Consider the following 70409-nt stretch of genomic DNA (forward strand, 5'->3'; position numbering starts at 1 on the left):
TTTTTTGAATTTTCTCTCCATTTAGAAAACAGTCAACCCTTTCATTTCACCTACCAAAGTGCATGACTGTACAGTTCCCGACTCTGTATTCCATCTGCCACTCTGCCCATTCTCCTAATCTGTCTAAGTCCTTCTGTACTCTTTACATCCTCAAAACTACCTGGCCCTCCACCTATTTTAAAAACTTTACAACTCATCCTGTTGAGTACAATTTTGCTCTATCAACAGCCGCTCCTCACCACACATTACCACTGTTTGTAAACCATCCACCTCACCTTCAGCACTACTATCAGCCTTTCCTACAACACTTCTTGCATTGAAATATAGGCAGCTTATGACCATGCTCAACCTTTTGATTCCTGACTTTGTCTGTGGTCTTACCAACATCTGCCTCCACAACCTCTCCGTGAGCTGTTCTGACGCTCTGGTTCCCATCTCCTTACAACTCTAGTTTAAACCTCATCGCACAGCATTAACAAACCTTCCCGCTAGGATATTAGTCTCCCTACAGTTCAGTGCAAACTGTCCCTTCTGTATAGGTCCCACCTTCTCTGGAAGAGAGCCCACTGATCCAAAAATCTTATGCCCTCCATCCTGCACCAACTCCTTAGTCACATATTAAACTGTAGTTTTTCTAGAACTTCCACACTAGCACAGGGCACTTGTAGCAGTCCTGAGATCACAGCCCTGCAGATTCTGCTCTTTAACTCCTTCAACTCCCAATGCTCCCTCATTACTCATCCTACCCATGTCATTGGTACCTACATGGACCATTACTTCTGGCTGTCTACCCTCCCATTTAAGAATGCTGAGGGCTCGATCTAAGATATCCCAGACCCTGCCACCTAGGAGGCAATATACCATCCGGGAATGTTGTTCTTGCCCACGGAACCTGTTCGCTCCTCTAACAAATCCCTTATCACCACAGCGTGCCTCTTCCCTCCTGAGTAACAGAGCACTGTGGCTTTCCTCCATCAGTATGCAAAGTGAGATACCTGTTGTTGAGAGGGATAGCCACAGGGGTACTCTGCACTGGCTCCTTAACCCCCTTCTATCTCATCGAAATCACTAATATAGATGACAAACAGCAGTGCACACAGTACTAATCCCTGCAGTAGACCATAGTCAGAGGCCTCCAGTCTGAAAAACAATCCTCCATTATCCCCTCTGACTCCTTTAACGAAGCTATTTTTGTTTCCCATTAGCCAGCTCACCCTGGATCCCATGTGATCTCACCTTCTAAAGGATTGCCCAAGTCCAAGTGTAGAATGTCCACCACCCTTGTCTTTACCAATCCTGTGTTTCATTTGCTTCCATTCTCCAACCTGACCTTTCTCCACAAGCCAAGCCACAGAAGTAAATGGTGGCACAACTACAGTCACCCAATTATTACCTCAGAACAAACCTTTTGATTCCTGACTTTGTCAATGGACTCATCACTGTCTGCTTATAGAGAATATTTGAAAAGTAAAGACTATAGAAAATACCCGAATACCACAAAGGCTATTGAATGCAAAAACAAATTTATTTTGCAGGGCAACTGGGTACCCTTTGAAGGGTCTATGTGCTATAGAACACATTAATCAATCATCAATTCCATAGGAATTTCAGCAACTCGTCATCTGGTTAATCATGGAAACTGTATGCTGCGTAGCATCCTCTGGAGAGCCTCATTTCTCTGTAGGGCGTAAAGTGCATCTTCATACAAATGATTAACTGTAGTGCACAGCTGTTTGTGTGGCAGCCCTGTTCTCCTGCACATTACCACCGTGGCAACTGTGCAGAGCAGAAGGAAGAGCAGAATCTTCAAAAGCACCTGGCAGAACGAGTGCCTCTTCTGAGTTGTTGAGAGATTTCTGGATGAAACTGGTTCTAAAAGAAAAAGCAACATCTTTTTAAAAAAGCAACGTAATGAAGATGTAAACATCTAAAATAAAAGCAGAAAATGCTGGAGTTACTTAGGTCAGTCAGCATCTGTGAAGGGAGAATTGTAACTCCTCAATCAAGGTGATAAACATTTCAACAGATGACGTGTAACCGACATGAAACTATTTCTCTCTTTCTTCATAGATGCTGCTTAACCTGCTAATTACTCTAAACATTTTAACGTGTATGCCTGAATATAGCTTGCACATTCATTTATTGAGATAGTAGAGCTTTTCCTCTAAGCGACTCACTAGGGATGTTTTGGGGCCAACCCAAAGTATTGGCACACACTCCAGCATAAACACAGCATGCCCAAAATGCTCAGAACACAACAGAATAGAACAAGCCACATTCCTTCCTCCTTACACACATACACAGTCCTTTAAAGCCAAGAGTCAGTCTGTCTTCAGCTCCCAGCCGTTTCAGATGTGGACTCAGTTTGTACCTGGACATGCAGACACTATCCCAGTGGACACACAGAGGGGGTAGTATGTGTAAAGAATAGTGCTCCAATAGGCTGTGTTCACTGTTGTTCTGTGGGATGTGGTGGGGCTGTGATTAATCATTGCACAAAAGACACACAATCAAGACTGCCAATGACAGAAAGTGGAACCATTAGGGGACAAGTACTGGTAGTTTTAGCAAAGCAATTATAATGTCAATAAACATATTGACAATTATCTGGCGGGGGTGTTCAAAGACATTTTCAATCTCTCATTGCTAGTCGGTAGATTCCACCTGCTTCAAAAGGACAACAATTATACCCAAGAAGAACGGGGTTAGCTGCCTTAACAACTGTCAACCCAGTAGTTCTCACACCTCCGGTGATGAAGTGCTTTGAGAGGTTGGTTTGACTAGAATTAACTTGTCTCAGCAAGGACCAGGACTCACTGCAATTTGCCTATTGCCACAGCCACAATTGGCAGATGTGATCTCATTGGCTCTTCACGTGGCCTTGGATCACCTGGACAAAACAAATACCCATGTCAGGGCGCTGTTTATTAACTATAACTCAGTGTTTAACACCATCATTCCTACAGTCCTAATCGAGAAGCTCCAGTACATGGGCCTCTGTACCTCCCTTTGCAACTGGATCCTTGACTTCCTAACCAGAAAACCACAATCTGTGCACATTGGAAACAGCATCTCCACCTTGCTGATGACAGGCACTGGTGCACCTCAGGGATGTGTGTTCAGCCCACTGCTCTACTCTCTCTACACCCATGACTGTGCGGCTAGGCATAGCTCAAATGTCAACTATATGTTTGCTGATGATACAACTATTGTTGGGAGAATTTCAGATGGTGCAAGGACGTACAGGAGCAAGATATACCAGTTAGTTGAGTGGTATGCAGCAACAACCTTGCACTCAACATCATTAAGACCAAAGATTGTGGATTTCATAAAGGGTAAGATGAGGGAGCACACACCAATCCCCTTGGAGGAACCAGAAGTGGAAAGAGTGAGCAATTTCAAGTTCTTGGGTGTCAATATCTCTAAGGATCTATCCTGGGCCCACAATATCGATGTAGCTACAAAGAAATCCCACCAGTGGCTATACTTCATTTGGAGTTTGATACGTCACCAAAGACACTTGCGAAGTTTTACAGCTGTACTGTGGAGAACATTCTTACTGGCTGTATCATTGTCCGGAATGGGGGGGGGGGGGGGGGGGGGGGCTACTGCACAGGACCGAAATAAGCTGCAGAGAATTGTGAACTCAGTCAGCGCCATCATGGATACTAACTTCTTGAAGGAGATCTGAGATCTTCAAGAAGTAATGCCTCAAAAAGGTAGCACCCATCATTAAGGACACCGTCAGCCGGCCGGGTCATGCTTTGTCCTGATTCACAATACATAATTTCTAAGTGCTGAAAAGCTATAAACAATGGTCCAATAGACCCTAGGCTTAACATTTAATAAAACGTCCTGAGCTGATAGAAGAGAATGTAATTGAAATCTGGTGGCAGGATGACATCGAAAATAGGGGGTAGAGTTCAGGCAGAATTTTATACAGAGCACTGTGTACAATGAGTATTTCTAGGGACTAGTCCCTCAGGGGATACAGAGGCAGTGGAGGGAATGTGGCATAGGTTTTGAAAATAACTGTACATTATAAACATACATAAATGTATTCCATGAAACTTAAGTTTCTCTCTACCTGTCAAATCACCCATAACCATCTATGTTTGCTGGTTGGGAAATCCTGGATGAATTTACAAATTTACCCAGACCCTTTCAAGATTGTTTAATGTCATTTCCAATACACAAGTGTAAAGGAGAATGAAATAAATTATTACTCTGCATCCGATGCACCAAAAAAATAAGTTAAAGAACGCAATAATAATTTAAAAACCACAATGAATATAAGTACATAAAATAGCTTATACATATATTGACTGTATGACCAAATGAGTAGGCAGAGTGTCTGTACACAAGGTAGCTGATAGGAAATGATAAGGTAGTGGTGGTGGAGTTGTAGATATGTGGGTTTACGGGTAGAGGTGTTACTGCTTGGGGAAAGTAACTGCTTTTGACACTGTCCTGGTGTGACTTGGGTGCTGGGGTATAGATACTTCTCTACCAAAGGAGGCATATGACACTCCATCTGTCCGCGAGCCTACAGGTCACCCTCGCGCCGTGAGGCACCTGCTTAGCCCCCGATCAGGATTACATGAGGCCATGTGAGCAGATGGAGCAGAACGCAAGTCCTGATTATGCAACCACTGACAACAGGCAGTCAATCTCTGAAGAGTACTGATAATGACTGGGGTCATCTATCTTGTAAAGACACTGCCAGAAGGCAGGGTAAAGGGAAACCACTCCTGTTGAAAAATTTGGCAAGATTGATCATGGTCATGGAACGACCATGATTGCCCACATCATGTGACATGGCACAGAAATGGACAAATGAGTTCTGGCATGATGGCAGATAGGCTGGTGTCAGTGTGGCGGGCTGTTGTACAGCCTTCCTGCCAGTCGTGGTGCAGCATGCTAGGGTGCTCTCTCCTGTGCATCAGCAGAATCGTTTGAGTGTAGATGTACACACTGCAGCTCCTCCTCAGAAAGGAGAGGCTTTGGTGAGCTTTCCTTACCGTGTAGAATGTGTTTTAGGACCATGAGAGAAGTGCACCCCCAGCAGTTTGAAACTGCTGACAGTTTCCATTACTGTGCCATCAATGTAATGAAGGGCGTGAGTTCTCCTGAAGCCGATAACCATTTCTTTAGTCTTGCTGACACTGAGGAAGACAGCAGGCCTCGAGCTCTTCCAGCTCCTCTCTCATTGTTGTTGGTGATGAGCCCCACCATTGTCATGTCATCAGTGTTTGACTGTGCAGTCACGTGTACAGCAATGATCAACATGCAAACAGCACACAGCCCTCGGGGGCAACCGTGTTGCGGATAATAGGGGAGGAGAGCCTGTTGCTTAGGAAGTGTCATTAATACAGTCGATGATGTTTTTCCTTACAATGACCTTGCTGACCAGTCACACACAGTGGGGATCACTCAGACAGGTGTTCCTGAATATTTCTGTGTGTAGGCAGTCTTCGCCATCTTAATGCCCAAGATGCTGACCGCTCTGAGAGCTGTTCTGTTACAAACAGGAGAAAGTCTGCAGATGCTGAAAATCCAAGCAACACAGATAAAATGCTGGAGGAGCTCAGCAGGCCAGGCAGCGTCTAGGGGGGCCGAGACCCCTCAGCAGGCCGGGCAGCGTCTATGGGGGCCGAGACCCCTCAGCAGGCCGGGCAGCGTCTATGGGGGCCGAGACCCCTCAGCAGGCCGGGCAGCGTCTATGGGGGCCGAGACCCCTCAGCAGGCCGGGCAGCGTCTATGGGGGCCGAGACCCCTCAGCAGGACTGGAGAAGAGTAGAGTTAAAAGGTGGGGGGAGGGGAGAGAGAAAAAGGTGAGAGGTGGAGGTGCAATAAAGCGCAGGGATCCTGGGCTTTTAGTAGGGAGAGTATCTCTGCAATCAGCCAGGGCTGTGAATGACCAGTCTAGAGGTACCATCGTCTTCTACACACACCAATGTAGCCATCAACAGATGAGGCATTTCCTCCAAGACTACATCTTCTCAATTTATAGCGGAAATGGAAATTTCTTCCATCTATCACACGCAGTGACAGATGGACAAAATTGTTCCGCATTCAACGACTGATGATAAATTAGTTGTTCATTTTAAAGCCAAGTGTAGGATTTTTTGTTTCTAAAAAAAAAACAAGTTTGGATGCAGTTAACCATTGTCAAAACAAGTGCCTTCTGCTGTTTCTATGCTCATTAACCCTGCTTATTCCCCACCTAATTAAAACTATATTTATACACAGCAGGTGCAATTTGTGACAAATGTCATTTTACAGTTGCACCTGAATTGCAGACTACCTTCCTTCCTTCCATTTTCCACTTACTTTCCAACACACTACGATTGTGCTCCTTTGTCTCATTCAATCGTTGTAGTTTCTGTGCATCGTACTCCTTCCGGCGCCTCTCCTTCTCCTCCATTTTCTCACGTTTACGCAACTCTCGCTCCCTTGCTTCCTTAGCCCGCAACTCCGCTTCTCGTCGTTTCTCCATCTCTGCAACGAGACAGCCGCCTGTGAAATTGGCAGTTAAAGCCTTTGCTTTTGAGCTATTGTTTTTTCCATATCGTTTTCCCATCAATCTCAACCCCCAAAATCAGATTTTGATTCCAGTGTGATACTGGAGAGAGGCAACCCGCTGGAACATGAGATGTTAAACTATGGCCTTGCACATGTTTGGAAAGGACCCACGACCATTAGATAAAAAAAACAAACTTCTCCTTGTACCCTGCGAAAGGGCCACTCACTATAAAAACCAGTGACTTACTTTGTTTGCTGTTGCAGGGAACTTGCTGTTACTGAATTAGCTCCCAGATTGCCTTGCAGGTATTCAGCAAATCAAGGGACACGGAACTAGTGCAGGCAAGTGACACTGGGAAGAAAGATGTCATTAACTGATTGAAGTAGAAAATGGCCAGTCGCAATTTGAACAGTCGCAAGTAAAAGTTTGTGAACCCTTTGCAATTATCTGGTTTTCTGCATTAATTACTCATAAAATGTAGTCTGATCTTCATCTAAGTCACAATAATAGACAATCACAATCTGCCTAAACTAACAGCATTCAAACAATTGTACTTTTCATGTCTTTACTGCACACATTGTTTAATCATTCACAGTCCAAGCTGGAAAAAGTATGTTAACACTTGTATTTAATAACTGGTAGAACCTCCTTCAGCAGCAATAACCTCCACCAAATGTTTCCTGTAGCTGCTGATCAGATTTGCATAATATTGAGGAGGAATTTTAGACCATTCCTCCATACAAAACTGTTTTGGGTCATCAATATTTCTGGGATACCTTGTATGAACTACCCTCTTCAGGTCATGCCAAAACATCTCAATTGGGTTAAGGTCGGGACTCTGACTAGGCCATTCCAAAACATTATTTTTTCTTTTTAAACCATTCTGTTGTTGGTTTACTCTTGTGTTTCAGATCATTATCCTGTTGCATCATCCAACTTCTATTAAACTTCAGGTGATGGATCGCTAACCTGATACTCTCCTGTAAAACAAAGTAAAAAGTAAAATGGAGTACAAAGTAAATGGCAGGATACTTGGTAGTGTGGAGGAGCAGAGGGATCTGGGGGGTACATGTCCACAGATCCCTGAAAATTGCCTCACAGGTAGATAGGGTAGTTAAGAAAGCTTATGGGGTGTTAGCTTTCATAAGTAGAGGGATAGAGTTTAAGAGATGCAATGTAATGATGCAGCTCTATAAAACTCTGGTTAGGCCACACTTGGAGTACTGTGTCCAGTTCTGGTCGCCTCACTATAGGAAGGATGTGGAAGCATTGGAAAGGGTACAGAGGAGATTTACCAGGATGCTGCCTGGTTTAGAGAGTATGGATTATGATCAGAGATTAAGGGAGCTAGGGCTTTACTCTGGAGAGGAGGAGGATGAGAGGAGACATGATAGAGGTGTACAAGATATTAAGAGGAATAGACAGAGTGGACAGCCAGCGCCTCTTCCCCAGGGCACCACTGCTCAGTACAAGAGGACATGGCTTTAAGGTAAGGGGTGGGAAGTTCAAGGGGGATATTAGAGGAAGGTTTTTCACTCAGAGAGTGGTTGGTGCGTGGAATGCACTGCCTGAGTCAGTGGTGGAGGCAGATACACTGGTGAAATTTAAGAGACTACTAGACAGGTATATGGAGGAATGTAAGGTGGGGGGGTTATATGGGAAGCAGGGTTTGAGGGTCGGTACAACATTGTGGGCTGAAGGGCCTGTACAGTGCTGTACTATTCTATGTTTTATGTTCTAAAACGTATTGATACAATTTTGAATTCATTGTTCCCCCAACAATTGCAAGTTGTCCAGGCCCTGAGGCAGCAAAGCAGCCCCAAACCATTGTGCTCCTTCCATCGTACTTCACAGTTGGGATGAGGTTTTGGTGTTGGTGTGTTGTGCCCTTTTTCCTCCAAACACAGCAATGTGCATTTCTGCCAAACAGTTTGATTTTTGTCATTTATCCACAGAACATTGTGAAACATTCAGGTGGTATTTTGAAAACTTGAGGCATGCAGCAATGTTTTTTTTTGGAGAACAGTGGTTTCCTCTGTGATGTCCTTCCATGAACACCATTCTTGTTCAGTGTTTTTCTAATCGAGGACACATGAACAGAGACTTTAGTAAGTTCTAGAGATTTCTGCAGGTCTTTTGCAGAACCATGGGTTCTCTTTCACCTCCTTCAGCATTGCATGTTGTGCTCCTGGTGTGATCTTTGCAGGATGCCCACTCCCAGGGAGAGTAACAACAGTACTGAGTTTCCTCCAGTTTGTAGACAATTTCTCTCACTGTGGACTGATGAGCACTCAGGTCTTTAGAAATGCTTTTGTAGCCTTTTCCAGCTTCACGCATCTCTACAATTCTTCTTGTAACGTCCTCTAAAAGTTGTTTTAATCGAGGCATGGTGCACATAAACAGATCGTTCTTGAAAAGAGCAGGCTCTGTCAATAATCTGACTTAATGTGTCTTTTTTATAGGCAGGGCACCTCTATAGCTGACACCTCCAATCTCATCTCATTCATGAACACCTAACTCCAAATAGCTTTTGTAGGACCCAGAGGTTCACAAACTTTTTTGAGCCTAGACTGTGAATGCTTAAATGGTGTACTCAGTATTGATGCAAAGTACAATTGTTTGTGTATTATTAGTTTAGGCAGATGATGCTTGCCTATTACTGTGAAGATCAGACCACATTTTATGAGTAAATAATGCAGAAAAAGAGGTTCACTAACTTTTTCCTGCAACTGTATGTCTTTATATTGATTATACCCAAAGCAATTGGCAGTATTGTTTGAACCTCAAAATGAGCACTAGAAAGCTTCTCGTTGCCCAGAAATGAATTTCTTAATACACCTGTGCACATGGCACCTTTCAGTCACAACACCCAGGTAACAATGCATTGTTTAGGAACAAGGAGGCCTTAACCCTCACTAAAACATCAGGCAACAGCCTTTATCAACCTAGAAGGAGAGTCAGTAAAAAAATAACTCCCTTAAAAGCTTACATCAAATAACAAAGTAAAATAAATTAGACCAGAAGAATCCAGAAGTGACCCATGCATTATTTGATTATTACTGCAACAACAGGTTCAACGAGGCAATAATCTGTTACAAGAAGGAAGTCTTTATAAAACCAAGATCTTGCAACTGAGAGTGGTATTGATAATCACTGTACCACCCAGATCATACTGGTTTTTTTTAAAATAGGCACCCGTCAGTCTTATGAGACCATGGATTTGCGCTTTGGAAGGTTTTTCCAGGGCGCAGGCCTGGGCAGGGTTGTATGGGAGACTGGCAGTTGCCCAAGCTGCAGGCCTTCCCCTCTCCACGCCACCAATGTTGTCCAAGGGAAGGGCACTAGGACCCAAGCAGCTTGGCACCGGTGACGTCGCAGAGCAATGTGTTGTTAAGTGCCTTGCTCAAGGACACAAACACGCTGCCTCAGCTGAGGCTCGAACCAGTGACCTTCAGGTTACTAGTCCGATGCCTTGTCCACTAGGCCATGCGCCAACACCATACTGTTTATGCAGATCAAATTATTAGACTGCACATTCAGCTAGAATAAGGGAAATAACAATGCAGAATATAATGTATCTGCTACTGAAGGAGCAGTGCAGGGAAATGGTGATATGCACGAGGCAGCTTGCGAGGCCCAGAGTCCAGGTCTGTTCACAATGGCATCAAAGCTGTCCTTCAGCCTGATGAAGCATGCTTTCAGGCTTCTGTGCTCACACAATTGTGAGAGATTCAATATTTCTCTGCCCCCAGATCAAATACATAGCTGAGCAGAATGGTCAATAAGATCCCAAATAAGTCTATTTTTAATTTGACTTGAGAGCACAATAATAGACTTTGTCTTCCTGGTTAAGAAAATGAATAAACAGCTTCTTCAGTTTTATTTCCCTTCTAGTACTGGGTTACCAACAATGAGATTAGGTTTGACTGGAAGCCTCAGATTCAACATTTTAATTAAAATCACAAATGGAGGTAGATACTGTAGGGCTGGATGTGCCACTGATTTATTGACAGGAAACATACGGGCAATACTGGAATTGACTGCCTACCACTTGCACAGAACCTTGCTTTGTAGTCTCTCACCTCTCTCAACCTGCAACTGTCGCTGCTTCTCACGATCTTGTTCGGACTGAATGGTTTTCATGTATCGCAACACCTAAGTACCCAAAGGTAAAAAACAAAGTTTACAAGCTTTCTCTGAACTCAGTAAGGAACACCGTACAATGGTTGTCAAACATAGTTACAGAAAGACATTCTTATACAATGGGATACTGGTGTAACTTTTTCCAAATATTCTGTCCTCTTTCACCAAGATTACTGCAACGCAAGTTTGAGTGGTTAAAGCCGGTTAAATCCCCAGGGGCCAATGAGATGATTCACCCATTGCTATGGGAGACATTAATGGGGCTCTAATAGAAATGATCAAATCTTCTCGAACCTGAGAACAAATGTGTTTTGCTTTGGGATTAGCTTGGTAACATCAGTGGTGGGTAATCTATAGGAAAAAAATGAGCAATACTGCATTTTGTATAGTCTATATGGACTTCAGATAAGTCTTCAGGCTCCACATGGGAGAGTGTTAGAGCCTTGAGCAATTCGGCAAAGTGGATCTGAAGTTGGTTTGACAGTAGTAGTGATAGGATGCTGGTCGAGGGATGAGCTTGTAACTGGACATCAGTCACCAGGATTAGTTCTGGAACCCTGGCAGCCTGTACTGTGCATCTGATGTGAACATAGTTTAGTAAGTTTGCAGGTGATACAATGCAAAAGTTGAGAACCAGGTGAATTATCCTAAGTAGCACTGTAATTGGTGAAATCACCAAAAATTAAGCACCATTTTATTGTGTTCATAGGTTGAGTATAGAATTATCAGGTGGTCACTTCCTTAAGTAGGCAGACGACCCCTGAACTCCGTTCAGTTTTGGAATACCATATCGACAGATGTACTTAAGTTGAAACTAACATTAGCTGCACTTTGTTTGCACTGCTTCTCATCCAGGCAATCCCCTGCCACCTTCTTCAGTGCTGAATCGAGTGGGTTTCCTTTTAAATCCAACCATTTCAAGTTCTGTTTAAAAAAAGAAAATCTATTAACATCACTGTGAGACCTATTTAAACATAAAATAACTTGCTTCTTACAATTTACACTTGTCCTCCTGGGCAAGCAAAAGGTGCCACATTAACTCACCGCCATTTCTTCTTTCTCAGTTTTATTTTACTCCTGTTATGCAGTGACAATTGTTAAATCTGAGTAACATTGTCTTGTTGAATATCCTAACAAGGAGTAACGAAAACTAATCTTAAACTGTATTCATAAACTGAATCAAGGTTACATTACACTGCAGGAGGAAAGGAATTGTACTGTGCATGAATTTAATGCATTTCTAACATGAGCCCCAGGATTCCAATGAGTACTTTCAGCTTAGTTTTATCAATTCTCTAATAAGCCATCATGGCTTGCAGTAGAATCTGGACCAGCTAAAAAAATTAGCTGAAAAATGGCAGATGTAATTTAACGCAAACAAATGTGAGGCGTGGCACTTTGAAGGACAAACCAGGGCATGACTTACACAGTGAACAGCAGGGCACTGAGGAGTAGAGGGATCTGGGAACACACATCCATAATTCCACAAAAGCGGTGTCACAGGTAGACAGGGTCGTAAAGAGAGTTTTGACACATCAGCTTTCAAAAATCAATGTATTGAGTACAGGAGATGGAATGTTATGTTGAAGTTGTACAAGATATTGGTGAGGCCTAATTTGTGGAGTATTATGGTGCAATTTGGTCATCTACCTAAAGGAAAGACATCAATAAGACTGAAAGAGTACAGAGAAAATTTGCAAGCATGGAGCTGGGACTAAGGACCTGAGTTATAGGGAAAGGTTGAATAGGTCAGGACTTTATTTCCTGAAGTGTAGGAGAAATGAAAGAAGATTTGATAGAGGTTTACAAAATTATGAAGAGTAAAGATAGGATTAATACAAGCAGACTTTTTCCACTGATGCTGGGTGAGACTAAAGTTAGAGATCATGGGTTAAGGGTGAAAGATGTAATGTTTAAGGGCAACTTCTTCAGTCAGAGGGTGGTGTGCATGACAGCGTAAGTGTTGGATGCAGGTTCAATTTTAACATTTGACTGTATATCAAATCTCCAGAATTGCAAGTTGAATACCACTTAACAGAATCATCAAATCCAAAAACCTCTGAAATCCAAAATTTGTTTGAGCACTGACATGAGGTTACAAGTAGAAAATTCCACAAGGTACTGGGAAGGTTCCCAGGCAATGCAGACGTCTCTGTGCACCATAGACAGTTCTGAGAAGTGACCTCACATATGTAATAAACAGAAGTTAATGAAAAATAGGAAAAAAATTTGCATAAAATATAAAATGAAAATCTCAATTATGTATTGAAAGAGTGGATTTGTCAGCAGAGTGAATATTTTCCGCCCTAACAGTATGCTAATCACAAAACAAGCAAAGATCTATCACAATGAACTGGAAACTTTTTTGAGGATGTGACCAAACACATCGATGATGGTAGAGCAGTAGATGTATATGGATTTCAGCAAGGCATTTGACAAGATACCCCATGCAAGGCTCATTGAGAAAGTAAGGAGGCATGGGATCCAAGGATAATTTGCTTTGTGGATCAAGAACTGGCTTGCCCACAGAAGGCAAAGAGTGGTTGTAGACGGGTCATATTCTGCATGCAGGTCGGTGACCAGTGCTGTGCCTCAGGGATCTGTTCTGGGACCTCTACTCTTTGTGATTTTTATAAATGACCTGGATGAGGAAGTGGAGGCTTGGGTTAGTAAATTTACTGATGACACAAAGGCTGGGGGTGTTGTGGATAGTGTGGAGGGCTGTCAGAGGTTACAGCAGGACATTGATAGGATGCAAAACTGGGCCGAGAAGTGGCAGATGGAGTTTAACCCAGTGTGAGGTGGTTCATTTTGGTAGGTCAAATATGATGACAGAATATAGTGTAACGTGCTGTAAGGTTTCACTGATAATGTAATGGTTTCTCTGTAGCAGCAATGTTTGGGTTATGACTAGAGATAACAGGGTTTGGAATGCTGTTGTTCTTTCTTATAAGTCTGGAAGAGAGATTTTCGCGGTCTTTGGTCGGTGAGAGGAGAAGGAAGACGCACGTGGAGAGAGCTGGTAGACCATCAGACAGAGTGGACCAGGAACGAGGGCCTGAAGGTTGGTGATACTCGGTTGATGAATGGCCGTATTAATGAGCTCCAATGTGCACTTTTGACTTTTCTCTTAAAATGGGCCCTTTTTCTTTTTCTTTTCTTTACTAACCCTATATTCAAATTAAGATTTATAAAGTTCAATAAGTTAATAGCATATGGTGTACTGTCTGATATTTTACGATGCAGATTTGTAACTGGGCAACAAATCACGCAGCATCCATACAAACGAGATTCCCGAGTTTGGCGGGACCAGAAGTTGTCTTCCCCTAGATGAACACGTGCTGGCCGAGCCTGAGGATTACAATAGTATTAATGGTAAGAGTGTGGAGGATCAGAGGGATCCATAGGACACTCAAGGCTGCTGCGTAGGTTGACTCTGTAGTTAAGAAAGCATACGATACATTGGCCTTCATCGATTGTGGGATTGTGTTTAGGAGCCAAGAGGTAATGTTGCAGCTATTTAGGATCCTGGTCAGACCCCACTTGGAATAATGTGCTCAGTTCTGGTCACCTCACTACAGGAAGGATGTGGAAGCCATAGAAAGGGTGCAGAGGAGATTTACAAGGATGTTGCCTGGATTGGGGAGCATGCCTTATGAGAATAGGTTGAGTGAACTCGGCCTTTTTCTCCTTGGAGTGACAGAGGATGAGAGGTGACCTGATAGTGGTGTATAAGATGATGAGAGGCATTGATTGTGTGGATAGTCGGAGGCTTTTTCCCAGGGCTGAAATGGCTAGCACGAGAGGGCAGGTTTAAGGTGTTTGGAAGTATGTACAGAGGAGAGGTCAGGGGTAAGTTTTTTTACTCAGAGAGAGGTGAGTGCATGGAATGGGCTGTTGGCGACGGTGGTGGAGGCAGATACGATAGGGTCTTTTTAGAGACTCCTGGATAGGTACATGGAGCTCAGAAAAAGAGGGCTATGGGTAAGCCTAGTAATTTTGCAGGTAAGGACCTGTTTGGCACAGCTTTGTGTAGGTTTCTGCTGTAGGTTTTTCTACGTTTCTAAATTGCAGGCAATTGTGAACATTCAAGCAGGCTGGATGCAGAAAATTAAGGCACAGCATTATATTTTTAAAGATTTGAGGTGATAAAATGTCTAATCACCAAACAGCAGAGAAATTCATTGACGAGCTTGCCAAGATCATCGCTGATGAAAATCTAACATGCTGAATGGCTGCAACAGTGCATTAGTGTGATGAACAAGTATAAGACAATGACTACGCACCGCAAAGTCGGAAATGATGGTGATCCCAAGCTAACTTATTATAAGACCATAAGATATAGGAACAGAATTAGGCCATCTGGCCCATCGAGTCTGCTCCGTCATTCAATCATGACTGATCCTTTTTTTTCCCTCCTCCTCAACCCCAGTTCCTAGCTTTCTCCCCATAACCTTTGATGTCATGTTCAATCAAGAACCTATCAATCTCTGCCTTAAATACACCCAATGACCTGACCTCCACAGCTACACCTGGCAACAAATTCCACAAATTCACCACCCTTTGGCTAAAGAAGTTTCTCTGCATCTCTGATTTGAAAGGGTACCCCTCTATCCTGACGCTGTGCCCTCTTCTCCTCCTGGACTCTCCCACCACAGGAAACATCCTTTCCACCTCTACTCTGTCTAGGCCTTTCAACATTCGAAAGGTTTTGGAGAAGGAAGTCGGAGGATCAAAACGGGAGCGCCGCAGGAGCCATTTTGACTTTTCCTTATTCTCATCGGGGTTAAGAGAGGCAGGACTGCGCAGGCGTGTGACATCTGGCAGTGAAGCGGGGAAGATTTAAAAAGGAACACAGCCTTAAACAGCGGGCAGTGGAGTGAGCCGGGAGCAGAGTGTAGGTTTAAGGGCTTTGGCTCAACGGGATTAGGCGGAAGCGGGCAAGGCAAGGTAGGTTTAGGTTTCAGTTTTTCCTGTTATTTGAGGAAAGGGGAAGGCTGAGTGTGAGGGCAGCTTGTTGTTCTCGGTGTTGGATGTGGGAGGTCCTGGAGTCTCCTAGCCTCCCGGACATCCACATCTGCACCAGGTGTGCTCAGCTGCAGCTCCGAAGGGACCGTGTTAGGGAACTGGAGCTGCAGCTTGATGACCTTCGTCTGGTCAAGGAGAGTGAGGAGGGGATCGAGAGGAGTTATAGACAGGTGGTCACTCCGGGTCCACGGGGGACAGAGAAATGGGTCACAGTCAGGAGGGGGAAGGGGAAGAGTCAGGTACTAGAGAGTACCCCAGTGGCTGTACCCCTTGACAACAAGTACTCCTGTTTGAGTACTGTTGGGGGGGTGGGGGACAGCCTATCTGGGGGAAGCAAAAGTGACCGTGCCTTGGAGAGGCACGTGGAGACCGTGGAGAGAGTAAAGGGTTTCTACAGTTATATTAATAGCAAAAGGATAGTGAGAGATAAAATTCGTCCTTTAGAGAATCAGAGTGGACAGCTATGTGTGGAGCCGAAAGAGATGGGGCAGATTTTGAACAATTTCTTTTCTTCGGTATTCACTAAGGAGAAGGATATTGAATTGTGTAATGTAAGGGAAACAAGTAAGGAAGTTATGGAAACTATGACGATTAAAGAGGAGGAAATACTGGCGCTTTTAAGGAATATAAAAGTGGATAAATCTCCGGGTCCTGACAGGATGTTCCCTAGGACCTTGAGGGAGATTAGTGTAGAAATAGCAGAGGCTCTGACAGAAATATTTCAAATGTCATTAGAAACGGGGATGGTGCTGGAGGATTGGCTAATTACTCATGTGGTTCCATTGTTTAAAAAGGGTTCTAAGAGTAAACCTAGCAATTATAGGCCTGTCCATTTGACGTCAGTGGTGGGTAAATTAATGGAAAGTATTCTTAGAGATGGTATATATAATTATCTGGATAGACAGGGTCTGATTAGGAACAGTCAACATGGATTTGTGCGTGGAAGTTCATGTTTGACAAATCTTATTGAATTTTTTGAAGAGGTTACGAGGAAAGTTGACGAGGGTAAAGCAGTGGATGTTGTCTATATGGACTTCAGTAAGGCCTTTGACAAGGTTTCGCATGGAAGGTTAGTTAGGAAGGTTCAGTCGTTAGGTATTAATATTGAAGTAGTAAAATGGATTCAACAGTGGCTGGATGGGAGATGCCAGAGAGTAGTGGTGGATAACTGTTTGTCAGGTTGGAGCCCGGTGACTAGTGGTGTGCCTCAGGGATCTGTACTGGGTCCAATGTTGTTTGTCATTATACATTAATGATCTGAATGATGGGGTGGTAAATTGGATTAGTAAGTATGCAGATGATACTAAGGTAGGTGGCGTTATGGATAATGAAGTAGGTTTTCAAAGCTTGCAGAGAGATTTAGGCCAGATAGAAGAGTGGGCTGAACAATGGCAGATGGAGTTTAATGCTGATAAATGTGCGGTTCTACATTTTGGTAGGAATAATTTAAATAGGACAGCATGGTCCTATTACTGAGTTAAGTATTGTATGTAATTAGTTTTGCTACAACAAGTGTATGGGACATTGGAAAAAAGTTGAATTTCCCCATGGGGATGAATAAAGTATCTATCTATCTATCTATCCGGTAAATGGTAGGGCATTGAAGAATGCAGTAGAACAGAGTGATCTAGGAATAATGGTGCATAGTTCCCTGAAGGTGGAATCTCATGTGGATAGGGTGGTGAAGAAAGCTTTTGGTATGCTGGCCTTTATAAATCAGAGCATTGAGTATAGGAGTTGGGATGTAATGTTAAAATTGTACAAGGTAATTGTAAGGCCGAATTTGGAGTATTGTGTACAGTTCTGGTCACCGAATTATAGGAAAGATATCAACAAAATAGAGTGAGTACAGAGAAGATTTACTAGAATGTTACCTGGGTTTCAGCACCTAAGTTACAGGGAAAGGTTGAACAAGTTAGGTCTTTATTCTCTGGAGCGTAGAAGGTTGAGGGGGGACTTGATAGAGGTACTTGAAATTATGAGGGGGATAGATAGAGTTGACGTGGATAGGTTTTTTCCATTGAGAGTAGGGGAGGTTCAAACAAGAGGACATGAGTTGAGAGTTAGGGGGCAAAAGTTCAAAGGTAACATGAGGGGGAATTTCTTTACTCAGAGAGTGGTAGCTGTGTGGAACAAGCTTCCAGTAGAAGTGGCAGAGGAAGGTTCAGTATTGTCATTTAAAGTAAAATTGGATAAGTATATGCTCAGGAAAGGAATGAAGGGTTATGGGCTGAGTGCAGGCCAGTGGGACTAGGCGAGAGTAAGCGTTCGGCAAAGACTAGAAGGGCTGAGATGGCCTGTTTCTGTGCTGTACTTGTTGTTATATGGTTATCAAAGTTTATGGTGAGAAGGCGGGGGAGTGGGACTTAAAGGGAGATTGGATCAGCTCATGATGAAATGGCGGAGCAGATTCGATGGGCTGAATGGCCGACTTCTGCTCCTTTGTCTTATGGTCTAATGGTTTCAATGGGATTCCTCCCCATCCTTCTGAATTCCAGTGAGTACAGACCCAAAGCCATCAAAGTTCCTCATATGATAACCCTTTCATTCCTGGAATCATCCTTGTGAACCTCCTCTGGACCCTCTTCAATGCCAACACGTTTTATTAGATGAGGAGCCCAAAACTGTTCAAAATTCTCAAGGTGAGGCCTCACCATGCCTTATTAAGCCTCAGCATCACATCCTTTCTCTTGTATTCTAGACCTTTTCAAATAAACGCTAACATGGTATTTGCCTTCCTCACCATCAACTTGACTTGCAAGTTAACCTTCAGGGTGTTCTGCACAAGGACTCCCAAGTCCCTTCACATCTGATTTTTGGATTTTCTCCCCGTTTAGAAAGTAGTCTGTACATTTATTTCTACTATCAAAGTGCATGACCATGCATTTTCCAACACTGTATTTCATTAGCCTCTTTCTTGCCCATTCTCCTAATCTACGTCCTTCTGCATCCTAACTATTTCATCAACACTACCAGCCCCTCCACCAGCCTTCATTTCATCTGCAAACTTGGCAACAAAGTCATCTATTCCGTCATCTAAATAATTTATATACAGCATAAAAAGAAGTGGTCCCAACACCGATCCCTGTGGAACACCACGAGTCACTGGCAGCCAACCAGAAAAGGATCCTTTCATTTCCACTCACTGTCTCCTACCAATCAGCCAATGCTCTAACCATGTTAATAACTTCCCTGTAATACCATGGGTTCTTAAGCATTCTCATGTGTGGCACCTTGTCAAAGGCCTTCTGAAAGTCCAAATATACAACAGCCACTACATCCCCTTTATCTATTCTACTTGTAACTCCTCAGAGAACTCCCACAGGTTCGTCAGGCAGGATTTTCCCTGAAGGAAACCATGTTGACTTTGTACTATCTTGTCCTGTGTCACCAAGTACTCCATCACCTCATCCATAACAATCGACTCCAACATCTTCCCAGCCACTGAGGTCAGGCTAACTGGTCTATAAATTCCTTTCGCTGCCTTCCTCCTTTCTTAAAGAGTGAAGTGACGTTTGCAATTTCCCAGTTCCAGTACAACCATTCCAGAGTCCAATGATTCTTGAAAGATCATTCCTATTGCCTCCACAATCTCTACCACTACCTCATTCAGAACCCCAGGGGGTAGTTCTTCTGGTCCGGGTGACTTATGTACTTCTAGATCTTTTAGCTTTTTGAGCACCTTCTCTCTTGTAACAGTAACTGCACCCACTTCTCTTCCTTCACACACTTTATCAGGTACACTGCTATTGTTTGTGAAGACTGATGCAAAATACTCATTTAGTTCATCAGCCACCTCCTTGTCCCCCACTATTATTTCCCCTGCCTCATTTTCTAGAGGTCCTTTCTCTTTTATTTTTATTATATTTGAAAAAAACTTTTCCTAACCACTTTGATATTATTTGCTAGCTTGCTTTCATATTTCATCTTCTCCCTTCTAATGAATTTTTTTAGTTGCTCTGTAGGTTTTTAAAAACTTCCCAATCCTCTGTCTTCCCACTAATTTTTGCTTTGTTGTATGCCCTTTCTTTTGCTTTTATAATAGCTTTGACTTCCCTTGTCAGCCACGGTTGTACTATTTTATCATTTGAATATTTCTTCATTTTTGGAATACATATACATTCCAAATTTTTTAAAAAAATCCAAAATCTGTAACACCTCATCCAATGCTATCTCCTGCACACCTTTGAAATTGCATTTTGGATAAGGGGGAACTCAACTTGTATTAACTTGCAGGTCCAAGGAATTAATCACCTTCAATCTTAATTCATTCAGCATCAACCTTATCCTTGTTTCAAATTGGAAGCAATCTGTTTGCTTCTTCATATCTACAAAGCTCAAGTCCATAGTCTGCTGAGTGCCTAACAAGATTGTGTTCTATTAATCATTAAGCTGAGCTTTAAACTCCACACAGAGTTTATTGCAGAAATTACCTTCTCACAAAGATCCATTACTGAAACTCCATCAATAAAACCTGTTCAAGATTTTCTTAACAACATTCCAAAACCATCACCTCAAACACTATGGACCAATCAAAGAAAATAATGAAGACCCTTAAGAAAATAAATAAATTGAAGCACAATAAATAAATAACTGTGGTAATGCTCCAAAACTGATGATATGGCCTCAAAGTTAAAAGTTGCACTGAACTCGGAATTACCATTTCAAAAGTGTGCAGGAGACAGCACTGGATGGAGCTGGGAATATAATCCACCAGAAGGGAAATCCGAGGGAAGAGAGCGTGGTCCACATTGAGAACTGTGACTAATGGATATTAATTTCTGGGTAGGAATATATCCAGTTATCATATCCAATTGGAATTTTAAGTAACATTCCAATTGCAGTAGGAAAGGAATATTGTAGTCTCACGTAAGCACGAGTTAGAGCACCAGGTAAGATGACATTTCTTTCCTATGGGCTGTCAGAGCAGGCTCCTTACCTTGAGCTGAGCAAAGCTGACAGGCAAGCTGATCAACTTGTTGTTGTACAGGTCCAGATGCTGCAGGTTCAGGAGTCGCCCAAACTCTGAGGGAAGCTCCCGTAGCTGGTTCTTGCTGAGATCCAGTCTGACGAGATGTGTCAAGCTGCAAAACTCCGGCTGTATTTCATAAAGTAGTAAAACACGAGAGAAAATAAAATCACAAAATACAGACAACCCCCACAATCAACATAAAGATTAAATAACAGCCAACAATCTGAAAATCCTTTCAACAGTGTCATGAGATTATGTTCACCAAAAAGGATAGGCAAGGGAAAGATCACACTATAGACACCTAGCTACTCCCTCACCACACACCTTTTATTCAGCTTTCATTTCGTCTAAGTCTCTGGTGGGGGTTTTAGAGCTTACGACCATTCAAGAACATGACGACAGATGGACGGAACTGAGGAATAAGAAAGATATGACCCAACAGTCTGAAGGAACAACATTGTAAAGAGATCACAGACAATTGCAAGAAACATAAGGTTGTTATAGTAGATTATATTAACTTTCCACATATTGACTGGGGCTCCTATTTTGTAAAAGGACTAGATGGGATAGAGCTTGTCAAATGTATTCTGGAAAGTTTTCTTACATAGAATTCCCAACGAGAGTGTGCAAAACTTGATTAAGGTCGTTAGAGCATGTGACAGAAGTTTGTTCAGGGAAACACTATGTATCTAGTGATCTCAATGCCATTACTTTCAAAGTAAATACTCAAAAAGACAGGTCTGGTCTATGGGTTGAGATTCTAAATTGTAGAAAGGCCAGTTTTCATAAAGAATCTGTCAAGTGTAGACTGGGACGACAGGCGGTTTTTTGGCAAAGGTGTACTTGGTAAGCGGGGGGAAAATTTCAAAAGTGAAATTTTCAGAGTACAAAGGCTATATGTGCCTGTCAGAATAAAAGATAGAGAACCTTGGTTTTCAAGAGCTATTGAGGCGCTAGTTAAGAAAAAAAAATGGTGAATTACAGGAACAGGCAGGTAGGAACAAATGAGGTACTTATGTAGTATTCAAAATGCAAGAGAACACCAGAAAGAAATCAGGAGGGCTTAAAGACATGAGGTTGCATTACCAGACAAGGTGAAGGAGAATCCCAAGGGATTCTACAGATATACTAAGAGCAAAAGGATTACAAGGGACAAAAATGGTCCTCGAGATCAGAATGGTAATCTAGATCAGAGTGCTGTCCCAATTCTGCCCACCAGACCTGGAATATCTAGCAGTAAAGTGCCGTCCTTATACCTACCACGGGAGTTCTCTGGGGTCATTTTGGTTGTAGTTTACATTCTACCTCAGCCAATGTCAAGCAGGCTTTAGATAATCTGAGCAATGGGATCAACATGCACATACAGCGCATCCTAATGCCTTCACCAACGTTTTGGGAGATTTTAACCAGGCCAGTATGAAAAAAAATCACTAAGCAACTACCATCAACAAATCACTTTCAATACCAGCGGAAACAATACACCAGACCATTGCTACACCACCATCAAGAATCCCTACCGTGCTATTCCACGCCCTCACTTCAGGAAGTCTGATCATCTGGCTGTACTTCTACTCCCTGAGTATAGGCAGAGACTGAAGACTGCAGCACCAGTAGTGAGGACCAAGAAGGTATGGACAAGGGAAGCACAGGAGCATCTACAGGACTGCTTTGAATCAGTGGACTGGACTGTATTCAGGGATTCATCTTCAAACCGGATGAGTATGCTGCAGTTGTTATCGACTTCATTAGAACCTGTGTGGATGAGTGTGTGCCCACAAAGACTTACTGTACATTCCCAAACCAAAAGCCGTGGATGAACCAGGAGGTACATCGTCTGAAGGCTAGATCTGTGGCATTCAAGTCTGACAACCCAGGCCTGTACCAGAAAACCAGGTATGATTTGCAGAGAGCTATTTCAAGGGTGAAGAGACAATTTTGAATGAGGTTGGAGGCAACACTGGACGAATGGCAACTCTGACAGGGTCTGCAAGACAGTACTTCCTACAAAGCAAAACCCAATAGCATGAATGGCAGCGATGTTTCACTACCAGATGAACTCAGCACTTTCTATGCCCGCTTTGAAAGGGAGAACACAACTACAGCTGTGAAGATCCTTGATGCACCTGGTGACCCTGTGATCTCTGTCTTAGAGGCCGATGTTAGGCTGTCTTTAAAGAGAGTGAACCCTCACGATGGAGTACCTGGTAAGGTTCTGAAAACCTGTGCCAACCAACTAGTGGAAGTATTCAAGGACAATTTCAATCTCTCACTGCTACTGGTGGAAGTTCCCACCTGCTTCAAAAAGGCAACAATTATACCAGTGCCCAAGAAGAATAATGTGAGCTGCCTTAATGACTATCGCCCAGTAGCACTCACTTCAACAGTGATGAAATGCTTTGAGAGGCTGGTCATGACTAGACTGAACTCCTGCCTCAGCAAGGACCTGGACCCATTGCAATTTGCCTATCGCCACAATAGGTCAATGGCAGATGCAATCTCAATGGCTCTCCACACAGCTTTAGACCACCTGGACAACACAAACACCTACGTCAGGATGCTGTTCATCGACTATAGCTCAGCATTTAATACCATCGTTTCCACAATCCTGATTGAGAAGTTGCAGAACCTGGGCCTGCACCTCCCTCTGCAATTGGATCCTTGACTTCCTAACTGGAAGACCACAATCTGTGCAGATTGGTGATTACATCTCCTCCTCGCTGACAATCAACACTTGCACACCTCAGGGATGTGTGCTTAGCCCACTGCTCTACTCTCTGTATACTATGTGGCTAGGCATAGCTCAAATATCATCTATAAATTTGCTGATGATACAACCATTGTTGGTAGAATCTCAGGTGGTGATGGGAGGATGTACAGGAGTGAGATATGCCAACTAGTGGAATGGTGCCGCAGCAACAACCTGGCACTCAACGTCAGTAAGACGAAAGAGCTGATTGTGGACTTCAGGAAGGGTAAGACGAAGGAACACATACCAATCATCATAGAGGGATCAGAAGTGGAGAGAGTGAGCAGCTTCAAGTTCCTGGGTGTCAAGATCTCTGAGGATATAACCATCCTAACAGATCAATGCAGTTATAAAGAAAGCAAGACAGCGGCTATACTTCATTAGGAGTTTAAGATGGCATGTCAACGAATACACTCAAAAACTTCTATAGTTGTATCATGGAGAGCATTCTGACAGGCTGCATCACTGTCTGGTAAGGAGGGGCTACTGCACAGGACTGAAAGAAGCTGCAGAGGGTTGTAAATCTAGTAAGCTCCATCTTGGGTACTAGCCTACAAAGTACCCCAGACATCTTTAGGGATTGGTGTCTCAGAAAGGCAGCGTCCATTATTAAGGACCTCCAGCACCCAAGGCATGCCTTTTTCTCACTGTTACCATCAGGTAGGAGGTACAGAAGCCTGAAGGCACAAGCTCAGCGATTCAGGAACAGCTTCTTCCCCTCTGCCATCTGATTCCTAAATGGACATTGAAGCTTTGGACACTACCTCACTTTTCAAAAAATATACAGTATTTATGTTTTAGCACGTTTTTTAAATATGTAATTTAATATGATAGTTTTTATATGTAACTGATTTACTTGTTTATTATTACTATTTTTATTTTATTTATTATTATATTTTTTCTCTGCTAGATTATACATTGCATTGAGCTACTGCTGCCGATAATAAACCTGATTCTGATTCGGATTCCATGCGTGGAGCCAAGAGGTCGGGGAGATCGCAATTACATTTTCCATCTGTATTTAAACATAGAAACATAGAGAACCTACAGCACAATACAGGCCCTTCGGCCCACAAAGTTGTGCCGAACATGTCCCTATCTTAGAAATTACTAGGCTTACATATAGCCCTCTATTTTACTAAGCTCCATGTATCTATCCACAAGTCTCTGAAAAGACCCTACTGTATCCGCCTTCACCACCGTTACCAGCAGCCCATTCCATGCATTCATCGCTCTCTCAGCAAAAAAACTTCCTCTGTACCTACTCCCCAGCACCTTAAACCTGTGCCCTCTTGTGGCAACCATTTCAGCCCTGGGAAAAAGGCCTCTGACGATCAATGCCTCTCATCATCTTACACACCTCTATCAGGTCACCTCTCATCCTCTGTCGCTCCAAGGAGAAAAGGCCAAGTTCACTCAACCTGTTTTCATAAGGCATGCTCCCCAATCCAGGCAACATCCTTGTAAATCTCCTCTGCACCCTTTCTATGGCTTCCACATCCTTCCTATAGTGAGGTGACCAGAACTGAGCACTGAGCACAGTACTCCAAGTGGGGTCTGACCAGGGTCCTATAAAGCTGCAATATTACCTCTCGGCTCCTAAATTCAATTACACAATTGATGAAAGCCAATACATCGTATGCCTTCTTAACCATAGAGTCAACCTGCGCAGCTGCTTTGAGTGTCCTACTGACTTGGACCTCAAGATCCCTCTGATCCTCCACACTGCCAAGAGTCTTATCATTAATACTATATTCTGCCATCATATTTGACCTACCAAAATGAACCACTTCACACTTATCTGGGTTGAACTCCATCTGCCACTTCTCAGCCCAGTTTTGCATCCTATCAATGTCCCGCTGTAACCTCTGACAGCCCTCCACAACACCTCCAACCTTTGTGTCATCACTTACTAACCCATTCCTCCACTTCCTCATCCAGGTCAGTTATAAAAATCACAAAGAGAAGGGGTCCCAGAACAGATCCCTGAAGCACACCACTGGTGACCAACCTCCATGCAGAATATGACCCATCTACAACCACTCTTTGCCTTCTGTGGGCAAGCCAGTTCTGGATCTACAAAGCAATGTCCCCTTGGATCCCATGCCTCCTTACTTTCTCAATCGTGAGTAATCCAAACCCATTCCGCTAAAAAACTTCAAGTCCTGTGGCGATGGGCGAGTGGCGAAGCAGCAGGTGTGGATACACTGGAAGCTGTAGTCACAAACCTGTACACAGGCGGCCCAGGGCATTGGGTCGTTCTCCGCTGGAATGAAGCAGCAGTGGAGTTCGGCAGCCCCCTGGGTGTCTGAGCAGTCCTCTTTAGGAATCGCTCTGCTCACCTCCATGGAGGAAGGGGCTAGAAAAGGTGCCTCAAACATAGCCTGCTTCATCTTACCCTGGCCAGCACACCACGGTTGGCGGGGATCCCACTCAGCGGTCGAACTACAAAGACGATGAAAGTGAAGGTGCTCAACCTTAGCACGTGGAACTTGCGAACTCTGCTTGACATCACCAAGGCTGTCAGACCAGAAAGAAGAACAGCACTGGTCGCCAAAGAACTAGCCTGCTATAACGTAGACGTTGCAGCACTCAGCGAAACACACCTAGCAGACAAGGGCCAGCTTACAGAACGTGGTGGTGGGTACACCTTCTTCTGGAGCGGTCACAGCAGCACTGAACGACGAGAGGCTGGCGTTGGATTTGCCATCTGATCCCACCTCGCTCGTAAACTTGCCAAGCTTCCAGAGGGCATCAACGATCGCCTGATGACGCTTTGGCTCCCACTTGGCAATAAGAGGAGTGCAACACTGATCAGCACATATGCCCCAATGATGACCAACCCAGGTGACATCAAAGATAAGTTCTGTGAAGAACTTGACGCCCTCATAGCAGCAGTCCCACAGTCAGAGAAGCTTATTGTCCTCGGGGACTTTAACGCCAGAGTGGGGACAGATTACCAGACCTGGGAAGGGATTCTTGGAAGACATGGTATTGGCAAGTGTAACAGCAATGGCCTGCTGCTCCTCAAGACATGCGCTACGCATGACCTTGTCATCACCAACACCCTATTCCGCCTCCCTACCTGTAACAAGACATCTTGGATGCATCCACGCTCTAGGCACTGGCATCTGATCGACTATGTCATCACCAGAAAGAGGGACTGGCAAGACGTGAGAGTGACAAAGGCCATGTGTGGTGCCAACTGTTAGACGGATCATCGACTCATAGTGTCCAAGTTTAAACTTCGCATCCTGCCTGTGAGAAGACCCCAAGGTCAGAAGACTGCAAAGAAGCTCAATGTCTCCAAGCTGAAGAGCAGCGTAGTTGCAAAAGAATTTCGTGAAGACCTAAATAGCAGGCTGCTTGACACACCCCAGGATGACCACACCAGTATTGAAGAGCAGTGGACGGCTTTCAGAGATGCAGTTTACTCTACTGCTCTCAAACACCTCAGACCAGCAATCCGTAGATATCAAGACTGGTTTGATGAGAACAACGAGGAGATACAGGCACTGTTGTCAGAGAAACACCAACTGTTCAGAGCGCACCAAGACGATCCCGCATCACAAGCAAAGATAGATGCCTTCGCCAGTGCAAGACGGAAAGTGCAGAAGAAACTCCGTGAGATGCAGGATGTCTGGTTCAGCAATAAAGGCGATTAGATCCAGGGCTACGCAGACTGTCACGACACCAAGCGTTTCTACGATGCTTTGAAGGCTATGTATGGACCTCAGTCCTCTAGCTCCTCTCCCCTCCTCAGTCCAGATGGGACTCGGCTGATGACAGAGAAAAAGCAGATTTTGGAGAGATGGCTGAACACTTCAACCAGGTCCTCAACCGCCCTGCTGAAATCAATGATGAGGTCATTGCTCGCCTACCTCAGGTGGAGATCAACCTGGACCTTGACAACCTCCCCACAGAAGTCAGAAAAGCCATCGGGCAACTTTCTTGTAGCAAAGCACCAGGATCAGATGCAAACCCTGCTGAAGTCTACAAAGCAGGAGGCCCATTCATGATGCAGAAGCTGACTGAGCTTTTCCGGTCTATGTGGAATGAAGGAAAGGTCCCGCAGCAGTTGAAAGATGCCAGCATAGTCCACATCTACAAGAGGAAAGGCAACCGCCAGTCTTGTGACAATCACCGAGGCATCTCCCTCCTGTCCATAGCTGGGAAGATCTTGGCTCGCGTCCTGCTTAATCGCCTTCTCCAACACCTTGAGCAAGGTCTCCTCCCAGAAAGCCAGTGTGGTTTCCGTGCAGAGCGTGGAACTGTCGACATGATATTTGCTGCACGCCAACTCCAGGAAAAATGTCAAGAGCAGCACAGCGACCTCTTTATGACCTTCGTCGATCTGACCAAGGCATTTGATACGGTCAGCAGAGATGGCTTTTGGAAGATAATGGAGAAGTTTGCTGCCCTAGCAGGTTCATCACGATTGTTCGGCAGTTCCACGATGGCATGATGGTGAAAGTTTTGGATGATGGTGACGAGTCAGTGACGAATGGTGTGAAGCAAGGATGCGTTCTTGCCCCTACACTCTTTAGCATGGTCTTCTCTGCTATGCTGACTGATGCCTTCCGCGATTGTCAGGATGGTATACACGTCAGATACAGGACTGGCAGTGGGCTATTCAACCTCCGGCATCCACAGGCTGTTACAAAGGTAAAGGAGACCGTCATCAGAGACCTCTTATTCGCTGATGATCGCGCCCTCTACACCAGCACAGAGCAGAAGATGCAGCGAGAAATGGACTGCTTCTCACGAGCCTGTGACAACTTCGGACTTACAATCAGCACCAAAAAGACCGAAGTTATGTACCAGCCTGCACCCGGAAAGCCCTACCAGGAACCACACATCACAGTAAAGGGGCAGAAGCTACTGGCAGTCGACAGCTTTACTTATCTGGGCAGTACTCTATCACGAGCGGTGAACATAGATGCAGAGATCAGCAACAGAATTGCCAAAGCCAGTGCCGCCTTTGGGAGACTCTGTGAGAATGTATGGGAGCGGAGAGGACTCAACCTTACCACCAAGCTGAAGGTCTACCGAGCAGTGGTTCTCACCACCCTCCTCTATGCCAGCGAGACCTGGACTGTCTACAGCAGACACGCTAAACAGCTCAACCACTTCCACTTGAGCTGCCTCCGCAGACTTCTCCATGTACGATGGCAGGACAAAGTCCCAGACACGGAGGTCCTGGAGTGGGCTAGCACTCACAGTGTCTACACCCTCCTACAGAAAGCCCAAGCCAGATGGGCTGGCCACGTCGTCAGGATGTCTGACAGTCGACTACCAAAACAGCTGCTGTATGGAGAGCTGAGCCAGGGCAAGCGCTCAGTTGGAGGGCAGAAGAAACGTTTCAAAGACTGCCTCAAAGTGTCCCTCAAAGACCTCAACATCAATCCCAGTAGCTGGGAATCGCTTGCTCTGGACTGCCCAACCTGGTGGAGCAGGACCACTAAAGGAGCATATGCAGCAGAAATCAGACGCACCGCAGAGGCTCAGAGGAAACGCGCCACGCTCGAGCTACCTCCACTTCCACTGCAGCACCTACCCTCATGTGTCCCACATGTGGGCAAACTTTCAGGGCCCGGATTGGCCTCACCAGTCACCTCCGGACCCACAGTCACAAACCCTCCACCTGACAGAAGTTGTGGTCGTCTTCGACTCCGAAGGACGAACAACAACAACAACTTTCTCAATAAGCCTTGCATGGGGTACCTTATCAAATGCCTTGCTGAAATCCATATACACTACATCTACTGCTCTTCCTTCATCAATGTGTTTAGTCACATCCTCAAAAAATTCAATCAGGCTCTTCAGGCATGACCTGCCTTTGACAAAGCCATGTTGACTATTCCTAATCATATTATGCCTCTCCAAATGTTCATAAATCCTGTCTCTCAGGATCTTCTCCATCAACTTACCAACCACTGAGGTAAGACTCACTGGTCTATAGTTTCCTGGGCTATCTCTACTCCCTTTCTTGAATAAAGGAACAACATCTGCAACCCTCCAATCCTCCGGAACCTCTCCCGTCCCTATTGATGATGCAAAGATCAACGCCAGAGGCTCAGCAATCTCCTCCCTCACCTCCCACAGTAGCCTGGGGTACATCTCATCTGCTCCCAGCGACTTATCCAACGATGCTTTCCAGCACATCCTCTCTCTTAATATCTACATGCTCAAGCTTTTCAGTCTGCTGCAAGTCATCACTACAATCACCAAGATCCTTTTCCATTGTGAATACTGAAGTAAAGTATTCATTAAGTACCTCTGCTATTTCCTCTGATTCCATACTGTCACACTTGATAGGTTCTATTCTTTCACGTCTTATCCTCTTGCTCTTCACATACTTGTAGAATGCCTTGGGGTTTTCCTTAATTCTGCCCACCAAGGCCTTCCCATGGCCCCTTCTGGCTCTCCTAATTTCTTTCTTAAGCTCCTTCCTAGTAGCCTTATAATCTTTTAGATCTCTAACATTACTTAGCTCTCTGAACATTTTGTAAGCTTTTCTTTTCTTCTTGACTAGATTTATTACAGCTTTTGTACAACACGGTTCCTGTACCCAACCATAACTTCCTTGTCTCATTGGAACATACCTATACAGAACTCTACACAAATATCCCCTGAATATTTGCCACATTTCCTTTCCCTGAGAACATTTGTTTCCAATTTAAGCTCCCAATTTCCTGCCTGATAGCCTCATAATTCCCCTTACTCCGACTGAACGTTTTTCTATCGTGCCTGTTCCTATCTCTCTCTAATGCTATTGTAAAGGAGATAGAATTATGATCACTATCTCCAAAATGCTCTCCCACTGAGAGATCTGACACCTGACCAAGTTCATTTCCCAATACCAAATCAAGTACAGCCTCTCCTCTTGAAGGCTTATCTACATATTGTGTCAAGAAACCTTCCTGCACACACCTAACAAACTCCACCCCATCTTAACCCTTTGCTCTTAGGGAGATGCCAATTGATACTTGGGAAATTAAAATCTTCCATCACGACAACTCTGTTATTATTAAACTTTTCCAAGATCTGTTTCCCTATCTGCTCCTCGTAATTGGGCGGCCTAAAAAAAAACCCCAGTAATGTTATTGACCGCTTCCTGTTCCTAACCTCCACCCACAGAGAATCCATAGACAATCCCTCCATGGCATTCAGCTTTTCTGCAGCCATGACAGTGCCACGCCCCCACCTCTTTTGCCTCCCTCCCTGTCCTTTCTGAAACATCTAAAACCCAGCACTTGAAGTAGCCATTCCTGCCCCCTAAGCCATCCAAGTCTCTGTAATGGCCACCACATCATATCTCCAAGTACTGATCCAAGCTCTAAGCTCATCCGCTTTGTTCACAACACTCCTTGCGTTAAAATAGACACATCTCAAGCCTTCAGTCTGAGTGCGTCCCTTCTCTATCACCTACCTATCCTCCCTCTTGCTCTGTCTACAAGCTTTCTCTATTTGTGAGCTAACCTCCACTTCCCCAGTCTCTTCAGTTCGGTTCCCACTCCCCAACAATCTAGTTTAAACTCTCCCTAGTAGCCTTAGCAAACCTCCCCGCCAAGATATTGGTCCCCCTGGGATTCAAGTGCAACCCGTCCTTTTTGTACAGGTCACACCTGCCCCAGAAGAGGTCCCAATGATCCAGAAATCTGAACCCCTGCCCCCTGCTCTGATCCCTCAGCCACACATTTAGCCTCCACCTCACCTTATTCCTATTCTCACTGTCGCATGGCTCAGGCAGTAAACCCGAGATTACTACCTTTGCAGTCCTGCTTCTCAACTTCCTTCCTAACTCCCTGTAGTCTTTTTTCAGGATCTCTTCCCTTTTCCTACCTATGTCAATATGTACCACAACCTCTGGCTGTTCTCCCTCCCACTTCAGGATATCTTGGACATGATCTGAAACATCCCGGACCCTGGCACCTGGAAGGCAAACTGCCATCTGAGTTTCTTTCCTGCGTCCACAGAATCTCCTGTCTGACCCCCTGACTATAGAGCCCCCTATCACTACTGCCTTCCTCTTCCTTTCCCTACCCTTTTGAGCTACAGGGCCAGACTCTGTGCCAGGCATGGCCACTGCCACTTCCTCCAGGTAGGCTGTTCCCCCCTCCCCAACAGTACTCAAACAGGAGTACTTGTTGTCAAGGGGTACAGCCACTGGGGTACTCTCTAGTACATGACTCTTCCCCTTCCCCCTCCTGACTGTGAGCCACTTGTCCGTCTCCCATGGCCCCGGTGTGACCACCTGCCTGTAACTCCTCTCTATTAACCCCTCACTCTCCCTGACTAGGCAAAGGTCATCGAGCTGCATCTCCAATTCCCTAACTCGGTCTCATAATTCAGGACATTTACAAAGAAAGGTGTGAAAAAATTATCATTGGGGACCCGAGTCAGCCCAACCACAATCTACTCCAGCTGCTACCATCCAGGAAGCAGTACTACCGCAGTATAAAAGCCAAGACCAACAGGCTCCAGGACAGCTTCTTCCACCAGGCCATCAGACTGATTATATCTATGTTACATTGGCTGTTCTATTTATCAGAAATTATTATGATTACACATTTAGACGGAGACGTAATGTGAAGAGTTTTACTCCTCATGTATGTAAAGGATGTAAGAAATAAAGTCAATTCAATTCATTATGGTGCGAAGGGGCCTGTTCTTGTGCTATACTGTTCAATGTTCCATGAAACCTCTTCTCCCAGAGGCTGGTGAATCTTTGGCGTTGTCTTCTCAAAATGACACTGATAGATTTTAGATATCAAAGTGATGTAAATTTTGTTCAGAAAATGGCACTGGGCTAAATTCTACTACAATCTTGTGGAATAATGCCACATTGTGTACTTCTATTTCCTGTGTTAAAGTCAGAGAGATATGGTACACTAAAGGCACTTCAAGCCCATTGTGTCTGCATCGACCAGGAACCATACATCTGCACTCATTACAGCTCTACAGGAATGTAACATGCCCAGAACAAGCTGTGAAAAGTACTCCAAATGTACCAGAAAACATAAATCCCACAGCTTGTTCTTTATTTAAAGCAATTGTTTTTTTGTGAATACTCTGGAGATGTCCTGTTTTCACACCTAGTACAATCTCTCCATGCTGTTACCTATGACTGTCACACACAATTCTCAGCAAGATCTTTTTTTTATGCCAATGCTCTCCCTTCTACTCAAATGTGTTCTCCCCAGTAAGAAACATTTGTGGTCATTCTTTGCCCTATAGTGTTCAATAGGCATCAACTGGTGGTAGCCTGTTCTCCACCAGATGCACAATAAAATCACTGGCCCACAACACAGTCGGCCCTCCTTATCCACGGGGAATTGGTTCAGGGACCCACTGCAGATACCAAAAAACGCGGATGCTCAAGTCCCTTATTTAACCTGTCTCACTGCGGGTGGACTTTAGGACCTGGGGGAGCTCCGGACCAGCTGCCCGCGGCTGCTGCTGAATCTGCAGTGTTTCTGTTCTATTGATGGAAAACAATCACAATTGAAAATAAAGTGGAAATAATAAAGCGATCGGAAAGAGGTGAAACACCATCGGTCATTGGAAAAGCGTTAGGCTATAGTCGGTCAACGATCGGAACAATTTTAAAGGATAAAGTGAGAATAATGGAGCATGTGAAAGGCCCTGCCCCGATGAAAGCTACAATTATTACTAAGATACACAGTGTTAATTATTATTAAAATACATATGCTTCTGAAGTGTTTTAAATGCATAGAAAAGTAAAATATATACTATATACTAAGACAAATGTTTGACTAACTGATGCTAAATAATACAGGATGTACCTGTTCCGACTTACATACAAATTCGACTTAAAGACTGCCTGTACTTTAAATCATCCCTAGAATACTTATAGTACCTAATACAATATAAATGCTATGTAAATAGCTGTTATATTGTATTGTTCAGTAAATAATGACAAGAAAAAAAGTCTGTACATGCTCAAACAATGAGTGCTGGAGAGAGAACTTCCGGCTTTCCTGATCCGCACGTGCAGAACCCGCAGATGAGGAGGGCCGACTGTACACGCTAAAGACTTACCGATAATGTGACGAGACAATTACAGGACAAATCCAGGATGGTGGCCTTAGGCAAGGCAGCCTGCAAACACAAACAGAGGATCTTTTCTAACTACACAACTAAGCTGTAAATACTCAGTCGACCCACAAAGGTAGCGTCCGCAGCCACCTACACTACTCCCTGTACACTCACAAGTGTGTGGCCAAATTCCAGTCTAACTGAGTTTGATGACTCACGAGTACAGAAAAGAGATAGAGAGCTCAGTGACATGTTGCCATGATAACAACCTTTCCCTCAATATCTACAAAACATAACAGAATTCAGAAACAGGGCAGTACATATGCTCCTGTCTACATGACATTGTGAGCTTCAAGTTCCTAGGTGTGAACAGCCTGTTCTGGTCCAACCACAGCCAAGAAAGTTCACCAGTATCTGTAATTCCTCAGGAGGCTGAGGAAATTCAGTACGTACCGAACACCTTTTACCAATTTTTATTGATGGACCATAGAAAACATCCTATTGGATGTACAACATCTTGGTGGGGCAACTATAATGCTAGATACCACATAGTTGAGGACACAGTTCACACATCATAGGAACCAGCCTCCCTTTCATTGACTCTCTCTACTCTTACTGCCTCAGGACCCTGGAGATTTTCTCTTCTTCGCCCTTCCATTGAGCAGAAGATACAAAAGGCCAAAAGCTTGTCTCACCAGGCTCAAGGACAGTTCCTATCCTGCAGTTATCAGACTCATTGTGATTTTACACTGTGTTGTTTACCAGCACTGCACTTTTCAGTTGCTTTTTCACTTTATTCTGCATTATTGCTTTATCTTATTCTACCCCAATGCATTATATATGTAAGAGCAGAAAACAAGACAAGCTTTTCACTGTATTTTATTTTATTTAGTGATACAACTGAGTTGGCCCTTCATGCTACCCCAGCAAACCGACTAACCCTAACCTAATCACGGGATAACTTACAATGATCAATTAACCTACCTGGTATGTCTTTGGACCGTGGGAGGAAACTAGAGCATTTTCTTATTACAATACTAAACAGCTTCAACCCACCGTCTATGCCAATATTCAAAATATTCCATGAATCTGACGCTCTCACTTACTACCCTATAACCTATTGCCCCCGCATACTCTTCACAGACATCACCCAAGGAAGGACAAAAGGCCCTTTGGCACAGCTCTCTATACTGACCAGTTTCTCTCACCTACCTGTCTCTGACAGGTCAGCGGGGCGCCGTGGGCCGAGAACGGGAGTGGAAGCGCAGCGGCTCGGCGAGGGGACAGCCGCGGTATGGTGGATGTGGGGTAAGGGGGACGAAGGAGCGGAGAGCCCCAGGGGTACCGGGGCCACATTCAGTCTCTCTCACCAGCTCTCGGACCGGCACCTCGCTCAGGCCGCTGAGGCTCAGGTCCAGCTCGTTTCCGTCCAGCCGGTCCCCCAGGCCCAGGCCCAGGCCCACGCCCACGCCCGGCGCTGACTGCTTGCCGCTGCTTTTCGGCATCTTCTCCTGGTGCCGGGCCCCAGAGCCGGAACAAGACCGAGCAGCACCCACCCTTCGTCCCGGGGCCCAGAGCCGGAACAAGACCGAGCAGCACCCACCCTTCGTCCCGGCCGGGACACGTCGCAGCAACCAACGGCCGTCAGCCAAGAGCAGCCTCTACACGGGAGGCAGAGACGGACCCAGCACCCCCGGCGGATGGGAGGAGCAACAGCAGGCATTAGCCCCTTGTCCAGCGCCACCGGCGGATGGGAGGAGCAACAGCAGGCATTATCCCAACACAAAAATACAACTGCAGATGCTGTGGATCAAAGAATACGAACACAACGCTGGAAGAACTCAGCAGGTCAGGCAGCATCTGTGAGAAAAGAGCAGCCAACGTTTCGGGCCGAGACCCTTCATCAGGAATGGGGGGGGGGGAGAGAGGGCCGAAGCCCAGTCCTGACGAAGGGTCTCAGCCCGAAACGTCGACAGCGCTTCTCCCTATAGATGCTGCCTGGCCTGCTGTGTTCTACCACCATTTTGTGTGTGTTGTTGTTTGAATTTCCAGCATCTGCAGATTTCCTCGTGTTTGCCCAGTAATAGAGACAGGGGAGGGGGTAGGGCCTAGAGGCGCCAGGTGGAAAACCAATCAGAGGAAAGATAAAGGGGGAGGGGGAGGGGATAAGCATGAAAGAACTGTAGAGATAAAGGAGCAGAAAGTTGAAAGGGGAGAGAGGCAGAGAGGGACCTGGGATAGGGGGAGGGGGAGGGAGAGGGAATTACCGGAAATTGGAGAATTCAATGTTCATACCACCAGGCTGGAGACTACCCAGACGGTAGATGAGGTGTTGCTCCTCCAACCTGAGTTTGGCCTCATCATGGCAGTAGAGGAGGCCATGTATGGACATATCCAGATGGGAATGAGAGACAGAGTTGAAGTCGGTGGCAACCGGGAGGTCCTGTCTATTGTGACGGACGGAGTGTAGGTGCTCGACAAAGCGGTCCCCCAATCTGTGTCGGGTCTCGCCGATGTAGAGGAGGCCACACCGGGAGCAATAGACGACTCCAGCAGACTCGCAGGTGAAGTGTTGCCTCACCTGGAAGGACTGTCTGGGGCCCAGAATGGTGGTAAGGGGGCAGGTGTGGGGACAGGTGTAGCATATGCAGGCATTATCCCATTGTCCATTATCCATTACCCCAGACACGATCAGTTGTCCAACCGGATAGGACGTACCAATGACTAAGATGGTCAGATCCGACCTCAATCTTAGGCAGGCCGGACAGTCGGACTTTTATACACTCTGTCCTTCATCCTCAAACCTCAAGCCGGATGTTAATTTGTCCTCGTTTTTTGGGTCTGACTAAAAACTTATATAAATTACCTCAGATATACTTAAAACAGTGGGAACTGAAAGCTATAACAACCGTTAACGTATTTTTATTATATGTAGTTATCAACACTGCTGATGACGCATTGTACGAGTGATGTCAGCACATCCGAGAGGGTCCGTCTGCCGTAGTGGAGAGTGGTTGATTTTATTGTTCTTCTTTCAAGACCCTAAAGAACTGCCGAAAAGAAAGACTATATTTAACCATGAATGGGCCAAAGAATTTGGATTTATTGCTAAAAGCAAAAAAGACTTTGATGTTTTTTGTACACTATGCCATTGTGATGTGGAGATTAAGGGAAAAATGCAGTTGAACAACACGCTACCACAGATAAACAAAGTTAACAAGTCAAGTCAATGACAACTTTTTGTTGTCATTTTGACCATAGTTGCTGGTACAGTACACAGTAAAAATGAGACAATGTTTTTCAGGACCATGGTGCTACATGAAACAGTACAAAAACTACACTGAACTACCTGAGAACAACACAGACAGAAAAGAACTACACTAGACTACAGACCTACCCAGGGCTGTATAAAGTGCACAAAACAGTGCAGGCATTACAATAAATAATAAACAAGACAATAGGCACAGTAGAGGGCAGTAAGTTGGTGTCAGTCCAGGCTCTGGGTATTGAGGAGTCTGATAGCTTGGGGGAAGAAACTGTTACATAGTCTGGTTGTGAGAGCCCGAATGCTTCGGAGCCTTTTCCCAGATGGCAGGAGGGAGAAGAGTTTGTACGAGGGGTGCATGGAGTCCTTCATAATGCTGTTTGCTTTGTGGTTGCAGTGTGCAGCGTAAATGTCCGTAATGGTGGGAAGAGAGATCCCAATGATCTTCTCAGCTGGCCTCACTATCCGCTGCAGTGTCTTGCGATCCGAGATGGTGCAATTTCCAAACCAGGCAGTGATGCAGCTGCTCAGGATGCTCTCAATACAACCCCTGTAGAATGTGATGAGGATGGGGGATGGGAGATGGACTTTCCTCAGCCTTCGCAGAAAGTAGAGACACTGCTGGGCTTTCTTCACTATGGAGCTGGTGTTGAGGGACCAGGTGAGATTCTCTGTCAGGTGAACACCAAGAAATTTGGTGCTCTTAACGATCTCTACTGAGGAGATGTTGATGTTCAGCAGGGAGTGGTCACTCCGTGCCCTCCTGAAGTCAACAACCATCTCTTTTGTTTTGTTCACATTCAGAGACAGGTTGTTGGCTCTGCACCAGTCCGTTAGCCGCTGCACCTCCTCTCTGTAAGCTGACTCGTCATTCTTGCTGATGAGACCCACCACGGCCACCCTAATTATATGAAGAGTATGGGATTGTGGAGGCAATTATCAACACTCCTGAGATGGAAGATATCCATAGTGAAGAACATTATCTCAAGCTGTTAAGTAAACCTGAGGTCTCATTTACAAACCTGAAGAAGGTGAGGGCTTATATCCTCTCTATTCCATGCAGCAACGCTCACACAGAATGAGTTTTTTCAGCGACATCCTCAGCTTGGAGAAACAAGAGAAGCAGTCTGCAAGTAGACTTGGTCAAAGCAGAGTCCAAATATGTAACAATTTCTCCGAAGACTGCCCAGCCAAGGACAAAAACCTCCTGGAGATGGCAAGGAAAGGGCAGAAATACAAAAACCAGACATACCTGACAGTCCACGGTAGGCCCAAGTAGGCACCTTCCTTTAGTTTGTGAAGTAAGTTAATTTGGGCAGTATATCTGCTCCAGCAAGAGTAAAAATGAATATTCATTTCTCTCAGTTCTTTATTTATACTGTGTGTAATATGCAGAATGATGAATCATTGAATAGGAAAAAGGGCGCTGGCAAAGGTCACTGATTAATGATGAAATAGCTAAGTTTTTGCTGGATTTATATAGGCAAAAAGAAGTATCATGTTAGAATTTTTATTTAATAAAATAACTATAGTGATCATCTGTTTGCATTTGAATACGGTGTAAATGTTTTTGAAACGCACTGTGTATATATGGTAACCTATGACCACGTATGTAATGTCCACCTTTTTGGAAAATTGGAAATGCCTACCCTGCTCAATGGAAAGGAGCTTGCGTGCTTTTTGAGATTGAGGGTGATATACAACAAAGGATCCAGCACCAATCCCAACGAGTCACAGACCTCTGGTCCGAGACACTATCACTCTCTGGCTTCTCCCACAAAGCCAATGTCTAACCCAATTTACTACCTCATCCTGAATGTCATCAGATAGAAGCTACAGGTGACTTAGGACTCACAGAACTAGCTTCAAGAGTAGTAACTCTCCAGACCCCCCAACCCACTCCCCAGACCCCCCGACCCACTCCCCAGGCATCCCGACCCACTCCCCAGGCCCGACCCACTCTCCAGAACCCCCAACCCACTCCCCAGGCATCCCGACCCACTCCCCAGGCCCGACCCACTCTCCAGAACCCCCAACCCACTCCCCAGGCATCCCGACCCACTCCCCAGAACCCCTGACCCACTCCCCAGGCCCGACCCACTCTCCAGAACCCCCAACCCACTCCCCAGGCATCCCGACCCACTCCCCAGAACCCCTGACCCACTCCCCAGAACTCCTGACCAACTCTCCAGACCCGACCCACTCCCCAGACACCCCCCAACCCACTCCCTAGGCATCCCAACCCACTCCCCAGAACCCCTGACCCACTCTCCAGAACCCCTGACCCACTCTCCAGACATCCCCCAACCCACTCCCCAGGCATCCCGACCCACTCCCCAGAACCCCTGACCCACTCTCCAGACCCAACCCACTCCCCAGGCAACCCGACCCACTCCCCAGAACCCCTGACCCACTCTCCAGACCCAACCCACTCCCCAGGCATCCCGACCCACTCCCCAGAACCCCTGACCCACTCTCCAGACCCAACCCACTCCCCAGGCATCCCGACCCACTCCCCAGATCCGCTGACCCATTCTCCAGAACCCCTGACCCACTCTCCAGACACCCCCCAACCCACTCCCCAGACACCCCCAACCCACTCCCCAGAACCCTTGACCCACTCCCCAGAACCCCTGACCCACTCTCCAGACCCAACCACCTCCCCAGGCATCCCGAACCACTCCCCAGATCCGCTGACCCATTCTCCAGAACCCCTGACCCACTCTCCAGACACCCCCCAACCCACTCCCCAGACACCCCCAACCCACTCCCCAGAACCCCTGACCCACTCCCCAGAACCCCTGACCCACTCTCCAGAACCCCTGACCCACTCCCCAGACACCCCCAACCCACTCCCCAGAACCCTTGACCCACTCCCCAGAACCCCTGACCCACTCTCCAGACCCAACCCACTCCCCAGGCATCCTCACCCACTCCCCAGATCCGCTGACCCATTCTCCAGAATCCCTGCCCCACTCTCCAGACCCAACCCACTCCCCAGGCATCCTCACCCACTCCCCAGATCCGCTGACCCATTCTCCAGAATCCCTGCCCCACTCTCCAGACACCCCCCAACCCACTCCCCAGACACTCCCAACCCACTCCCCAGAACCCCTGACCCACTCCCCAGAACCCCTGACCCACTCCCCAGAACCACTGACCCACTCTCCAGAACCCCTGACCCACTCTCCAGACACCCCCCAACCCACTCCCTAGGCATCCCAACCCACTCCCCAGAACCCCTGACCCACTCTCCAGACACCCCCCAACCCAGTCCCCAGACCTCCTGACGTCCTGTCCAGACGCCTCGACCCGCTCTCCAGACCTCCGGATGTACTGTCCAATCCCCCCCGACCCAGACCCCAGACTTCCGGATGTACTGTCCAATCCCCCCAACCCACTCCCCAGACCTCCTGATGTACTGTCCAATCCCCCCCGACCCACTCCCCAGACCTCCGGATGTACTGTCCAATCCCCCCGACCCACTCCCCAGACCTCCGGATGTACTGTCCAATCCCCCCGACCCACACCCCAGACTTCCGGATGTACTGTCCAATCCCCCCGACCCACTCCCCAGACCTCCGGATGTACTGTCCAATCCCCCCGACCCACTCCCCAGACCTCCGGATGTACTGTCCAATCCCCCCCCCCGACCCACTCCCCAGACCTCCGGATGTACTGTCCAATCCCCCCGACCCACACCCCAGACCTCCGGATGTACTGTCCAATCCCCCCGACCCACTCCCCAGACCTCCGGATGTACTGTCCAATACTCCCCCCCCGACCCACTCCCCAGACCTCCGGATGTACTGTCCAATCCCCCCGACCCACTCCCCAGACCTCCGGATGTACTGTCCAATCCCCCCGACCCACTCCCCAGACCTCCGGATATACTGTCCAATCCCCCCGACCCACACCCCAGACCTCCTGATGTACTGTCCAATCCCCCCCGACCCACTCCCCAGACCTCCGGATGTACTGTCCAATCCCCCCCGACCCACTCCCCAGACCTCCGGATGTACTGTCCAATCCCCCCCGACCCACTCCCCAGACCTCCGGATGTACTGTCCAATCCGCCCCCGACCCACTCCCCAGACTTCCGGACGTACTGTCCAATCCCCCCAACCCACTCCGCAGACTTCCGGATGTACTGTCCAATCCCCCCCGACCCACTCCCCAGACCTCCTGATGTACTGTCCAATCCCCCCAACCCACTCCCCAGACCTCCAGATGTACTGTCCAATCCCCCCGACCCACTCCCCAGACCTCCAGATGTACTGTCCAATCCCCCCCGACCCACTCCCCAGACCTCCGGATGTACTGTCCAATCCCCCCCGACCCACTCCCCAGACCTCCTGATGTACTGTCCAATCCCCCCCGACCCACTCCCCAGACCTCCGGATGTACTGTCCAATCCGCCCCCCCGACCCACTCCCCAGACCTCCGGATGTACTGTCCAATCCCCCCGACCCACACCCCAGACCTCCGGATGTACTGTCCAATCCCCCCGACCCACTCCCCAGACCTCCGGATGTACTGTCCAATACCCCCCCCCGACCCACTCCCCAGACCTCCGGATGTACTGTCCAATCCCCCCGACCCACTCCCCAGACCTCCGGATGTACTGTCCAATCCCCCCGACCCACTCCCCAGACCTCCGGATGTACTGTCCAATCCCCCCGACACACACCCCAGACCTCCGGATGTACTGTCCAATCCCCCCGACCCACTCCCCAGACCTCCGGATGTACTGTCCAATACCCCCCCCCGACCCACTCCCCAGACCTCCGGATGTACTGTCCAATCCCCCCGACCCACTCCCCAGACCTCCGGATGTACTGTCCAATCCCCCCGACCCACTCCCCAGACCTCCGGAAGTACTGTCCAATCCCCCCGACCCACACCCCAGACCTCCTGATGTACTGTCCAATCCCCCCCCGACCCACTCCCCAGACCTCCGGATGTACTGTCCAATCCCCCCCGACCCACTCCCCAGACCTCCGGATGTACTGTCCAATCCCCCCCGACCCACTCCCCAGACCTCCGGATGTACTGTCCAATCCGCCCCCGACCCACTCCCCAGACTTCCGGACGTACTGTCCAATCCCCCCAACCCACTCCGCAGACTTCCGGATGTACTGTCCAATCCCCCCCGACCCACTCCCCAGACCTCCTGATGTACTGTCCAATCCCCCCAACCCACTCCCCAGACCTCCAGATGTACTGTCCAATCCCCCCGACCCACTCCGCAGACTTCCGGATGTACTGTCCAATCCCCCCCGACCCACTCCCCAGACCTCCTGATGTACTGTCCAATCCCCCCAACCCACTCCCCAGACCTCCAGATGTACTGTCCAATCCCCCCGACCCACTCCCCAGACCTCCAGATGTACTGTCCAATCCCCCCCGACCCACTCCCCAGACCTCCGGATGTACTGTCCAATCCCCTCCGACCCACTCCCCAGACCTCCTGATGTACTGTCCAATCCCCCCCGACCCACTCCCCAGACCTCCGGATGTACTGTCCAATCCCCCCCGACCCACTCCCCAGACCTCCGGATGTACTGTCCAATCCCCCCCGACCCACACCCCAGACCTCCTGACGTACTGTCCAATCCCCCCAACCCACTCCGCAGACTTCCGGATGTACTGTCCAATCCCCCCGACCCACTCCCCAGACCTCCGGATGTACTGTCCAATCCCCCCGACCCACACCCCAGACTTCCGGATGTACTGTCCAATCCCCCCGACCCACTCCCCAGACCTCCGGATGTACTGTCCAATCCCCCCGACCCACTCCCCAGACCTCCGGATGTACTGTCCAATCCCCCCCCCCGACCCACTCCCCAGACCTCCGGATGAACTGTCCAATCCCCCCGACCCACACCCCAGACCTCCGGATGCACTGTCCAATCCCCCCCGATCCACTCCCCAGACCTCCGGATGTACTGTCCAATCCCCCCCGACCCACTCCCCAGACCTCCGGATGTACTGTCCAATCCCCCCGACCCACTCCCCAGACTTCCGGATGTACTGTCCAATCCCCCCCGACCCACTCCCCAGACCTCCTGATGTACTGTCCAATCCCCCCCCGACCCACTCCCCAGACCTCCGGATGTACTGTCCAATCCCCCCGACCCACTCCCCAGACCTCCGGATGTACTGTCCAATCCGCCCCCGACCCACTCCCCAGACCTCCGGATGTACTGTCCAATCCCCCCAACCCACTCCCCAGACCTCCGGATGTACTGTCCAATCCCCCCCGACCCACACCCCAGACCTCCTGATGTACTGTCCAATCCCCCCAACCCACTCCGCAGACCTCCCGACCCACTCCCCAAACCTCCGGATGTACTGTCCAATCCCCCCGACCTACTCCCCAGACCTCCGGACGTCCTGTCCAGACGCCTCGACCCGCTCTCCAGACCTCCGGACGTCCTGTCCAGACGCCTCGACCCGCTCTCCAGACCTCCAGACGTCCTGTCCAGACGCCTCGACCCGCTCTCCAGACCTCCTGACGTCCTGTCCAGACGCCTCGACCCCGCACTCCAGACCTCCGGACGTTCTGTCCAGACACCCCGACCCGCTCTCCAGACCTCCGGACGTCCTGTCCAGACACCCCGACCCGCTCTCCAGACCTCCGGACGTCCTGTCCAGACACCCCGACCCGCTCTCCAGACCTCCGGACGTCCTGTCCAGACGCTTCGACCCCGCTCTCCAGACCTCCGGACGTCCTGTCCAGACACCCCGACCCGCTCCTCCAGACCTCCGGACGTCCTGTCCAGACGCCTCGACCCGCACTCCAGACCTCCGGACGTTCTGTCCAGACACCCCGACCCGCTCTCCAGACCTCCGGACGTCCTGTCCAGACACCCCGACCCGCTCTCCAGACCTCCGGACGTCCTGTCCAGACGCTTCGACCCGCGCTCCAGACCTCCGGACGTTCTGTCCAGACGCCCCGACCCGCTCTCCAGACCTCCGGACGTCCTGTCCAGACGCTTCGACCCGCTCTCCAGACCTCCTGAAGTCCTGTCCAGACGCCTCGACCCGCACTCCAGACCTCCGGACGTCCTGTCCAGACGCCCCGACCCGCTCTCAGGACCTCCGGACGTTCTGTCCAGACGCCCCGACCCGCTCTCCAGATCTCCGGACGTCCTGTCCAGTCACCTCGACCTGCTCTCCAGACCTCCTGACGTTCTGTCCAGGCTCCCCGACCCCCTCTCCAGACCTCCGGACGTTCTGTCCAGGCTCCCCGACCCGCTCTCCAGACCTCCGGATGTACAGTCCAATCCCCTCCCGACCCACTCCCCAGACCTCCGGATGTACTGTCCAATCCCCCCCCCCGACCCACTCCCCAGACCTCCTGACGTCCTGTCCAGACGCCCCAACCTGCTCTCCAGACCTCCGGACGTTCTGTCCAGGCTCCCCGACCCGCTCTCCAGCCCTCCGGACGTTCTGTCCAGACGCCCCGACCCGCTCTCCAGCCCTCCGGACGTTCTGTCCAGATGCCCCGACCCGCTCTCCGGACCTCCTGCCCAGATGCCCTGACCCGCTCTCAGGACCTCCGGACGTCCTGTCCAGACGCCACGACCCGCTCTCAGGACCTCCTGACGTCCTGTCCAGACGCCTCGACCCGCTCTCCAGAGGTCTGGACGTTCTGTCCAGACGCCCCGACCCGCTCTCCAGACCTCCGGACGTTCTGTCCAGACGCCCCGACCCGCTCTCCAGACCTCCGGACGTTCTGTCCAGTCACCCCGACCCGCTCTCCAGACCTCCGGACGTTCTGTCCATACAACCCGACCTGCTCTCCAGACCTCCGGACGTTCTGTCCAGTCGCACCGACCCGCTCTCCAGACCTCCGGACGTTCTGTCCAGACGCCCCGACCCGCTCTCCAGACCTCCGGACCTTCTGTCCAGACGCCCCGACCTGCTCTCAGGAGCTCCTAACGTCCTGCCCAGACGCCCCGACCCTCGCTCCAGACATCCGGACATCCTGTCCAGACGCCCCGACCCGCTCTCAGGACCTCCTGACGTCCTTTCCAGACGCCCCGACCCGCTCTCCGGACCTCCGGACGTTCTGTCCAGACGCCCCGACCCGCTCTCCGGACCTCCGGACGTTCTGTCCAGACGCCCCGACCCGCTCTCCGGACCTCCGGACGTTCTGACCAGACGCCCCGACCTGCTCTCCGGACCTCCGGACATTCTGCCCAGACGCCCCGACCCGCTCTCCGGACCTCCGGGCGTTCTGTCCAGACGCTCCGACCTGCTCTCCAGACCTCCGGACATTCTGTCCAGTCGCCCCGACCCGCTCTCCAGACCTCCGGACGTTCTGTCCAGACGCCCCGACCCCGCTCTCCAGACCTCCGGACCTTCTGTCCAGACGCCCCGACCTGCTCTCAGGTGCTCCTAACGTCCTATCCAGACGCCTCGTCCCGCTCTCCAGACCTCCGGACGTCCTTTCCAGACGCGCCGACCCGCTCTCCAGACCTCCCGACGTTTGTCCAGACGCCCCGACCCGCTCTCCAGACCTCCGGACATTCTGTCCAGACGCCCCGACCCGCTCTCCGGACCTCCGGACGTTCTGTCCAGACGCCCCGACCCGCTCTCCGGACCTCCGGACGTTCTGACCAGACGACCCGACCCGCTCTCCGGACCTCCGGACGTTCTGCCCAGACGCCCCGACCCGCTCTCCGGACCTCCGGACGTTCTGCCCAGACGCCCCGACCCGCTCTCCGGACCTCCGGACGTTCTGTCCAGACGCCCCGACCCGCTCTCCTGATCTCCGGACGTTCTGTCCAGTCGCCCCGACCTGCTCTCCAGACCTCCGGACGTTCTGTCCAGTCGCCCCGACCTGCTCTCCAGACCTCCGGACGTTCTGTCCAGACGCCCCGACCCGCTCTCCAGATCTCCGGACGTTCTGTCCAGTCGCCCCGACCCGTTCTCCAGACCTCCGGACGTTCTGTCCAGGCTCCCCGACCCGCTCTCCAGACCTCCGGACGTTCTGTCCAGGCTCCCCGACCCGCTCTCCAGCCCTCCGGACGTTCTGTCCAGGCTCCCCGACCCACTCTCCAGATCTCCGGACGTCCTGCCCAGACGCCCCGACCCGCTCTCCGGACCTCCTGCCCAGACGCGCCGACCCATTCTCAGGACCTCCGGACGTCCTGTCCAGACACCACGACCCTCTCTCCAGACCTCCGGACGTTCTGTCCAGTCGCCCCGACCCTCTCTCCAGACCTCCGGACGTTCGGTCCAGACGCCCCGACCTGCTCTCCAGACCTCCGGACGTTCTGTCCAGTCGCCCCGACCCGCTCTCCAGACCTCCGGACGTTCTGTCCAGACGCCCCGACCCGTTCTCCAGACCTCCGGACCTTCTGTCCAGACGCCACGACCAGCTCTCAGGAGCTCCTGATGTCCTCTCCAGACGCCCCGACCCTCGCTCCAGAAATCCTGACGTCCTGCCCAGACGCCCCGACCCGCTCTCCAGACCTCCGGACGTTCTGTCCAGATGCCACGACCCGCGCTCCAGACCTCCGGACGTTCTGTCCAGACGCCCCGACCCGCTCTCCAGACCTCCGGACGTCCTGTCCAGACGCTTCGTCCCGCTCACCAGACCTCCTGAAGTCCTGTCCAGACGCCTCGACCCGCACTCCAGAGCTCCGGACGTCCTGTCCAGACGCCCCGACCCGCTCTCAGGACCTCCGGATGTTCTGTCCAGACGCCCCGACCCGCTCTCCAGATCTCCGGACGTCCTGTCCAGTCACCTCGACCTGCTCTCCAGACCTCCTGACGTTCTGTCCAGGCTCCCCGACCCCCTCTCCAGACCTCCGGACGTTCTGTCCAGGCTCCCCGACCCGCTCTCCAGACCTCCGGATGTACAGTCCAATCCCCTCCCGACCCACTCCCCAGACCTCCGGATGTACTGTCCAATACCCCCCCCGACCCACTCCCCAGACCTCCTGATGTACAGTCCAATCCCCCCCGACCCACTCCCCAGACCTCCTGATGTACTGTCCAATCCCTCCCCCCCGACCCACTCCCCAGACCTCCTGACGTCCTGTCCAGACGCCCCGACCCGCTCTCCTGATCTCCGGACGTTCTGTCCAGTCGCCCCGACCTGCTCTCCAGACCTCCGGACGTTCTGTCCAGTCGCCCCGACCTGCTCTCCAGACCTCCGGACGTTCTGTCCAGACGCCCCGACCCGCTCTCCAGATCTCCGGACGTTCTGTCCAGTCGCCCCGACCCGTTCTCCAGACCTCCGGACGTTCTGTCCAGGCTCCCCGACCCGCTCTCCAGACCTCCGGACGTTCTGTCCAGGCTCCCCGACCCGCTCTCCAGCCCTCCGGACGTTCTGTCCAGGCTCCCCGACCCACTCTCCAGATCTCCGGACGTCCTGCCCAGACGCCCCGACCCGCTCTCCGGACCTCCTGCCCAGACGCGCCGACCCATTCTCAGGACCTCCGGATGTCCTGTCCAGACGCCACGACCCTCTCTCCAGACCTCCGGACGTTCTGTCCAGTCGCCCCGACCCTCTCTCCAGACCTCCGGACGTTCGGTCCAGTCGCCCCGACCCTCTCTCCAGACCTCCGGACGTTCGGTCCAGTCGCCCCGACCCGCTCTCCAGACCTCCGGACGTTCTGTCCAGACGCCCCGACCCGTTCTCCAGACCTCCGGACCTTCTGTCCAGACGCCACGACCAGCTCTCAGGAGCTCCTGATGTCCTCTCCAGACGCCCCGACCCTCGCTCCAGAAATCCTGACGTCCTGCCCAGACGCCCCGACCCGCTCTCCAGACCTCCGGACGTTCTGTCCAGATGCCACGACCCGCGCTCCAGACCTCCGGACGTTCTGTCCAGACGCCCCGACCCGCTCTCCAGACCTCCGGACGTCCTGTCCAGACGCTTCGACCCGCTCTCCAGACCTCCTGAAGTCCTGTCCAGACGCCTCGACCCGCACTCCAGACCTCCGGACGTCCTGTCCAGACGCCCCGACCCGCTCTCAGGACCTCCGGATGTTCTGTCCAGACGCCCCGACCCGCTCTCCAGATCTCCGGACGTCCTGTCCAGTCACCTCGACCTGCTCTCCAGACCTCCTGACGTTCTGTCCAGGCTCCCCGACCCCCTCTCCAGACCTCCGGACGTTCTGTCCAGGCTCCCCGACCCGCTCTCCAGACCTCCGGATGTACAGTCCAATCCCCTCCCAACCCACTCCCCAGACCTCCGGATCTACTGTCCAATCACCCCCCCCGACCCACTCCCCAGACCTCCGGATGTACTGTCCAATCCCCTCCCGACCCACTCCCCAGACCTCCGGATGTACTGTCCAATACCCCCCCCGACCCACTCCCCAGACCTCCTGATGTACTGTCCAATCCCCCCCGACCCACTCCCCAGACCTCCGGATGTACTGTCCAATCCCCCCCGACCCACTCCCCAGACCTCCGGATGTACTGTCCAATCCCCCCCGACCCACTCCCCAGACCTCCGGATGTACTGTCCAATCCCCCCCGACCCACTCCCCAGACCTCCGGATGTACTGTCCAATCCCCCCCGACCCACTCCCCAGACCTCCTGATGTACTGTCCAATCCCCCCCGACCCACTCCCCAGACCTCCTGATGTACAGTCCAATCCCCCCCGACCCACTCCCCAGACCTCCTGATGTACTGTCCAATCCCCCCCGACCCACTCCCCAGACCTCCGGATGTACTGTCCAATCCCCCCCGACCCACTCCCCAGACCTCCTGATGTACTGTCCAATCCCCCCCGACCCACTCCCCAGACCTCCTGATGTACAGTCCAATCCCCCCCGACCCACTCCCCAGACCTCCGGATGTACTGTCCAATCCCCCCCGACCCACTCCCCAGACCTCCTGACGTCCTGTCCAGACGCCCCGACCCGCTCTCCAGCCCTCCGGACGTTCTGTCCAGACGCCCCGACCCGCTCTCCGGACCTCCTGCCCAGACGCCCCGACCCGCTCTCCAGACCTCCGGACGTTCTGTCCAGATGCCACGACCCGCGCTCCAGACCTCCGGACGTTCTGTCCAGACGCCCCGACCCGCTCTCCAGACCTCCGGACGTCCTGTCCAGACGCTTCGTCCCGCTCACCAGACCTCCTGAAGTCCTGTCCAGACGCCTCGACCCGCACTCCAGACCTCCGGACGTCCTGTCCAGACGCCCCGACCCGCTCTCAGGACCTCCGGATGTTCTGTCCAGACGCCCCGACCCGCTCTCCAGCCCTCCGGACGTTCTGTCCAGACGCCCCGACCCGCTCTCCGGACCTCCTGCCCAGACGCCCCGACCCGCTCTCCAGACCTCCGGACGTTCTGTCCAGATGCCACGACCCGCGCTCCAGACCTCCGGACGTTCTGTCCAGACGCCCCGACCCGCTCTCCAGACCTCCGGACGTCCTGTCCAGACGCTTCGTCCCGCTCACCAGACCTCCTGAAGTCCTGTCCAGACGCCTCGACCCGCACTCCAGACCTCCGGACGTCCTGTCCAGACGCCCCGACCCGCTCTCAGGACCTCCGGATGTTCTGTCCAGACGCCCCGACCCGCTCTCCAGATCTCCGGACGTCCTGTCCAGTCACCTCGACCTGCTCTCCAGACCTCCTGACGTTCTGTCCAGGCTCCCCGACCCCCTCTCCAGACCTCCGGACGTTCTGTCCAGGCTCCCCGACCCGCTCTCCAGACCTCCGGATGTACAGTCCAATCCCCTCCCGACCCACTCCCCAGACCTCCGGATGTACTGTCCAATACCCCCCCCGACCCACTCCCCAGACATCCTGATGTACAGTCCAATCCCTCCCCCCCGACCCACTCCCCAGACCTCCTGACGTCCTGTCCAGACGCCCCGACCCGCTCTCCTGATCTCCGGACGTTCTGTCCAGTCGCCCCGACCTGCTCTCCAGACCTCCGGACGTTCTGTCCAGTCGCCCCGACCTGCTCTCCAGACCTCCGGACGTTCTGTCCAGACGCCCCGACCCGCTCTCCAGATCTCCGGACGTTCTGTCCAGTCGCCCCGACCCGTTCTCCAGACCTCCGGACGTTCTGTCCAGGCTCCCCGACCCGCTCTCCAGACCTCCGGACGTTCTGTCCAGGCTCCCCGACCCGCTCTCCAGCCCTCCGGACGTTCTGTCCAGGCTCCCCGACCCACTCTCCAGATCTCCGGACGTCCTGCCCAGACGCCCCGACCCGCTCTCCGGACCTCCTGCCCAGACGCGCCGACCCATTCTCAGGACCTCCGGATGTCCTGTCCAGACGCCACGACCCTCTCTCCAGACCTCCGGACGTTCTGTCCAGTCGCCCCGACCCTCTCTCCAGACCTCCGGACGTTCGGTCCAGTCGCCCCGACCCTCTCTCCAGACCTCCGGACGTTCGGTCCAGTCGCCCCGACCCGCTCTCCAGACCTCCGGACGTTCTGTCCAGATGCCCCGACCCGTTCTCCAGACCTCCGGACCTTCTGTCCAGACGCCACGACCAGCTCTCAGGAGCTCCTGATGTCCTCTCCAGACGCCCCGACCCTCGCTCCAGAAATCCTGACGTCCTGCCCAGACGCCCCGACCCGCTCTCCAGACCTCCGGACGTCCTGTCCAGACGCTTCGACCCGCTCTCCAGACCTCCTGAAGTCCTGTCCAGACGCCTCGACCCGCACTCCAGACCTCCGGACGTCCTGTCCAGACGCCCCGACCCGCTCTCAGGACCTCCGGATGTTCTGTCCAGACGCCCCGACCCGCTCTCCAGATCTCCGGACGTCCTGTCCAGTCACCTCGACCTGCTCTCCAGACCTCCTGACGTTCTGTCCAGGCTCCCCGACCCCCTCTCCAGACCTCCGGACGTTCTGTCCAGGCTCCCCGACCCGCTCTCCAGACCTCCGGATGTACAGTCCAATCCCCTCCCAACCCACTCCCCAGACCTCCGGATCTACTGTCCAATCACCCCCCCCGACCCACTCCCCAGACCTCCGGATGTACTGTCCAATCCCCTCCCGACCCACTCCCCAGACCTCCGGATGTACTGTCCAATACCCCCCCCGACCCACTCCCCAGACCTCCTGATGTACTGTCCAATGCCCCCCCCCCCGACCCACTCCCCAGACCTCCGGATGTACTGTCCAATCCCCCCCGACCCACTCCCCAGACCTCCTGATGTACAGTCCAATCCCCCCCGACCCACTCCCCAGACCTCCGGATGTACTGTCCAATCCCCCCCCCCCGACCCACTCCCCAGACCTCCTGACGTCCTGTCCAGACGCCCCGACCCGCTCTCCAGCCCTCCGGACGTTCTGTCCAGACGCCCCGACCCGCTCTCCGGACCTCCTGACCAGACGCCCCGACCCGCTCTCAGGACCTCCGGACGTCCTGTCCAGACGCCCCGACCCGCTCTCCAGACCTCCGGACTTTCTGTCCAGACGCCCCGACCAGCTCTCCAGACCTCCGGACGTTCTGTCCAGACGCCCCGACCCGCTCTCCAGACCTCCGGACGTTCTGTCCAGACGCCCCGACCCGCTCTCCGGACCTCCGGACGTTCTGATCAGACGCCCCGACCTGCTCTCCGGACCTCCGGACATTCTGCCCAGACGCCCCGACCCGCTCTCCGGACCTCCGGACGTTCTGTCCAGACGCTCCGACCTGCTCTCCAGACCTCCGGACATTCTGTCCAGTCGCCCCGACCCGCTCTCCAGACCTCCGGACGTTCTGTCCAGACGTCCCGACCCGCTCTCCAGACCTCCGGACCTTCTGTCCAGACGCCCCGACCTGCTCTCAGGTGCTCCTAACGTCCTATCCAGACGCCTCGTCCCGCTCTCCAGACCTCCGGACGTCCTTTCCAGACGCGCCGACCTGCTCTCCAGACCTCCCGACGTTTGTCCAGACGCCCCGACCCGCTCTCCGGACCTCCTGCCCAGACGCGCCGACCCATTCTCAGGACCTCCGGACGTCCTGTCCAGACGCCACGACCCTCTCTCCAGACCTCCGGACGTTCTGTCCAGTCGCCCCGACCCTCTCTCCAGACCTCCGGACGTTCGGTCCAGACGCCCCGACCTGCTCTCCAGACCTCCGGACGTTCTGTCCAGTCGCCCCGACCCGCTCTCCAGACCTCCGGACGTCCTGCCCAGACGCCCCGACCCGCTCTCCAGACCTCCGGACGTTCTGTCCAGATGCCACGACCCGCGCTCCAGACCTCCGGACGTTCTGTCCAGACGCCCCGACCCGCTCACCAGACCTCCGGACCTTCTGTCCAGACGCCACGAACAGCTCTCAGGACCTCCTGACGTCCTTTCCAGACGCCCCGACCCGCTCTCCAGACATACTGACGTCCTGTCCAGACGCCCCGACCCGCTCTCCAGACCTCCGGACGTTATGACCAGACGCCCCGACCCGCTCTCCAGACCTCCGGACTTTCTGTCCAGACGCCCCGACCAGCTCTCCAGACCTCCGGACGTTCTGTCCAGACGCCCCGACCCGCTCTCCAGACCTCCGGACGTTCTGTCCAGACGCCCCGACCCGCTCTCCAGACATCCGGACGTTCTGACCAGACGCCCCGACCCGCTCTCCAGACCTCCGGACGTTCTGTCCAGACGCCCCGACCCGCTCTCCAGACCTCCGGACGTTCTGTCCAGACGCCCCGACCCGCTCTCCAGACATCCGGACGTTCTGACCAGACGCCCCGACCCGCTCTCCAGACCTCCGGACGTTCTGTCCAGACGCCCCGACCTGCTCTCCAGACCTCCTGACATCCTGTCCAGATGCCTCGACCCGCTCTCCGGACCTCCTGCCCAGACGCCCCGACCCACTCCCCAGACTTCCGGACGTACTGTCCAATACCCCCGACCCACTCCCCAGACCTCCGGATGTACTGTCCAATCCCCCCGACCCACTCCCCAGACCTCCGGATGTACTGTCCAATCCCCCCAACCCACTCCCCAGACCTCCGGATGAACTGTCCAATCCCCCCGACCCACACCCCAGACCTCCGGATGCACTGTCCAATCCCCCCCGACCCACTCCCCAGACCTCCGGATGTACTGTCCAATCCCCCCCGACCCACTCCCCAGACCTCCGGATGTACTGTCCAATCCCCCCGACCCACTCCCCAGACTTCCGGATGTACTGTCCAATCCCCCCCGACCCACTCCCCAGACCTCCTGATGTACTGTCCAATCCCCCCCCGACCCACTCCCCAGACCTCCGGATGTACTGTCCAATCCCCCCGACCCACTCCCCAGACCTCCGGATGTACTGTCCAATCCCCCCCGACCCACACCCCAGACCTCCTGATGTACTGTCCAATCCCCCCAACCCACTCCGCAGACCTCCCGACCCACTCCCCAAACCTCCGGATGTACTGTCCAATCCCCCCGACCTACTCCCCAGACCTCCGGACGTCCTGTCCAGACGCCTCGACCCGCTCTCCAGACCTCCGGACGTCCTGTCCAGATGCCTCGACCCGCTCTCCAGACCTCCTGACGTCCTGTCCAGACGCCTCGACCCGCACTCCAGACCTCCGGACGTTCTGTCCAGACACCCCGACCCGCTCTCCAGACCTCCGGACGTCCTGTCCAGACGCTTCGACCCGCTCTCCAGACATCCTGAAGTCCTGTCCAGACGCCTCGACCCGCACTCCAGACCTCCGGACGTCCTGTCCAGACGCCCCGACCCGCTCTCAGGACCTCCGGACGTTCTGTCCAATCCCCTCCCGACCCACTCCCCAGACCTCCGGATGTACTGTCCAATCCCCCCCCCGACCCACTCCCCAGACCTCCTGATGTACTGTCCAATCCCCCCCCCCGACCCACTCCCCAGACCTCCTGACGTCCTGTCCAGACGCCCCGACCTGCTCTCCAGACCTCCGGACGTCCTGTCCAGACGCCACGACCCGCTCTCAGGACCTCCGGACGTACTGTCCAGACGCCACGACCCGCTCTCAGGACCTCCTGACGTCCTGTACAGACGCCTCGACCCGCTCTCCAGAGGTCTGGACGTTCTGTCCAGACGCCCCGACCCGCTCTCCAGACCTCCGGACGTTCTGTCCAGACGCCCCGACCCGCTCTCCAGACCTCCGGACGTTCTGTCCAGTCACCCCGACCCGCTCTCCAGACCTCCGGACGTTCTGTCCAAACGACCCGACCTGCTCTCCAGACCTCCGGACGTTCTGTCCAGTCGCACCGACCCGCTCTCCAGACCTCCGGACGTTCTGTCCAGACGCCCCGACCCGCTCTCCAGACCTCCGGACGTTCTGTCCAGTCACCCCGACCCGCTCTCCAGACCTCCGGACGTTCTGTCCAAACGACCCGACCTGCTCTCCAGACCTCCGGACGTTCTGTCCAGTCGCACCGACCCGCTCTCCAGACCTCCGGACGTTCTGTCCAGACGCCCCGACACGCTCTCCAGACCTCCGGACGTTCTGTCCAGACGCCCCGACCCGCTCTCCGGACCTCCGGACGTTCTGACCAGACGCCCCGACCCGCTCTCCAGACCTCCGGACGTTCTGTCCAGACGCCCCGACCTGCTCTCCGGACCTCCGGACATTCTGCCCAGACGCCCCGACCCGCTCTCCGGACCTCCGGACGTTCTGTCCAGACGCTCCGACCTGCTCTCCAGACCTCCGGACATTCTGTCCAGTCGCCCCGACCCGCTCTCCAGACCTCCGGACGTTCTGTCCAGACGCCCCGACCCGCTCTCCAGACCTCCGGACCTTCTGTCCAGACGCCCCGACCTGCTCTCAGGTGCTCCTAACGTCCTATCCAGACGCCTCGTCCCGCGTTCCAGACCTCCGGACGTCCTTTCCAGACGCGCCGACCCGCTCTCCAGACCTCCCGACGTTTGTCCAGATGCCATGACCCTCTCTCCAGACATCCGGACGTTCTGTCCAAACGCCCCGACCCACTCTCAGGACCTCTTGACGTCCTGTCCAGACGCCCCGACCCGCTCTCCAGACATCCGGACATTCTGTCCAGACGCCCCGACCCGCTCTCCGGACCTCCGGACCTCCGGACGTTCTGTCCAGACGCCCCGACCCGCTCTCCGGACCTCCGGACGTTCTGACCAGACGACCCGACCCGCTCTCCGGACCTCCGGACGTTCTGCCCAGACGCCCCGACCCGCTCTCCGGACCTCCGGACGTTCTGCCCAGACGCCCCGACCCGCTCTCCGGACCTCCGGACGTTCTGTCCAGACGCCCCGACCCGCTCTCCTGATCTCCGGACGTTCTGTCCAGTCGCCCCGACCTGCTCTCCAGACCTCCGGACGTTCTGTCCAGTCGCCCCGACCTGCTCTCCAGACCTCCGGACGTTCTGTCCAGACGCCCCGACCCGCTCTCCAGATCTCCGGACGTTCTGTCCAGTCGCCCCGAACCGTTCTCCAGACCTCCGGACGTTCTGTCCAGGCTCCCCGACCCGCTCTCCAGACCTCCGGACGTTCTGTCCAGGCTCCCCGACCCGCTCTCCAGCCCTCCGGACGTTCTGTCCAGGCTCCCCGACCCGCTCTCCAGATCTCCGGACGTCCTTTCCAGACGCCCCGACCCGCTCTCCGGACCTCCGGACGTCCTTTCCAGACGCCCCGAACCGCTCTCCGAACCTCCGGACGTCCTGCCCAGACGCCCCGACCCGCTCTCCGGACCTCCTGCCCAGATGCGCCGACCCATTCTCAGGACCTCCGGACGTCCTGTCCAGACGCCACGACCCTCTCTCCAGACCTCCGGACGTTCTGTCCAGTCGCCCCGACCCTCTCTCCAGACCTCCGGACGTTCGGTCCAGACGCCCCGACCTGCTCTCCAGACCTCCGGACGTTCTGTCCAGTCGCCCCGACCCGCTCTCCAGACCTCCGGACGTTCTGTCCAGACGCCCCGACCCGCTCTCCAGACCTCCGGACCTTCTGTCCTGACGCCACGACCAGCTCTCAGGAGCTCCTGACGTCCTGTCCAGACGCCTCGACCCGCTCTCCAGAGGTCTGGACGTTCTGTCCAGACGCCCCGACCCGCTCTCCAGACCTCCGGACGTTCTGTCCAGACGCCCCGACCCGCTCTCCAGACCTCCGGACATTCTGTCCAGTCACCCCGACCCGCTCTCCAGACCTCCGGACGTTCTGTCCAAACGACCCGACCTGCTCTCCAGACCTCCGGACGTTCTGTCCAGTCGCACCGACCCGCTCTCCAGACCTCCGGACGTTCTGTCCAGACGCCCCGACCCGCTCTCCAGACCTCCGGACCTTCTGTCCAGACGCCCCGACCTGCTCTCAGGAGCTCCTAACGTCCTGCCCAGACGCCCCGACCCTCGCTCCAGACATCCGGACATCCTGTCCAGACGCCCCGACCCGCTCTCCAAACCTCCGGACGTCCTTTCCAGATGACCCGACACGCTCTCCAGACCTCCGGACGTTCTGTCCAGACGCCCCGACCCGCTCTCCGGACCTCCGGACGTTCTGACCAGACGCCCCGACCCGCTCTCCAGACCTCCGGACGTTCTGTCCAGACGCCCCGACCTGCTCTCCGGACCTCCGGACATTCTGCCCAGACGCCCCGACCCGCTCTCCGGACCTCCGGACGTTCTGTCCAGACGCTCCGACCTGCTCTCCAGACCTCCGGACATTCTGTCCAGTCGCCCCGACCCGCTCTCCAGACCTCCGGACGTTCTGTCCAGACGCCCCGACCCGCTCTCCAGACCTCCGGACCTTCTGTCCAGACGCCCCGACCTGCTCTCAGGTGCTCCTAACGTCCTATCCAGACGCCTCGTCCCGCGTTCCAGACCTCCGGACGTCCTTTCCAGACGCGCCGACCCGCTCTCCAGACCTCCCGACGTTTGTCCAGATGCCATGACCCTCTCTCCAGACATCCGGACGTTCTGTCCAAACGCCCCGACCCACTCTCAGGACCTCTTGACGTCCTGTCCAGACGCCCCGACCCGCTCTCCAGACCTCCGGACATTCTGTCCAGACGCCCCGACCCGCTCTCCGGACCTCCGGACCTCCGGACGTTCTGTCCAGACGCCCCGACCCACTCTCCGGACCTCCGGACGTTCTGACCAGACGACCCGACCCGCTCTCCGGACCTCCGGACGTTCTGCCCAGACGCCCCGACCCGCTCTCCGGACCTCCGGACGTTCTGCCCAGACGCCCCGACCCGCTCTCCGGACCTCCGGACGTTCTGTCCAGACGCCCCGACCCGCTCTCCTGATCTCCGGACGTTCTGTCCAGTCGCCCCGACCTGCTCTCCAGACCTCCGGACGTTCTGTCCAGTCGCCCCGACCCGCTCTCCAGACCTCCGGACGTTCTGTCCAGACGCCCCGACCCGCTCTCCAGATCTCCGGACGTTCTGTCCAGTCGCCCCGACCCGTTCTCCAGACCTCCGGACGTTCTGTCCAGGCTCCCCGACCCGCTCTCCAGACCTCCGGACGTTCTGTCCAGGCTCCCCGACCCGCTCTCCAGCCCTCCGGACGTTCTGTCCAGGCTCCCCGACCCGCTCTCCAGATCTCCGGACGTCCTTTCCAGACGCCCCGACCCGCTCTCCGGACCTCCGGACGTCCTTTCCAGACGCCCCGAACCGCTCTCCGAACCTCCGGACGTCCTGCCCAGACGCCCCGACCCGCTCTCCGGACCTCCTGCCCAGACGCGCCGACCCATTCTCAGGACCTCCGGACGTCCTGTCCAGACGCCACGACCCTCTCTCCAGACCTCCGGACGTTCTGTCCAGTCGCCCCGACCCTCTCTCCAGACCTCCGGACGTTCGGTCCAGACGCCCCGACCTGCTCTCCAGACCTCCGGACGTTCTGTCCAGTCGCCCCGACCCGCTCTCCAGACCTCCGGACGTTCTGTCCAGACGCCCCGACCCGCTCTCCAGACCTCCGGACCTTCTGTCCTGACGCCACGACCAGCTCTCAGGAGCTCCTGATGTCCACTCCAGACGCCCCGACCCTCGCTCCAGACATCCTGACGTCCTGCCCAGACGCCCCGACCCGCTCTCCAGACCTCCGGACGTTCTGTCCAGATGCCCCGACCCGCGCTCCAGACCTCCGGACGTTCTGTCCAGACGCCCCGACCCGCTCTCCAGACCTCCAGACCTTCTGTCCAGACGCCACGACCAGCTCTCAGGACCTCCTGACGTCCTTTCCAGACGCCCCGACCCGCTCTCCAGACATACTGACGTTCTGTCCAGACGCCCCGACCCTCTCTCCAGACCTCCGGACGTTATGACCAGACGCCCCGACCCGCTCTCCAGACCTCCGGACGTTCTGTCCAGACGCCCAGACCAGCTCTCCAGACCTCCGGACGTTCTGTCCAGACGCCCCGACCCGCTCTCCAGACCTCCGGACGTTCTGTCCAGACGCCCCGACCCGCTCTCCAGACATCCGGACGTTCTGACCAGACGCCCCGACCCGCTCTCCAGACCTCCGGACGTTCTGTCCAGACGCCCCGACCCGCTCTCCAGACCTCCGGACGTTCTGTCCAGACGCCCCGACCCGCTCTCCAGACATCCGGACGTTCTGACCAGACGCCCCGACCCGCTCTCCAGACCTCCGGACGTTCTGTCCAGACGCCCCGACCTGCTCTCCAGACCTCCTGACGTCCTGTCCAGACGCCCCGACCCGCTCTCCGGACCTCCTGCCCAGACGCCCCGACCCGCTCTCCAGACCTCCGGACCTTCTGTCCAGACGCCCCGACCTGCTCTCAGGTTCTCCTAACGTCCTATCCAGACGCCTCGTCCCGCTCCCCAGACCTCCGGACGTTTTGTCCAGAAGCGCCGACCCGCTCTCCAGACCTCCGGACGTCCTGTCCAGATGCCATGACCCTCTCTCCAGACCTCCGGACGTTCTGTCCAGACGCCCCGACCCGCTCTCCGGACCTCCGGACGTTCTGACCAGACGCCCCGACCCGCTCTCCGGACCTCCGGACGTTCTGCCCAGACGCCCCGACCCGCTCTCTGGACCTCCGGACGTTCTGTCCAGACGCCCCGACACGCTCTCCTGATCACCGGACGTTCTGTCCAGTCGCCCCGACCTGCTCTCCAGACCTCCGGACGTTCTGTCCAGACGCCCCGACCCGCTCTCCAGATCTCCGGACGTTCTGTCCAGACGCCCAGACCTGCTCTCCAGACCTCCTGACGTTTTGTCAGGCACCCCGACCCGCTCTCCAGACCTCCGGACGTTCTGTCCAGATGCCCCGACCCGCTCTCCAGACCTCCGTACGTTCTGTCCAGACGCTCCGACCCGCTCTCCAGACACCCTGACCCTCGCTCCAGACCTCCGGACGTCCTGTCCAGACGCCCTGACCCGCTCTCCAGACCTCCGGGCGTTCTGTCCAGACGCCCCGACCTGCTCTCAGGAGCTCCTAACGTCCTGCCCAGACGCCCCGACCCGCTCTCCAGACATCCGGATGTCCTGTCCAGACGCCTTGACCTGCTCTCAGGAGCTCCTAACGTCCTGCCCAGACGCCCCGACCAGCTCTCCAGACATCCGGACGTCCTGTCCAGACGCCCCGACCCGCTCCCAGGACCTCCTGACGTCCTGTCCAGATGCCCCGACCCGCTCTCCAGACCTCCGGACGTCCTTTCCAGACGCCCCGACACGCTCTCCAGACCTCCGGACGTTCTGTCCAGACGCCCTGACCCGCTCTCCAGACCTCCGGACGTTATGACCAGACGCCCCGACCCGCTCTCCAGACCTCCGGACGTTCTGTCCAGATGCCCCGACCCGCGCTCCAGACCTCCGGACGTTCTGTCCAGACACCCCGACCCGCTCTCCAGACCTCCGGATGTTCTGTCCAGACGCCCCGACCCACTCTCCAGACCTCCGGACGTTCTGTCCAGACGCCCCGACCCGCTCTCCAGACCTCCGGACGTTCTGATCAGACGCTTCGACCCTCTTTCCAGAACTCCGGACGTTCTGTCCAGACGCCTCGACCCGCTCTCCAGACCTCCGGACGTTCTGTTCAGACGCTCCGACGCGCTCTCCAGACACCCCGACCCTCGCTCTAGACCTCCGGACGTCCTGTCCAGACGCCCCGACCCGCTCTCCAGATCTCCGGACGTTCTGACCAGACGCCCCGACCCTCTCTCCAGACCTCCGGATGTTCTGTTCAGACGCCCCGACCCGCTCTCCAGACCTCCGGACGTTCTGTCCAGTCGCCCCGACCTGCTCTCCAGACCTCCGGACGTTCTGTCCAGACGCCCCGACCCGCTCTCCAGATCTCCGGACGTTCTGTCCAGTCGCCCCGACCCGCTCTCCAGACCTCCGGACGTTCTGTCCAGGCTCCCCGACCCGCTCTCCAGACCTCCGGACGTTCTGTCCAGGCTCCCCGACCCGCTCTCCAGCCCTCCGGACGTTCTGTCCAGGCTCCCCGACCCGCTCTCCAGATCTCCGGACGTCCTTTCCAGACGCCCCGACCCGCTCTCCGGACCTCCGGAATTCCTTTCCAGACGCCCCGAACCGCTCTCCGGACCTCCGGACGTCCTGCCCAGACGCCCCGACCCGCTCTCCGGACCTCCTGCCCAGACACCCCGACCCGCTCTCAGGACCTCCGGACGTCCTGTCCAGACGCCACGACCCGCTCTCAGGACCTCCTGACGTCCTGTCCAGACGCCTCGACCCGCGCTCCAGACGTCTGGACGTTCTGTCCAGACGCCCCGACTCGCTCTCCAGACCTCCGGACGTTCTTTCCAGACGCCCCGACCCGCTCTCCAGACCTCCGGACGTTCTGTCCAGTCGCCCCGACCCGCTCTCCAGACCTCCGGACGTTCTGTCCAGACGCCCCGACCCGCTCTCCAGACCTCCGGACGTTCTGTCCAGGCTCCCCGACCCGCTCTCCAGCCCTCTGGACGTTCTGTCCAGACGCCCTGACCCGCTCTCCTGATCTCCAGACGTTCTGTCCAGTCTGCCCGACCTGCTCTCCAGACCTCCGGACGTTCTGTCCAGGCTCCCCGACCCGCTCTCCGGACCTCCGGACGTCCTGCCCAGACGCCCCGACCCGCTCTCCGGACCTCCTGCCCAGACGCCCCGACCCGCTCTCAGGACCTCCGGACGTCCTGTCCAGACGCCACGACCAGCTCTCAGGACCTCCTGACGTCCTGTCCAGACGCCTCGACCCGCTCTCCAGACCTCTGGACGTTCTGTCCAGACGCCCCGACCCGCTCTCCAGACCTCTGGACGTTCTGTCCAGACGCCCTGACCCTCTCTCCAGACATCCGGACGTCCTTTCCAGACGCCCCGACCCGCTCTCCAGACCTACGGACGTTCTGTCCAGACGCGCCGACCCGCTCTCCAGACCTCCGGACGTCCTGTCCAGATGCCATGACCCTCTCTCCAGACATCCGGACGTTCTGTCCAAACGCCCCGACCCACTCTCAGGACTTCTTGACGTCCTGTCCAGACGCCCCGACCCGCTCTCCGGACCTCCTGCCCAGACGCCCCGACCCGCTCTCCAGACCTCCGGACCTTCTGTCCAGACGCCCCGACCTGCTCTCAGGTGCTCCTAACGTCCTATCCAGACGCCTCGTCCCGCTCTCCAGACCTCCGGACGTTTTGTCCAGACGCGCCGACCCGCTCTCCAGACCTCCGGACGTCCTGTCCAGATGCCATGACCTTCTCTCCAGACCTCCGGACGTTCTGTCCAGACGCCCCGACCCGCTCTCCGGACCTCCGGACGTTCTGACCAGACGCCCCGACCCGCTCTCCGGACCTCCGGACGTTCTGCCCAGACGCCCCGACCCGCTCTCTGGACCTCCGGACGTTCTGTCCAGACGCCCCGACACGCTCTCCTGATCACCGGACGTTCTGTCCAGTCGCCCCGACCTGCTCTCCAGACCTCCGGACGTTCTGTCCAGACGCCCCGACCCGCTCTCCAGATCTCCGGACGTTCTGTCCAGACGCCCCGACCTGCTCTCCAGACCTCCTGACGTTCTGTCCAGGCACCCCGACCCGCTCTCCAGACCTCCGGACGTTCTGTCCAGATGCCCCGACCCGCTCTCCAGACCTCCGTACGTTCTGTCCAGACGCTCCGACCCGCTCTCCAGACACCCGACCCTCGCTCCAGACCTCCGGACGTCCTGTCCAGACGCCCTGACCCGCTCTCCAGACCTCTGGGCGTTCTGTCCAGACACCCCGACCTGCTCTCAGGAGCTCCTAACGTCCTGCCCAGACGCCCCGACCCGCTCTCCAGACATCCGGACGTCCTGTCCAGACGCCTTGACCTGCTCTCAGGAGCTCCTAACGTCCTGCCCAGATGCCCCGACCCGCTCTCCAGACCTCCGGACGTCCTTTCCAGACGCCCCGACACGCTCTCCAGACCTCCGGACGTTCTGTCCAGACGCCCTGACCCGCTCTCCAGACCTCCGGACGTTATGACCAGACGCCCCGACCCGCTCTCCAGACCTCCGGACGTTCTGCCCAGACACCCCGACCCGCTCTCAGGACCTCCGGACGTCCTGTCCAGACGCCACGACCCGCTCTCAGGACCTCCTGACGTCCTGTCCAGACGCCTCGACCCGCGCTCCAGACGTCTGGACGTTCTGTCCAGACGCCCCGACCCGCTCTCCAGACCTCCGGACGTTCTGACCAGACGCTTCGAACCTCTTTCCAGAACTCCGGACGTTCTGTCCAGACGCCTCGACCCGCTCTCCAGACCTCCGGACGTTCTGTTCAGACGCTCCGACGCGCTCTCCAGACACCCCGACCCTCGCTCTAGACCTCCGGACGTCCTGTCCAGACGCCCCGACCCGCTCTCCAGATCTCCGGACGTTCTGACCAGACGCCCCGACCCTCTCTCCAGACCTCCGGATGTTCTGTTCAGACGCCCCGACCCTCGCTCCAGACATCCGGACATCCTGTCCAGACGCCCCGACCCGCTCTCCAAACCTCCGGACGTCCTTTCCAGATGCCCCGACACGCTCTCCAGACCTCCGGACGTTCTGTCCAGACGCCCCGACCCGCTCTCCGGACCTCCGGACGTTCTGACCAGACGCCCCGACCCGCTCTCCAGACCTCCGGACGTTCTGTCCAGACGCCCCGACCTGCTCTCCGGACCTCCGGACATTCTGCCCAGACGCCCCGACCCGCTCTCCGGACCTCCGGACGTTCTGTCCAGACGCTCCGACCTGCTCTCCAGACCTCCGGACATTCTGTCCAGTCGCCCCGACCCGCTCTCCAGACCTCCGGACGTTCTGTCCAGACGCCCCGACCCGCTCTCCAGACCTCCGGACCTTCTGTCCAGACGCCCCGACCTGCTCTCAGGTGCTCCTAACGTCCTATCCAGACGCCTCGTCCCGCGTTCCAGACCTCCGGACGTCCTTTCCAGACGCGCCGACCCGCTCTCCAGACCTCCCGACGTTTGTCCAGATGCCATGACCCTCTCTCCAGACATCCGGACGTTCTGTCCAAACGCCCCGACCCACTCTCAGGACCTCTTGACGTCCTGTCCAGACGCCCCGACCCGCTCTCCAGACCTCCGGACATTCTGTCCAGACGCCCCGACCCGCTCTCCGGACCTCCGGACCTCCGGACGTTCTGTCCAGACGCCCCGACCCGCTCTCCGGACCTCCGGACGTTCTGACCAGACGACCCGACCCGCTCTCCGGACCTCCGGACGTTCTGCCCAGACGCCCCGACCCGCTCTCCGGACCTCCGGACGTTCTGCCCAGACGCCCCGACCCGCTCTCCGGACCTCCGGACGTTCTGTCCAGACGCCCCGACCCGCTCTCCTGATCTCCGGACGTTCTGTCCAGTCGCCCCGACCTGCTCTCCAGACCTCCGGACGTTCTGTCCAGTCGCCCCGACCCGCTCTCCAGACCTCCGGACGTTCTGTCCAGGCTCCCCGACCCGCTCTCCAGACCTCCGGACGTTCTGTCCAGGCTCCCCGACCCGCTCTCCAGCCCTCCGGACGTTCTGTCCAGGCTCCCCGACCCGCTCTCCAGATCTCCGGACGTCCTTTCCAGACGCCCCGACCCGCTCTCCGGACCTCCGGACGTCCTTTCCAGACGCCCCGAACCGCTCTCCGAACCTCCGGACGTCCTGCCCAGACGCCCCGACCCGCTCTCCGGACCTCCTGCCCAGACGCGCCGACCCATTCTCAGGACCTCCGGACGTCCTGTCCAGACGCCACGACCCTCTCTCCAGACCTCCGGACGTTCTGTCCAGTCGCCCCGACCCTCTCTCCAGACCTCCGGACGTTCGGTCCAGACGCCCCGACCTGCTCTCCAGACCTCCGGACGTTCTGTCCAGTCGCCCCGACCCGCTCTCCAGACCTCCGGACGTTCTGTCCAGACGCCCCGACCCGCTCTCCAGACCTCCGGACCTTCTGTCCTGACGCCACGACCAGCTCTCAGGAGCTCCTGATGTCCACTCCAGACGCCCCGACCCTCGCTCCAGACATCCTGACGTCCTGCCCAGACGCCCCGACCCGCTCTCCAGACCTCCGGACGTTCTGTCCAGATGCCCCGACCCGCGCTCCAGACCTCCGGACGTTCTGTCCAGACGCCCCGACCCGCTCTCCAGACCTCCAGACCTTCTGTCCAGACGCCACGACCAGCTCTCAGGACCTCCTGACGTCCTTTCCAGACGCCCCGACCCGCTCTCCAGACATACTGACGTTCTGTCCAGACGCCCCGACCCGCTCTCCAGACCTCCGGACGTTATGACCAGACGCCCCGACCCGCTCTCCAGACCTCCGGACGTTCTGTCCAGACGCCCAGACCAGCTCTCCAGACCTCCGGACGTTCTGTCCAGACGCCCCGACCCGCTCTCCAGACCTCCGGACGTTCTGTCCAGACGCCCCGACCCGCTCTCCAGACATCCGGACGTTCTGACCAGACGCCCCGACCCGCTCTCCAGACCTCCGGACGTTCTGTCCAGACGCCCCGACCCGCTCTCCAGACCTCCGGACGTTCTGTCCAGACGCCCCGACCCGCTCTCCAGACATCCGGACGTTCTGACCAGACGCCCCGACCCGCTCTCCAGACCTCCGGACGTTCTGTCCAGACGCCCCGACCTGCTCTCCAGACCTCCTGACGTCCTGTCCAGACGCCCCGACCCGCTCTCCGGACCTCCTGCCCAGACGCCCCGACCCGCTCTCCAGACCTCCGGACCTTCTGTCCAGACGCCCCGACCTGCTCTCAGGTTCTCCTAACGTCCTATCCAGACGCCTCGTCCCGCTCCCCAGACCTCCGGACGTTTTGTCCAGAAGCGCCGACCCGCTCTCCAGACCTCCGGACGTCCTGTCCAGATGCCATGACCCTCTCTCCAGACCTCCGGACGTTCTGTCCAGACGCCCCGACCCGCTCTCCGGACCTCCGGACGTTCTGACCAGACGCCCCGACCCGCTCTCCGGACCTCCGGACGTTCTGCCCAGACGCCCCGACCCGCTCTCTGGACCTCCGGACGTTCTGTCCAGACGCCCCGACACGCTCTCCTGATCACCGGACGTTCTGTCCAGTCGCCCCGACCTGCTCTCCAGACCTCCGGACGTTCTGTCCAGACGCCCCGACCCGCTCTCCAGATCTCCGGACGTTCTGTCCAGACGCCCAGACCTGCTCTCCAGACCTCCTGACGTTCTGTCCAGGCACCCCGACCCGCTCTCCAGACCTCCGGACGTTCTGTCCAGATGCCCCGACCCGCTCTCCAGACCTCCGTACGTTCTGTCCAGACGCTCCGACCCGCTCTCCAGACACCCTGATCCTCGCTCCAGACCTCCGGACGTCCTGTCCAGACGCCCTGACCCGCTCTCCAGACCTCCGGGCGTTCTGTCCAGACGCCCCGACCTGCTCTCAGGAGCTCCTAACGTCCTGCCCAGACGCCCCGACCCGCTCTCCAGACATCCGGATGTCCTGTCCAGACGCCTTGACCTGCTCTCAGGAGCTCCTAACGTCCTGCCCAGACGCCCCGACCCGCTCTCCAGACATCCGGACGTCCTGTCCAGACGCCCCGACCCGCTCCCAGGACCTCCTGACGTCCTGTCCAGATGCCCCGACCCGCTCTCCAGACCTCCGGACGTCCTTTCCAGACGCCCCGACACGCTCTCCAGACCTCCGGACGTTCTGTCCAGACGCCCTGACCCGCTCTCCAGACCTCCGGACGTTATGACCAGACGCCCCGACCCGCTCTCCAGACCTCCGGACGTTCTGTCCAGATGCCCCGACCCGCGCTCCAGACCTCCGGACGTTCTGTCCAGACACCCCGACCCGCTCTCCAGACCTCCGGATGTTCTGTCCAGACGCCCCGACCCACTCTCCAGACCTCCGGACGTTCTGTCCAGACGCCCCGACCCGCTCTCCAGACCTCCGGACGTTCTGATCAGACGCTTCGACCCTCTTTCCAGAACTCCGGACGTTCTGTCCAGACGCCTCGACCCGCTCTCCAGACCTCCGGACGTTCTGTTCAGACGCTCCGACGCGCTCTCCAGACACCCCGACCCTCGCTCTAGACCTCCGGACGTCCTGTCCAGACGCCCCGACCCGCTCTCCAGATCTCCGGACGTTCTGACCAGACGCCCCGACCCTCTCTCCAGACCTCCGGATGTTCTGTTCAGACGCCCCGACCCGCTCTCCAGACCTCCGGACGTTCTGTCCAGTCGCCCCGACCTGCTCTCCAGACCTCCGGACGTTCTGTCCAGACGCCCCGACCCGCTCTCCAGATCTCCGGACGTTCTGTCCAGTCGCCCCGACCCGCTCTCCAGACCTCCGGACGTTCTGTCCAGGCTCCCCGACCCGCTCTCCAGACCTCCGGACGTTCTGTCCAGGCTCCCCGACCCGCTCTCCAGCCCTCCGGACGTTCTGTCCAGGCTCCCCGACCCGCTCTCCAGATCTCCGGACGTCCTTTCCAGACGCCCCGACCCGCTCTCCGGACCTCCGGAATTCCTTTCCAGACGCCCCGAACCGCTCTCCGGACCTCCGGACGTCCTGCCCAGACGCCCCGACCCGCTCTCCGGACCTCCTGCCCAGACACCCCGACCCGCTCTCAGGACCTCCGGACTTCCTGTCCAGACGCCACGACCCGCTCTCAGGACCTCCTGACGTCCTGTCCAGACGCCTCGACCCGCGCTCCAGACGTCTGGACGTTCTGTCCAGACGCCCCGACTCGCTCTCCAGACCTCCGGACGTTCTTTCCAGACGCCCCGACCCGCTCTCCAGACCTCCGGACGTTCTGTCCAGTCGCCCCGACCCGCTCTCCAGACCTCCGGACGTTCTGTCCAGACGCCCCGACCCGCTCTCCAGACCTCCGGACGTTCTGTCCAGGCTCCCCGACCCGCTCTCCAGCCCTCTGGACGTTCTGTCCAGACGCCCTGACCCGCTCTCCTGATCTCCAGACGTTCTGTCCAGTCTGCCCGACCTGCTCTCCAGACCTCCGGACGTTCTGTCCAGGCTCCCCGACCCGCTCTCCAGCCCTCCGGACGTCCTGTCCAGACGCCCCAACCTGCTCTCAGGAGCTCCTAACGTCCTGCCCAGACGCCCCGACCCTCGCTCCAGACGTCCGGACGTCCTGTCCAGACGCCCCGACCCGCTCTCAGGACCTCCTGACGTCCTGTCCAGACGCCCCGACCCGCTCTCCGGACCTCCGGACGTCCTTTCCAGACGCCCCGACCCGCTCTCCAGACCTCCGGACGTCCTGCAAAGACGCCCCGACCCGCTCTCCGGACCTCCGGACGTCCTGCCCAGACGCCCCGACCCGCTCTCCGGACCTCCTGCTCAGACGCCCCGACCCGCTCTCAGGACCTCCGGACGTCCTGTCCAGACGCCACGACCAGCTCTCAGGACCTCCTGACGTCCTGTCAAAACGCCTCGACCCGCTCTCCAGACCTCTGGACGTTCTGTCCAGACGCCCCGACCCGCTCTCCAGACCTCTGGACGTTCTGTCCAGACGCCCTGACCCTCTCTCCAGACATCCGGACGTCCTTTCCAGACGCCCCGACCCGCTCTCCAGACACCCTGACCCTCGCTCCAGACCTCCGGACGTCCTGTCCAGACGCCCTGACCCGCTCTCCAGACCTCCGGGCGTTCTGTCCAGACGCCCCGACCTGCTCTCAGGAGCTCCTAACGTCCTGCCCAGACGCCCCGACCCGCTCTCCAGACATCCGGATGTCCTGTCCAGACGCCTTGACCTGCTCTCAGGAGCTCCTAACGTCCTGCCCAGACGCCCCGACCCGCTCTCCAGACATCCGGACGTCCTGTCCAGACGCCCCGACCCGCTCCCAGGACCTCCTGACGTCCTGTCCAGATGCCCCGACCCGCTCTCCAGACCTCCGGACGTCCTTTCCAGACGCCCCGACACGCTCTCCAGACCTCCGGACGTTCTGTCCAGACGCCCTGACCCGCTCTCCAGACCTCCGGACGTTATGACCAGACGCCCCGACCCGCTCTCCAGACCTCCGGACGTTCTGTCCAGATGCCCCGACCCGCGCTCCAGACCTCCGGACGTTCTGTCCAGACACCCCGACCCGCTCTCCAGACCTCCGGATGTTCTGTCCAGACGCCCCGACCCACTCTCCAGACCTCCGGACGTTCTGTCCAGACGCCCCGACCCGCTCTCCAGACCTCCGGACGTTCTGATCAGACGCTTCGACCCTCTTTCCAGAACTCCGGACGTTCTGTCCAGACGCCTCGACCCGCTCTCCAGACCTCCGGACGTTCTGTTCAGACGCTCCGACGCGCTCTCCAGACACCCCGACCCTCGCTCTAGACCTCCGGACGTCCTGTCCAGACGCCCCGACCCGCTCTCCAGATCTCCGGACGTTCTGACCAGACGCCCCGACCCTCTCTCCAGACCTCCGGATGTTCTGTTCAGACGCCCCGACCCGCTCTCCAGACCTCCGGACGTTCTGTCCAGTCGCCCCGACCTGCTCTCCAGACCTCCGGACGTTCTGTCCAGACGCCCCGACCCGCTCTCCAGATCTCCGGACGTTCTGTCCAGTCGCCCCGACCCGCTCTCCAGACCTCCGGACGTTCTGTCCAGGCTCCCCGACCCGCTCTCCAGACCTCCGGACGTTCTGTCCAGGCTCCCCGACCCGCTCTCCAGCCCTCCGGACGTTCTGTCCAGGCTCCCCGACCCGCTCTCCAGATCTCCGGACGTCCTTTCCAGACGCCCCGACCCGCTCTCCGGACCTCCGGAATTCCTTTCCAGACGCCCCGAACCGCTCTCCGGACCTCCGGACGTCCTGCCCAGACGCCCCGACCCGCTCTCCGGACCTCCTGCCCAGACACCCCGACCCGCTCTCAGGACCTCCGGACGTCCTGTCCAGACGCCACGACCCGCTCTCAGGACCTCCTGACGTCCTGTCCAGACGCCTCGACCCGCGCTCCAGACGTCTGGACGTTCTGTCCAGACGCCCCGACTCGCTCTCCAGACCTCCGGACGTTCTTTCCAGACGCCCCGACCCGCTCTCCAGACCTCCGGACGTTCTGTCCAGTCGCCCCGACCCGCTCTCCAGACCTCCGGACGTTCTGTCCAGACGCCCCGACCCGCTCTCCAGACCTCCGGACGTTCTGTCCAGGCTCCCCGACCCGCTCTCCAGCCCTCTGGACGTTCTGTCCAGACGCCCTGACCCGCTCTCCTGATCTCCAGACGTTCTGTCCAGTCTGCCCGACCTGCTCTCCAGACCTCCGGACGTTCTGTCCAGGCTCCCCGACCCGCTCTCCAGCCCTCCGGACGTCCTGTCCAGACGCCCCAACCTGCTCTCAGGAGCTCCTAACGTCCTGCCCAGACGCCCCGACCCTCGCTCCAGACGTCCGGACGTCCTGTCCAGACGCCCCGACCCGCTCTCAGGACCTCCTGACGTCCTGTCCAGACGCCCCGACCCGCTCTCCGGACCTCCGGACGTCCTTTCCAGACGCCCCGACCCGCTCTCCAGACCTCCGGACGTCCTGCAAAGACGCCCCGACCTGCTCTCCGGACCTCCGGACGTCCTGCCCAGACGCCCCGACCCGCTCTCCGGACCTCCTGCCCAGACGCCCCGACCCGCTCTCAGGACCTCCGGACGTCCTGTCCAGACGCCACGACCAGCTCTCAGGACCTCCTGACGTCCTGTCAAAACGCCTCGACCCGCTCTCCAGACCTCTGGACGTTCTGTCCAGACGCCCCGACCCGCTCTCCAGACCTCTGGACGTTCTGTCCAGACGCCCTGACCCTCTCTCCAGACATCCGGACGTCCTTTCCAGACGCCCCGACCCGCTCTCCAGACCTACGGACGTTCTGTCCAGACGCGCCGACCCGCTCTCCAGACCTCCGGACGTCCTGTCCAGATGCCATGACCCTCTCTCCAGACATCCGGACGTTCTGTCCAAACGCCCCGACCCACTCTCAGGACTTCTTGACGTCCTGTCCAGACGCCCCGACCCGCTCTCCAGACATCCGGACGTCCTTTCCAGACGCCCCGACCCGCTCTCCGGACCTCCTGCCCAGACGCCCCGACCCGCTCTCCAGACCTCCGGACCTTCTGTCCAGACGCCCCGACCTGCTCTCAGGTGCTCCTAACGTCCTATCCAGACGCCTCGTCCCGCTCTCCAGACCTCCGGACGTTTTGTCCAGACGCGCCGACCCGCTCTCCAGACCTCCGGACGTCCTGTCCAGATGCCATGACCCTCTCTCCAGACCTCCGGACGTTCTGTCCAGACGCCCCGACCCGCTCTCCGGACCTCCGGACGTTCTGACCAGACGCCCCGACCCGCTCTCCGGACCTCCGGACGTTCTGCCCAGACGCCCCG

The 70409-nt window shown here is 54.7% G+C and overlaps 5 protein-coding genes across 5 annotated transcripts in view; all 5 read right to left on the reverse strand.

The window, feature by feature from the left end:
* Positions 1-1506: 1506 nt before the first annotated feature.
* On the reverse strand, positions 1507-35125 carry lrrc59 (leucine rich repeat containing 59). Its single transcript, XM_073026611.1, has 7 exons — positions 34848-35125; positions 33481-33540; positions 20637-20795; positions 11489-11593; positions 10609-10681; positions 6334-6501; positions 1507-1872 (listed from the first exon to the last, which is right to left on the reverse strand). Exons 1-7 carry the CDS (start codon positions 34980-34982, stop codon positions 1631-1633), a joined length of 942 nt encoding a protein of 313 aa, XP_072882712.1. The 5' UTR covers positions 34983-35125; the 3' UTR covers positions 1507-1630.
* An 18485-nt stretch (positions 35126-53610) lies between these two features.
* LOC140714914 (uncharacterized) lies at positions 53611-57352 on the reverse strand. Its single transcript, XM_073026581.1, has 4 exons — positions 57189-57352; positions 55216-55357; positions 55006-55134; positions 53611-54452 (listed from the first exon to the last, which is right to left on the reverse strand). The coding sequence occupies exons 1-4, from the start codon at positions 57350-57352 to the stop codon at positions 53661-53663; spliced, it is 1227 nt and encodes a 408-aa protein (XP_072882682.1). The 3' UTR covers positions 53611-53660.
* A 3044-nt stretch (positions 57353-60396) lies between these two features.
* Positions 60397-62545, reverse strand: LOC140714915 (uncharacterized). The gene is made up of 2 exons (XM_073026583.1): positions 61151-62545; positions 60397-60494 (listed from the first exon to the last, which is right to left on the reverse strand). Exon 1 carries the CDS (start codon positions 62543-62545, stop codon positions 61196-61198), a length of 1350 nt encoding a protein of 449 aa, XP_072882684.1. The 3' UTR covers positions 60397-60494; positions 61151-61195.
* On the reverse strand, positions 62523-67783 carry LOC140714916 (uncharacterized). The gene is made up of 4 exons (XM_073026584.1): positions 67748-67783; positions 65559-66721; positions 64341-64705; positions 62523-64004 (listed from the first exon to the last, which is right to left on the reverse strand). The coding sequence occupies exons 1-4, from the start codon at positions 67781-67783 to the stop codon at positions 62959-62961; spliced, it is 2610 nt and encodes an 869-aa protein (XP_072882685.1). The 3' UTR covers positions 62523-62958.
* LOC140714917 (uncharacterized) overlaps positions 67761-70409 on the reverse strand; it is an 11498-nt gene continuing 8849 nt past the window's right edge. The window contains exons 3-4 of the mRNA XM_073026585.1: positions 69601-70175; positions 67761-68894 (exon numbers count right to left, since the gene is read on the reverse strand). Coding sequence (XP_072882686.1) covers positions 67817-68894; positions 69601-70175 — 1653 coding nt within the window. The 3' untranslated portion in view covers positions 67761-67816. The remainder of the gene's footprint in view (positions 68895-69600; positions 70176-70409) is intronic.

Source organism: Hemitrygon akajei, chromosome 22 (genome assembly GCF_048418815.1).
Source record: "Hemitrygon akajei chromosome 22, sHemAka1.3, whole genome shotgun sequence".
NCBI lineage: Eukaryota > Metazoa > Chordata > Chondrichthyes > Myliobatiformes > Dasyatidae > Hemitrygon > Hemitrygon akajei.

What these genes read in the sequence shown, in the direction of transcription:
- lrrc59 (XM_073026611.1), bottom strand. Translation starts at nt 34,982, where the DNA reads ATGCCGAAAAGCAGCGGCAAGCAGTCAGCGCCGGGCGTGGGCGTGGGC. An exon ending in AGGTGCCGGTCCGAGAGCTG is followed by an intron (nt 33,541 to 34,847) that starts GTGAGAGAGACT and finishes TTGTGTTTGCAG; the next exon opens with GCTGCCTTGCCTAAGGCCAC. An exon ending in CAATCGTAGTGTGTTGGAAA is followed by an intron (nt 1,873 to 6,333) that starts GTAAGTGGAAAA and finishes TTTTTCTTTTAG; the next exon opens with AACCAGTTTCATCCAGAAAT.
- LOC140714914 (XM_073026581.1), bottom strand. Translation starts at nt 57,352, where the DNA reads ATGGGTCGGCGCGTCTGGGCAGGAGGTCCGGAGAGCGGGTCGGGGCGT. An exon ending in TCCGGAGATCTGGAGAGCGG is followed by an intron (nt 55,358 to 57,188) that starts GTCGGGGAGCCT and finishes GCATCTGGGCAG; the next exon opens with GAGGTCCGGAGAGCGGGTCG. An exon ending in TCCGGAGGTCTGGAGAGCAG is followed by an intron (nt 54,453 to 55,005) that starts GTCGGGGCGACT and finishes ACCTGAGAGCAG; the next exon opens with GTCGGGGCGTCTGGACAGAA.
- LOC140714915 (XM_073026583.1), bottom strand. Translation starts at nt 62,545, where the DNA reads ATGTCCGGATGTCTGGAGCGAGGGTCGGGGCGTCTGAACAGAACATCC.
- LOC140714916 (XM_073026584.1), bottom strand. Translation starts at nt 67,783, where the DNA reads ATGTCTGGAGAGCGGGTCGGGGCGTCTGGGCAGGAC. An exon ending in TCGGGGCGTCTGGGCAGGAC is followed by an intron (nt 66,722 to 67,747) that starts GTTAGGAGCTCC and finishes ACAGGACGTCAG; the next exon opens with GAGGTCCTGAGAGCGGGTCG. An exon ending in TTAGGAGCTCCTGAGAGCAG is followed by an intron (nt 64,706 to 65,558) that starts GTCAAGGCGTCT and finishes TCTGGAGAGCAG; the next exon opens with GTCGGGGCGTCTGGACAGAA.